Here is a 72,089-nt window from a genome sequence, read left to right on the forward strand (position 1 = left end):
TTGTTATGCCTGCTGCTCTGTCCTCCAGGCAGAGAGACAGAATCTACAGCTGCAATCACCTTTTACAAAACCTTTTAAAATCCTGCTGTGCTTCTGGTTCAAAATGATCTCTGGTTCAAAATGATCCCACCGCTCTGCCACCAATGTCAAGGTTCCTTCCCCACTCTGAACTCTAGGGTACAGACGTGGGGACTTGCATGAAAGACCCCCTAAGCTTATTCTTACCAGCTTAGGTTAAAAACTTCCCCAAGGTACAAACTTTGCTTTGTCCTTGAACAGTATGCTGCCACCACCAAGCATTTTAAACAAAGAACAGGGAAAGAGACCACTTGGAGATGTCTTCCCCCAAAATATCCCCCCAAGCCCTACACCCCCTTTCCTGGGGAAGGCTTGATAAAAATCCTCACCAATTTATACAGGTGAACACAGACCCAAACCCTTGGATCCTAAGAACAATGAAAAATCAATCAGATTCTTAAAAGAAGAATTTTAATTAAAGAAAAGGTAAAAGAATCACCTCTGTAAAATCAGGATGGTAAATACCTAACAGGGTAATCAGATTCTAAACATAGAGAATCCCTCTAGGCAAAACCTTAAGTTACAAAAAGACACAAAACCAGGAATATACATTCCCTCCAGCACAGTTTATTTTACCAGCCATTAAACAAAAGAAAATCTAACGCATTTTCTAGCTAGATTACTTACTAACTTAACAGGAGTTGGAAGGCTTGCATTGCTGATCTGTTCCCAGCAAAAGCATCACACAGACAGATAGAACCCTTTGTTTCCCCCCCACTCCAGATTTGAAAGTATCTTGTCCCCTCCTTGGTCATTTTGGGTCAGGTTCCAGCGAGGTTATCTTAGCTTCTTAACCCTTTACAGGTTGAAGGGTTTTGCCTCTGGCCAGGAGGGATTTTATAGCACTGTATACAGAAAGGTGGTTACCCTTCCCTTTATCTTTATGACAGCTCTGCACCCTGTTCAGCTAATTCAGAAAGCAGGAGTTAATGTAAAGTTCTTTAAGATGCATATCTGTAATTCATCAGTTCGAAAAAGTAATATAAGTTCTATGTGCAGTTGTGAATCATGATGCATTAATCGAGTCATTGGTTTTCAAACTCATTATCTGTGATCTCTTGAGCTTGGCGATACTGCTAACCAAACAGCCTCAACAAAACATCTGCTAAGGCCTTACAGTCATATGACTGTTAGTTCCGTATCACTTACAGCCACAGTTCCAACTACTAGAAGGCTCCCAATGCAGTGGAATCACACTTTTTATATGGAAATTACAACCCCAGAACTTACGGAGTTTTGGTGACATTCATAGGCCTCCATAGGATTTACTATACCATTAATCTATCCAATCCAGTATCCTGCTTCCAACTTTGTCCTTTGCCTGATTCTTCCAAGAGAGGCAAAAATACCCTCATCCCATAAGGCAGCTAACAAGTTATACAATACTGTACGTGGGAGGGGAAGAAGAGGGGCATTTCAGCCTGATCTCCGTACTTTGAAGGCTCTTACTAGTATCTCCCCATCTACATTAAGGAGCTCATTTTCTCCTACTCCTTTGCTCACTTCCTAAGATTCTCTCAAGCCTGCTCTTAGCTTTGTGCCTTCTATTACGTTGCTCCCTGTACTTGGAACAACCCCCCACTTCTTTTCCTCTAAGCCATCCCTTGTAAGAACCACCTTCTTGCATGAATATTTATATGTTGTTAGTCCTGGCAGTTGCAGTTTTAGACCTGAATATACTGTAGATGTTACGCACACAAGTGTGCAAAGAGACTCTCTCTCCAATTAAACTTTTCTGCTCAGGGTTCCCTCAGTGTAAAGTTGTTCCAAACTTGTCTAGCTATATTTGGTCCTGCCTCAGAGTTGAGAGTGGACTAGATGACCTCTCGAGGTCCCTTCCAGCCCTATATTTCTATGGTACCTTGGGGTGGAGAACACTACTACAACCTTTAAGGAGGCAAGAATTCACCCTGAACAGATATGTTCCAACATCTTCATCACAGAAACACATTATCATCACAAGGAACAGTTAATGAGAGTAAAATTAAATCAATCCAAGATACTTTAGATTAAATCTCAGGAAAAGCTTCCTATCTGTGAGAACAGTAGGACAATGGAACAGACCGCCAAGAGAGGTTGTGGAAGCTCCTTTGCTGGACGTTTTCAAAAAGAGGCTGGATAGCCACCTGTTTTTCCTGGATGGTTTAGACACAACAAATCCTGCATCTTGACAGGGGGTTAGACTAGATGACCCTTGTGGTCCCTTCTAACCCTATGGTTCTGTGATTCTATCATTCTGTGCTCAACAAAGGGGACTCTAACGCTTTTAGAAAACAAACAGTGCAAATGCCTGCCACAAACTCCTGCCAGGGAAAGTTCGTCCCTTCAGGCTCTGCCTGCTTCTTTCATGCAGTGCAGTGCAAGTTTAACGCCAACAGTGACCTCTGGAACTTAGTGCATGAGTCTCTATCGCATGAGCTAAAAGCCAACCAGCTCCTAGCTAAGGCTGTAGAGCAGACTCATTTAACTCTCTCTAGGTGGTCTCGGTGCCACTAAATGGGCCAGAACACCACACCCAGAAGGTGTATGGGTTACATAAACTCATAATGAACAGGTCCTTTGTGCTGCAGAATTTTATTTTTCTCAAAGAAAGGGAGAGAAGCATTGAGGAGCAGGAGTGGATTTTTGTTTACACACAGAGAGAGCACAGCAGGGCAACTCACTTAAAAGAGCCCAGAAACATCCTGAAGAAGGGTACGGTAGTTTCTAGACCTCCTCAGCAGGTTTTTCAGAAGCTATTGTTACCCCTCTGACCTGAGCAGTTAGCCAAAAGGTTGCAGGGTTGTTTCTGTTAGAATGAGAAATCAGTGATGTGAGTCAGGTATATTCTTGATATAATGTTTTTTATTTATCAAAAAAAATTTACACAAAGTGCAGTTTCCCTGGATACAGTAGAAATAAACAGCTGCAGGCAGCTTCCTTGTTCAGAAATCACCACCTCTGCTATTCCAGGAAGCTGTCCCCAAGAAGCCCTGTTTCTCTGCTTCCCCTCAAGATCACCCCCACAAATCCTTTTTCAGGCTTCTCTCTCCAACATACGCAGGCTGCAACTCATAGCCTACCCCCTGCCTTTGCAACCAGGGACACCTCGTCAATCCACACATGCAGGGCCATCCCTAGCCATTTTGGTGCCCTACGCAGCCTCCCTGCGGGGGGGCTGTGTGGGGCCCCGGCCCCAGGCCTCTGTGGGGGGGGGGGAAGGAGCAGGCTTTGGGATCAGGGGGGAACTGCCCCTCAGCATGAGCCAGCGGAGTGGAGCGGGTTGGGGCCACGTCGCTCCACTTTCTGCTGCCCGGTGAGTGCAGGGCAGGCCTGACCCCGCACTCAAGGGGCGGTGGGAAGTGGAGTGATCCGGCCCCAGCCTGCTCTGCTCCCCTGGCTCCCAGCCTTGGGGGACAGAGGGAAACCGCCCCTCAGCACTCACTAGAGATGCGGTTGGGAGCCAGCGGCGCGGAGGGGGCTGGGGCTGGGTCGCTCCTCCACTTACCGCCACCCAATGAGTGCAGGGAGCCCAACCCCTGCTGCAGTCCTCAAGGGAAGGGCTGGAGTGGGGGCAGGGCAGGGGCAGAGCAGAGGCGGGAAGAGGCGGGTAGGGGGCTTTGGGGATGGGGTGGAGTGGGGGTGGAGCTGGGGCAGAACAGGGGTGGGGGCCATGGGGAAGAGGCGGAGCAGGGGCTGGAGCATCACGCAGCTGCATAGGGCACCAGGAAATATGGTGCCCCAAATTTCCTGGTGCCCTACCCAGCTGCATACTTTGCGTATGGGTAGGGACAGCCCTGCACACATGCCATGCAGCCTTGCCCTTTGGCAGTATCCTCTATTCTTTGCAGCTGTTTTAACTACATAAAGGGGCTTGATTGCTCCTTCTGTTATTGAGTCTGAAGGAGGAGGATGATTGGCACATCCATTGGCTTTAATGAGGTGGGACTGTCTTTCCAGTCCAAGACTCTGCTGATGGCAACCATCAGCCTCTCTCAGCATGACACTCTGTAGAAAACCTGCAATACGGGCATAGGGTTAAGGTTAGGTCAGGGTTGCACCTTGTACACAGTCATAGCCTGAGAGCTACGCCACTCAAACCTCAGAGAGGGAGAAGTTATAAACATAGGAGTTAAACTTAGGCTATGTCTACACTACCGCGGTAAGTCGACCTACGCTATACAACTCCAGCTATGAGAATAACGTAGCTGGAGTCGACATACCTTAGTTCGAGTTACCGTGGGGTCTACACCACAGGGAGTCAATGGGAGAAAATGTTTCCCCTCATACATTCTTATAAAACATGGCATAACTAACAAATTAGACAAGAAATTCATTTTGCAACTAGCTTAAAAAAAAGGAAAGACAAAAAGCTTTTAAAATGATAATTGGAAAGAAAATATTACAAATATTGGCCAACATGGGTTTCCTATCAGCTCTAAGACACTTGAAGGTGTATTTCTAGTAGAGAAAATGTTATCACCTTTTTCCAGTGGTGATGTGTTTTCTTTTATTATTAAGTTACTTAATAATTAGAAATAAAGTCTTAAAAATTGTAATTAGGGCTGTCGATTAATCGCAGTTAACTCATGCGATTAACTCAAAAAATTAATCGTGATTAATCGCAGCTTTAATTGCACTGTTAAACAAGAGACTACCAATTGAAATTTATTACATATTTTGGATGTTTTTCCGAATTTTCATAAATATCTTGTATTCTGTGTTGTAATTGAAATCAAAGTATATATTTTGATTACAAATATTTGCACCGTAAAAACGATAAACAAAAGAAATAGTATTTTTAAATTCACTTCATACAAGTACCGTAGTGCAATCTCTTTGTCCTGAAAGTGCAACTTACAAATGTAGAATTTTTTTTGTTACGTAACTGCACTCAAAAACAAAACAATGTAAAACTTTAGAGGCTACAAGTCCACTCAGTCCTACTTCTTATTCAGCAAATTGCTAAGACAAATAAGTTTGTTTACATTTACGGGAGATAATGCTGCACTCTTCTTATTTACAATGTCACCAGAAAGTGAGAACAGGCATTTGCATGGCACTTTTGTAGCCAGCATTGCAAGGTATTTACGTGCCAGATATGCTAAACATTCGTATGCCCCTTCATGCTTCAGCCACCATTCCAGAGGACATGCTTCCATGCCGATGACGCTTGTTAAAAAAAATAATATGTTAATTAAATTTGTGACTGAACTCCTTGGGGAAGAATTGTATGTCCCCTGCTCTGTTTTACCCACCGTGACAGGTTAGATCACAGAAACCCCCTTGGGAGCTGTCACCTGATGTGCCAAGATTACTTCTGCCCCTGCTTTCCTGCCCAGTCAGTTTAGGATTTCAGTGCCCTGCCTGGTTTGAGCCAGACCCACTAGCCTGCTGCAAACCCAGACCCAGGTCTGAACCACCATCCCCTAACAGCTGTAGGCTTAACTGAAAGCAGCTTACAGAAGTGTGCCTGTCTTTAACACTCAGATGCCCAACTCCCAATGGGGTCCAAACCCCAAATAAATCCATTTTACCCTGTATAAAGCTTATACAGGGTAAACTCATAAATTGTTCACCCTCTATAACACTGATAGAGCAATATGCACAGCTGTTTGCCCCCCGCCCCGCCAGTACTAATACATACTCTGGGTTAATTAATAAGTAAAAAGTGATTTTATTAAATACAGAAAGTAGGATTTAAGTGGTTCCAAGTAGTAACAGACAGAACAAAGTGAATTACCAAGCAAAATAAAATAAAACACGCAAGTCTATGTCTAATCAAACTGAATACAGATAAAAACCTCACCAGGTCCAGTAAGCTCTCTTTTACAGACTAGCCTCCTTCTAGTCTGGGTCCAGCAAGCACTCACACCCCCTGTAGTTACTGTCCTTTGTTCCAGTTTCTTTCAGGTATCCTTGGGGGTAGAGAGGCTATCTCCTTAGCCAGCTGAAGACAAAATGGAGGGGTCTCTAACGGGCTTAAATAGACTTTCTCCTGTGGGTGGAGACCCCCTCCTCTCTCCTATGCAAAGTCCAGCTCCAAGATGGAGTTCTGGAGTCACCTGGGCAAGTCACATGTCCATGCATGACTCACAGTTTTTACAGGCAGAAGCCATTGCCCACATGGTATCACGAATGTCTCCAGGAAGACTTCTTATGTGGATTGGAGCCTTCCAAGATGCATTGTTCCTTAAGTGCTTCTTGATTGGGCACTTAACTTTGCGAATTCCTTTCTCCAGGAACTGACCAAATGCTCTACTAAGGTAATTTAGAAATCAAGCCAGTACACGGCCCATATTCATAACTTCGAATACAAAAATGATACATGCATACAAATAGGATTAATAGATTCAGTAGATCATAACCTTTACATAGATATGTTACATGGCATATGTAGCATAGAACATATTCCAGTTATGTCATATATATTCATAAGCATATTTCCATAAAGCCTTATGAGGAGCACCGTCACACCCACATTCTGACATATATTTCATGTTATAGCAGTCTCGGATGATGACCCAGCACATGTTGTTCATTTTAAGAACACTTTCACTGCAGATCTCACAAAACGCGAAGAAGGTACCAATGTGAGATTTCTAAAGCTAGCTACAGCACTTGACCCAAGATTTAAGAACCTGAAGTGCCTTCCAAAATCTGAGAGGGATGAGGTGTGGACCATGCTTTCAGAAGTCTTAAAAGAGCAACACTCTGATGCGGAAACTACAGAAACCAAACCACAAAAAAAGAAAATCAACCTTCTGCTTGTGGTATCTGATGCAGATAATGAAAATGAACATGCATCGGTCCATGCTGCTTTGGATGGTTTTCAAGCAGAACCCCTCATCAGCATGGCCGCATGTCTCCTGGAATGGTAGTTGAAGCATGCACATCTGGCACGGGTGTGGGGCTAGGAGCGGGGACCCCATGTGCGGGGCCAAGAGCAGAGCCCTGGCTGTGGGGCCGAGTGCAGGGCCCTGGGCACAGGACCAATGGCCAGGGATCAGGGCCGGCAGCCAGGGCCCCAGGAGCAGAGCCCCAAGTGCAGGACCAGGAGGGGGGCAGGCCCCAGAAGCGGAGGTCTGGGAGCAGGGTGGGGCCAGCGGCCAGGACCCAAGCCCCAGGTGAGATGAGGGGTTGGGAAGCAGACTGCGGGTGGAGGGCCAGGAGCAGGGCATAGGCATGGGAAACACCCACAGGTTTTATGCATGGAGCCAGTTGCTGGGGAGTGGGGCCCAGGGCCAGCAGCCCTGCATAAAATTTTGGGGTGCTGAAGCACCCCCCACACCCGTACTGCCTGCACCTCTGCTGGCTGGGATGATTTAGTTGGGGTTGGTCCTGCTTTGAGCAGGGGGTTGGACTAGATGACCTCCTGAGGTCCGTTCTGTTGGGGACACTGGGGCATGGCCACTAGGTAACTCGAGGGGATGGAAGACCACGAGTGTCGATGAAGCCCCCTCGCACTAGGCCCAGGTGTCCTTGGCCCCCCCTCCCGCCTGGAGGCACTCGCAGCAGCTCTGCGTACTAGGCCCAAGTGTCCTTGGCCCCCCCGCCTGGAGGCACACACAGCAGTTCTGCTGAGAATCTGCAACAGTATGCTGCAGAGTCAGACTGCCTGAAACTAAGCAAGGCCAAACAGGGGAGATATGGAAGAACAATGCTGAATAAAGCAGCTTTATGTATAGTTTAACAAATGATACAGAGAATCAGGGAACTAGCTGGGAACTGGATTGGCTGGCTATATGGATACTTGGGGCAGCTTGCTATTGGATAAGTATGCTGGGAAAAAGGATGTATAAAAGCCTGTGTAACTTCCTGCTCTGTGTATAGGATTTGAGATTCAAATCTCCCTGTACCTATTTGAAGCTTCAAATAAACTTTTCTGCTTCTCCACCCCGATGTGATTATTGGGTGTAGCACACCGGGTAACGAACCAACTCAAGCTGTTGTTCAGCCTCTCGGCACTGGGTGCCGGCAACAGCTTTTGGCGTCCCTGGGTGGGCCCGAGGCTGCAATTTAGCCTTGCCCGGACCCCTCCTGGAGGTCAAGGATTGCGGCGAGAACCGACGCCCAGTGCGCACCGGTGAGTTCACCGGGGCCTTGGAGGAGACGCGATTTGATCGACCCCGGAGGGCACAACGGTGCAACGCACTCATATAGTGGAGAAGCAGTTGTGGACGGCGGTGAAGAACCGGTCCCTTACACATGGGGGAGGAGCAGCTGCAGGCCACGGTGAAGAACCGGTCCCTTGGATAAGGTAGGAACCTTTTGAAATCCGGATTGTATGCTCTGTTGGAACCTGGGGATGCCCAGAGTTACCCTGTAGGTATGGGACAGGGACAGAGCTCAGGGGTTAGGGCACGGTGTACGCCCCTAGAGTGCATTCTAGCAAACTGGAAGGTATTTGGTGCGGATCCGATGACTAAGAGCCAATTAAAACAATTCTGTACAGTTGACTGGCCTCAATATCAACTAGAGGACCAGGAGTGGTGGCCACCAGGAGGGTCAATTAATTACAACACGATCCTCCAATTAGTTTTGTTTTGTCAGTGAATGGGTAAATGGAATGAACATATGTATGTGCATTTGTTTCTGACTTTATGTACTAGACCAGATATTTTACAGCACTGTAATCTGACTCCGACTGGTTCGGTAGCAGCTAATGTTAGTCCCCAGACCTCCACCCCCACTGTAATGGCACAGCCGGTGTCCCCTTCGGCCCTACACCCACACCTTGTAAGTCCCCCGAGCAGACCCCAGGTGGGATCCAAATGATGAAAGGGATATGACCCGCCTTACCTCCTATAAGGAGTTGCTTTTGCATGGACTCCGTCACTCGGCTGTCCAACATAATAATTGGGCAAAGCCATATGAAGTAATGCAGGATTTAAAAGAAAGCCCAGGGGCCTTTCTACAGCGTATTCGGGACACCATTCTACAGAACACTAATGCAGACCCCGATGATCAGGCAACTGAGTCAATTATTAAGGGAATTTTTACGAGCAGAGCAGCCCCTAATATTAAGAGAAAGTTACAAAAAAAGGAGGATTTAATGGGCATGACCATGGCACAAATCTTAGAGACTGCAAACCGAGCTTATAGTCTGAGAGAGACAGAGAAGAAGAAAAAGCAAGTGAGAGTGATGGTAACAGAGGTACAGGCCGGCACTAAGGGAAGTGGCCGGGGAGGAAGGGGCCGTGGACGCGACCGTCCGGGCCCGCAGGAGAGACGACTGGGTCGCAACCAGTGTGCCCTGTGTTGACAGGAGAGACTGGAAAAATGAGTGCCCAAAGAGGAAAGAAAAGGGGGGTTCCCCTATGATGGCGATGGCGGAGCAGGAATAAGGGTGTCAGGGGAGATGGACCACTCTACCCCCGGAACCCCGAGTAAAGATGCGGGTGGGAAGCTCAGAAATAGATTTTTTAGTGGACTCTGGAGCGGCCCGAACTGCCATAAATCAGCCTCTTCAGTTGCCAGTAGCAGATTCCCTTACTGTGGTGGAAGCCACAGGCAGGGACACCAAGTGCCCAGTGTATGCCCCAGCGGAATGCGCTTTGGGAAACAGGACTATATCCCACAAGCTGGTATACCTCCCTGAGTGTCCAACACCTCTGCTGGGACGGGATCTACTTTGTCACCTCGGTGCCACCCTGCATTTTACGGAGGATGAAATAACCCTTACCTTACCCCCTGAGAATGCATGGATCATGACCCTTGCAGTTGAGCCCTCAGCCATGCAAGCCCCAGAATGGAGCCCGTGGGAAGACCAGGTGTACCCCCTTGTGTGGGCATCAGGGATTCCAGGAAAGGCCACCCACCAGACCCCCATTACTATTCAGCTCATATCAGGGAAAGGCCCAGTGCAAGTAAAATAGTATCCAACAAGAGGGAAGCCAGAGAAGGTTTACAGGAAACTATAGATCGACTCCTAATGTATGGTATTCTCCGGGAATGTCAGTCAGCCTGGAACACTCCCATTCTATCCGTACAGAAGCCTGATGGCACGTATCAGCTGGTACAGGACCTAAGGGCAGTCAATGAATGGGTTAAAACTCTGCACCCTCTTGTCCCTAACCCGTATACCTTATTGGCTTCTATAGGGGGACAGTATACCCATTTTTCAGTCCTTGATCTGAAAAATGCTTTCTTTACCATCCCAGTTGCCACCCCGTCACAGGAGATCTTCTCCTTCGAGTGGGAGGACCAAAAAAGGGTTAAAAAGCAACTTTGCTGGACAGTGTTGGCTCAGGGATTTAAAAACTCCCCCACCCTCTTTGGCCAGGCTCTGGCCAGGGACCTAGAGGAGTGGGATAATGAGGAGGCCCTCCTTCTGCAGTATATAGATGATTTGTTAATTGCCATTGTGGGCCAAACCCCCTGCCTTAAAGCCACCATGAGCCTCCTGAATTTTATTGGACTCCGGGGATATCGGGTAGCACGGAGTAAGGCTCAAATTGCCCTCCCAGAGGTACGGTACCTCGGGTTTCACACACGACAAGGGGAGCGTCAGCTTTCAAGCGAAAGAAAGGAAGCTATCTGTCAAGTTCCTACCCCAAGTAACCGTAAGTGGCTCAGGGCATTTCTGGGTATGGCAGGCTTTTGCAGGATATGGATCCCAGAGTTTGGACTGTGGGCTAAACCCCTGTACGACTGTGTAAAAGAAGCAGATCATGACCCCTTCTATTGGACCCCAGAGGCTGACAGGGCATTTAAAATCCTGAAAAGAAAATTGATGGAAGCCCCGGCTCTGGGCCTGCCGGATCTCTCTAAGCTGTTTCAGTTGTATGTACATGAACGAAGGGGGGTGGCCCTAGGAGTGCTCACACAGCTGTTAGGAGCATGGAGACGTCCTGTGGCTTATTTTTCTAAGCAACTGGATCAGGTTGCAAAGGGTTGGCTGGCATGTTTACGGGCGGTCGCAGCTACTGCCCTAGTGCTTAAGGAAGCCGAGAAGCTAACACTGGGAGGGGTTATGCAAATCTATACTCCCCATATGGTCCGAGCCGTATTGGATGCAAAGGGAGGGCTTTGGCTCACCCAGGCTCGGATTGCTCGGTATCAGACTAAGCTGTTAGAGAACTCTGAAGTCACCTTACAGCCTTGCCCCTCCCTTAACCCAGCCACTCTCTTGCCAGAAACAGAGGAACAGAAACATGACTGTTTAGAGATCATAGATGTCCAGTACTCCAGCCGTCCGGATTTAAAGGATGTACCCTTCCCAATTGCAGATTATGAGTGGTACACTGATGGTAGCAGTACTGTAATGAATGGGCAAAGGAGGGCGGGTTATGCTATTGTGACCCTCCATGACACTGTGGAAGCTGAAGGTTTGCCTGCTGGGACCTCTGCCCAGCTTGCCAAACTAATAGCCCTGACCCGTGCACTTGAACTGTCAAAAGGAAAGCAGGTCAACCTTTTTACTGATTCAAAGTATGCTTTTGGTGTGCTGCATGCTCATGCTGGCCTATGGAAGCAAAGGGGAATGCTGACAGCCCAAGGCTCCCCAGTCAAGTATGGGCCCCAAATCATCCGGCTCCTAGAAGCCGTACAACTTCCCTCGGAAGTGGTGGTGGTACACTTTAAAGCCCATCAAAGGGAGGATCAAGATGTGGCCAGAGGTAATGCCCGGGCAGATAGAGAGGCTAAGCATGCTGCCACCCTGCCATCCCCTCAGACTGAGAACGCCCATATGCATGCCCTTATCCCATCAGTAGGGGAGCTTCCAACCCCTCAGTACTCTGGGGAGGAGAGACAGCTAACTGACAAACTCGGTCTCCGGGAAAAGGAGGGATGGCTCCATTCCCCAGAAGGGAAGGTCCTCTTACCAAAGGGCCTAATCCGGCCAGTGCTGCAGAAACTACATTAAACCACTCATGCTGGCAGGGAAGCACTTATCCAACTAATGGGAAAATACTTTATCACTTCCGGACTCCGACCCCTGGCTGCCCAGGTACAAGCGGACTGCTTAGTCTGCCAAAAGAATAACCCCCGACCGGGACATCCTGTGCCACCAGCTGCCCTAGAACTCACTCCGGGCCCTGGACAAGTGTGGCAAATAGACTTTACTGAGTTTTCCCGGACCCAAGGGTTCAAATATCTCCTTGTCATAGTGGATCGGTTCAGCGATGGCCAGAAGCCTTCCCATGCCGTAACTGCACTGCCAAAACAGTGGCCCTCAAGTTTGTTAAGGAGATCATTCCTAACTTTGGACTCCCTCTGTGGACGGAATCTGACAACGGGACACACTTCACGTCAAAAATCATTCAAAGCATCTCACATGCCTTACAGATCCCCTGGAAACTCCATACGCCCTGGAGACCGCAAGCCAGTGGGGTAGTGGAGCGTACCAATCAGACCCTTAAACGGCATCTCTCAAAAGTGTGCCAAGAAGCCTCACTGCGATGGCCTGATGCTTTGCCCCTCATCCTACTCCGTATCCGCGTTCTCCCAAAGGGTAGATTAGGGCTCAGTACCTTTAAAATTATGTTTAAAAGGGCATGGCCTATGAATGGCACCCCGGTTCTGTCAGGGAAATGGGAGTTGGGTAATGGTTTTTTTGTCACAGTATATGTGTTCCCTGTCTGCTGTTCTCTTGTCTCTTCACAGGTATACCAAGGATTCCCAGCCTCTCCCCTTGGACACTCCCATCCACTCCTTACAGCCTGGTGACTCTGTGCTTGTTCGCACCTGGAAAGACGAGCCTCTCCAGGAAAAGTGGAAAGGACCCTATACCGTCCTGCTGATCTCCCATACAGCGGCAAAGATCGAGGGACACAAGAACTGGATCCATCACTCTCGTCTGAAGGCAGTATCCGCCCCCTCGTCAGCAGAACAGTGGACCATCCAACCTGCTGACTCCTCATCTAGTGATGATCTCGGGCTAAAGCTACTGTTTAAAAGACACAAATAGCGGGCACCTTAACGCTAAAATGGACCCACCCAGGTACTGGAGACCCTGGGTTGGGAAGACTCTGGTGATAATTAATTGGGTAACATTGTTATTCTCTGTATTGGTATTTCCAAATTGTGCATATCGGGAGCATAACTCCTTTGTTTCGCTTGCGCACCATGTTGCTACTTTAACAAATCAGACTGATTGCTGGGTATGTGCTCCAACTCCACTGTCCCCCAAAACGGGAATGCCCCTTGACATGCTGCCCTTGACCCTAGCAGAATTAGTCACCAACAAAGAGCAGGAAAGAACGGACTCGCCGTTCTGGAATAAGACCTCTTTACAGCAGGCCACCTATCAGGACCAGGAGTATTCAGTTGCAGTACTCACTGAGGGAGTGTTATGTTTTACCCGAAACCAATCTGATCACTATGGGCGTCCTGTGGGAAAAAGCTCCTGTGTTATTACACAGTGGGCTGATGGGTATTGGATAAAGACCAACAGGGGAGGCCAACAGTGTGGCTGTAATGGTTCCTCCCCTTTTAGGGAAACTCTTACAAATAATCTTACCACAAAAAAAGGGGTTTGGAAATGTAACTTGCCGTCCAGTTAACATTTCCAATGTAGCAAGCCAATGGTGGGTTTGTAGTGGTCCCTGTGGCGAGTGTAATTTGAACAGCACAATTAGAAATGCCCCCACTTGTACCCAATCAGGAGGATGGGATGACCCCCTACGGGCATATGAACTGTTTGAAAAAGCAGCCTTAAATATCCCAGGAATCCCCTTAAGAAACAGTCCTTACTGGGCCCTACAGGGTCACTATTTTGTGTGTGGCCGAAAGGCTTACAAGGTGCTGCCAGCCAACTGGACAGGTAGCTGTTATATAGCTCATGGAGTTCCTCATCTTTCCATAACTGCCACACTGCCCAAAGGAAAGATTAGAAATGCCCGAGACACCTCTGTTGAGTCACGAGAAAAGACCCTGCGGCGACTGACTACGGCATTGGAGGGCAATATGAAGAATCCCCTCACAACCGAGAAGCTTGTAGGGTGCTCTGTACTGGGAATAGCGCCACTGGTTTCTGGACCAGCCATGGCATGCATAGGCTGCTATACTGTAAGGCTGCAAATGGTACTTGAGAAAGTTGCCTTAGAGTTAGAGGACTCGGTTACTGATTTAGGGTCAGCAGTAAAAACATTAAATAAAGAGGTACAGCAGCTCAGGACATTTTCCCTCCAAAACAGGCTGGGTTTGGACTATCTCTTGGCATCCCAAGGAAGGGTTTGTGCCCTCGTCGGGCCCCAATGTTGTGTATAGGTAAATGATAGCAGTTATGAGATCTATAAAAAGGTGGTACAGGCTGAGGCCCATGCCCGAGCTGGAGCACAGGTTGCCTGTACTGCCCCAGAGAACAATTGGTTGCAAACCTTGTTTTCAGGCTGGGGTTTGTCGTCTTGGCTTGGTGGTTTATTTAGCCTGCTATTGAAACTTCTCTTTCCTGTATTGCTTGTATTACTGGTATTATGCTGTGCAGTATCATGTGTTAGGGCCCTTTTGCAAAAGTTAATAAGTCATTCTTTTCAGGGCTATCACAAAGTGCTTATGCAAAGTCCTATTGTAAAGAAATAAGTAGCCCAAGTGAGAAAACTCAGAGCCAAGTTTGTTGAGTGTTCTCAAAGGGGGGAGTAGTTGGGGACACTGGGGCATGGCCACTAGGTAACTCGAGGGGATGGAAGACCACGAGTGTCGATGAAGCCCCCTCGCACTAGGCCCAGGTGTCCTTGGCCCCCCCTCCCGCCTGGAGGCACTCGCAGCAGCTCTGCGTACTAGGCCCAAGTGTCCTTGGCCCCCCCGCCTGGAGGCACACACAGCAGTTCTGCTGAGAATCTGCAACAGTATGCTGCAGAGTCAGACTGCCTGAAACTAAGCAAGGCCAAACAGGGGAGATATGGAAGAACAATGCTGAATAAAGCAGCTTTATGTATAGTTTAACAAATGATACAGAGAATCAGGGAACTAGCTGGGAACTGGATTGGCTGGCTATATGGATACTTGGGGCAGCTTGCTATTGGATAAGTATGCTGGGAAAAAGGATGTATAAAAGCCTGTGTAACTTCCTGCTCTGTGTACAGGATTTGAGATTCAAATCTCCCTGTACCTATTTGAAGCTTCAAATAAACTTTTCTGCTTCTCCACCCCGATGTGATTATTGGGTGTAGCACACCGGGTAACGAACCAACTCAAGCTGTTGTTCAGCCTCTCGGCACTGGGTGCCGGCAACAGTTCCAACCCTAATATTCTATGATTCTTCTATGATTCAATGAACTGGATGATTCTTAACCATGTCTTAATGAAAATATAATATGACACTATATGTCTTAAATGTTATTAAGAAAATTTGCCCTGTAAACAATGTAATTTTCAAGGGCATATGTAACCATGTGTCTAATAGGGAAATATCTCTTTAAGAGACCCATTGCAGGGAAGTAGGAGGAGGGTTGTCCCTATGGGGATGCGGGGCCAGGACAACCCCCACCCCTCCAGTCCAGGCCCCGCCCCCACTCCACCCCTTCCCCCAAATCCCCTCCCTGCCTCTTCCCGCCCCCACCCCCCATTCGACCCCTTCCCCCAAGCTCTGCCCCCGCTCCGCCTCTTCCCAGCTTCCGCTCCATCCCTCAAGCGACACTGGAAGCACCAGGCCCCCTGCTAATCCCCCAGGCCGCCCTGGACCCTGCGTCCCGAAAGCGCGGGGCCCCCGAAAGTGCGGGGCCCGGGGCACTTGCCCCGGTCTGTCCTATGGACAGGACGGCTCTGGGTAGAAGTGAGTTGTGTCTGGGTCATTGTTGCTAGGCAGATTAAGCACTCCACATCCAGAAGCTTCGGGATTTTGCGTGTGGTAATTTTGGGGATGCTCTAGTAGGTTCCCTGTTGCTGGGGGTCAGACTCCATGAGGGCAAGCGGTCAGGGCAGCTGCTTTGCAGGGGGCCATGTGCCCTGGGTGAGTTGGGAGAAGCTGGGCCCAGGAGCAGAAAGCAGTCTGTTGTCCCTAACTCTGAAGCATTTTGCAGCAGGTTAGTGATATTGTTAACCCTCTAACAGGGAAGCCTGGGCAATGCTAATTATAACAAGGGGAAATCAGGAGGGAAAAAGAACTTCTTCTATTTTAATTATATGTTTTGAATGTTGTTTTGATTTTAGCCAAACTGTTCTAGTTACATTGTCTCAATTAGTCTGATTCACCAACTTTTCTTTAAATGCAGTAATGGGGAAAGAGTCATTTCTATTTTGCAAAAAGAAAAGGAGGACTTGTGGCACGTTAGAGACTAACAAATTTATCTGAGCATAAGCTTTCGTGAGCTACAGCTCACTTCATCGGATGCATTCCTGTGAATTGATGAATTCCCGATGAAGTGAGCTGTAGCTCACAAAAGCTTATGCTCAAATAAATTTGTTAGTCTCTAAGGTGCCACAAGTACTCCTGTTCTTTTTGCGAATACAGACTAACACAGCTGCTACTCTGAAACATTTCTATTTTGCTATTCTCAGTTTTGCATTTTCTTGTAACAGGGTTTTCTTTAAATCTATACACTTGTGACTTAATTGAGTGATTTCAGCAGAGGAAGAGTCTGCATGGATTCCAACTGAAGATTCCTATGAAAAAGTAGGGGGAAGATGTTGTTTTAGACTCAGCAAACTGTATAGATTTGGTGATCAAAGACTCTGAGACTTAGGTGAACTCATCCTAAGCTTTTGGGAACTCTCAGTTTCTTCTCACTGTGTTTCCGTGAACTGTTCAGATTTTTAATTTGTTTTCTTTATTTATGTTTATGTATAACTGTGAAGATAATGTTTGTGGATTATAAAATAGCCATGTTATGCTGTAAAAAATTTAGATTTTATAAAGTTATTTAATTAAATTCATTTCTTTAGTTCCTTTTGGGACTTGAGTGTGGGGAGGCTGACCCTGGGCAATCCTTGCTGAAAATCCTTAGAGACTGAATCCTTGCTGAAAATCCTTAGAGACTGAATCTCCAGCTACTTTTCTATGGGAGTTGGGGTTTTTTTAGGCACTGGAGAAGGGCAATAAAGTGAACGCTAGCCCACCCACAGGTTACACATACTCAAATATTAAGGAAGTTAGTAAAGAGACCTGGCTGTAACAACCTAGTAGGATTAAGAGCACTCCAGGAATTGTTAAGAAAAAAAAGAGAGAGAAAAAGTCCCAGGCGTCCATAGACTAATTCAAGAAAGAAAACATGTTTTATTTTCTGACTGAGAAGAAGAGGTATGTGTAATAACTTCCTCTGATTTCCATCAGGAGCAACTGAAATGTATAAGGGAGGCACTGACTGTTACACTGAAAATAAAACTGATCAGCTTTGTGGCAGAGACTTGAGGAGATCAGCACTCACCAGGTCTCTTCTTTCCACCAAGGCTAGCCAGAAACTGCTCTCTCCTGGCTCTCCTCCTATCAGCTGGGTGACAAGGAGCTGTTTACCCATATGAAGTGCTTTGAGTGCCCCTCTGGTGCTGGGGCTGCTAGCGCTGCTGCTACCTGCGGGGACTGGCAGGGGGGTTTCTAATGGGCACACAGGTTGGCTCTCAGCGGCCCAGCCGGAGGCGGCATTTGGGAACCTCATTAGACTCGCTCTGCAAAGTATAGCCCAGTGGGCCAGCTTACCTGTATTGTATTCATTGCTTTGTTATTCTGCTTTGTTATATTTAGTAGTAATGCAAGAAACCTACAGGCTTTTATCCTGTAAGATTTGGCTTTGGTAGATAGTGTGAGGCTTGAGGCCTATTACCTTTGGCATAGATAAACTTAAGTAACTCATAAGTTATAGGGAACTAAAAATAGCATGCAAGAGGGGGAATTTTGTCCAAAATACTGACATCAGCCACCCACAGAACATAGCTGACACTAGCACAGAACGTAGCTGACACCAGCATCCGGAAGGTTCCGGACAGAACGTCCGACCACAAAGGTGCCATGACAGCAGAGTAACATGTATGCTAATAGGGTAACATCATACATATACTAACCTATAAAAAACAAACACCTTAAGGAAAGAAAATACAAATACAAATAAAAACCTCTATTAAATATGCATTAAACATGGCAGCGTCAGCGTAACTTACTATAAAAGTAACATCCCAGGGGCAGCAAAAGGGCTGAAAAAATGTAAACCTTGGGAGGGGCCACCGAAAAAAATAAAAACGATAACGGTAATAAAAAAATAATGGTCAAGTATGTAAAATAATGGTTAAGTAGGTTAAAAAAAAATAAGGGTGTAAGTATAAACGTCCAAATGTACGTTCTGTGTTATCTCTGTCTGCCTTGTTAAGTTAAAGTGTGTATATAACTTTGCTAAATTATTAATAAATTATATATTTGTAAATAGATATAAAAAGTTCCTATGGTGTAAGTGTTGCACCTGTGCACATCAGGGTTCCCAAATTATATAATAATTTTACAATAATCTTAGTGGGCCTAATCTTGAAACAAAAACCTGTTAATCCTCAAGTTACAATTATATATACCCAACTTTGGGTCAGGCTACAAAACGGGGGGCGGACAGAGCCGCAGAGCAGCCCACACAGCCCGAGAATTTACATTTCCCACCGCCCAGAGCCAAGGGGGGTGGAAATAGCTGATGATCCAGCTCCTCGGGGATAGCCCTGTCAGCCAACAGTAACTTTTTACTCAGACCACACCTAAGGGCTTCGGATTCCTCGGGCGAGAGTTTCCTGTTTGCACTCTGCTGTGGTATGAAACTTGGGGAGAGGGCAGGAGCCCCCCAGATATCCCTAACTGGCATTCCTTATTAATAATAATAATAATAATTAATAATTAATAGGAGGAGGGGTGGGGCAGGGACACTAAGAAAACAGTCCCTTATTTTTGAAATACAGTGTTGGCAATCCTAAGAGGCCCTTAGCTCCGAGCCACCGCGGGGAGCTGCAGGCTCAGAGCTGGGGAGCGGATGCCTGCTGTGCCACAAGGAACACCAGAGACGAATGTGTTGAGCAGCTGGGGAGAGCAAGGGGGGGACCCTGGGCAGCGAGGGCCCAGTGCGGGGAGATGGCATCAGATAAGAGGTCTGGCAGGCCAGACTTGGTGGTGGGGACATGACCCCAATGGGGTGGAGGGTGGGGGCGACTCTGGGAAGAAAGTCTCTGCACCTAGAGGGCATGTGGCCACTGACCCCTGGTGTCACTGTAGAACAGCCAGGGCCTGAGAAGGAGGCCTGGGATGTGTGAGGAACAGACTGAACTTTCCTTACGTCCTAGAGACAGCTGTGTGTGGTTTCCCCCTGCCCACGGGGCGGGGTTCCTTGTGTCCTTTAATCTTTCCCATTTTTTTCCTTATAGTTGTTGTTTAATAAATTGTATTTGGTTTGAACTTAAAGTAATGATCAGTGGGTCAGGGAAGCGTCCTGCGCAGAGAGAGTACTCCAGAGTGGGGACATCCTAACTCCCGTTCTAAATGACCATGGCAAGACTGGGGGTTAAGACTCCCAGGAATCCTGGGCCCAGCTTTACAAGGACTCTGGTGTAAGGGACAGTAAAAGGGGAGTCCTCAAGGTCAGGCAGGCCTCTGGGTAAAGGGAGTTGGAGCAAGGACTCAGATCCTTTCACTAGCAATTCCTCGGGGTAGTGCATAAGCCAGGAAAGTTCTCATAGCGGGACCATCCCGCTGCTTACATACAGTAGCTGGGGGAGGGAAGAAAACCATTTCTGTATTTTGAGTTGGGATACTTCACTTTTGTGGGCTCCTAATACGTTGTTCTTGTTGTATTTTCTTGGGGTATTGTAATAAATATCTTGGTTTTAAAAAAAAATCTCCCAAATCTTGGCTAGCCAGTACATTGGTGGCTTAGTCCCCCGCTGAGAATAGACAATAAGCTAGATCTAGGTTAGGTTTTTCTCCCTTGCTTCATGGCTCTGTTTATTGTCTTCACAAACAAGAAGGAAAAGTGTGCAAAAAGTAACACAAGCAACAGTCTGGGTAGGGGATCAGGATGCAATCCTCTGGTCTCTGCTAGCTACCAGGTAGGGCCCGCTCTGACTGCACAAGGAGGCTCCACAGGGGCAGAGTTGGCTGCTCCCTGTTCCCCCCACCCCTGCAGGCTATTAAAGGGGCAGATTGCCTTGTTACAGAGCCTTCATCTCATCATTTCTTTGGTGGGCAGGGACATCCGGACACCTGTTTTGCAGTGCCACAATCTCCCTCAATCTCAACATTTATCCAAACCCTTTACCTAATGTCCTTTGTAAGCAGCAAAAAGGCTTTATTGCAAGGGTGGTAGCTTCCTCACTGATCATTGTAACAGCCAGCTAAGAGTTACAAGGCTAACTCACACAAACTGCACTTGAAATTTTCAGCCACCTAAGGTCTCTGTTACTTCCAATATCAGGGTTAGTGAGGTAGGGTTGTATATTTTCATATAGATGTAAAATCCCAGGGAGAACTGGAAGTTCTGGCACAGTCAAAGAATTATGATGTGACTGGAATAACAGAGACTTGGTGGGATAACTCACATGACTGGAGTATTGTCATGGATGGATATAAACTGTTCAGGAAGGACAGGCAGGGCAGAAAAGGTGGGGGTGTTGCATTGTATGTAAGAGAGCAGTAGGACTGCTCAGAGCTCCGTATGAAACTGCTGAAAAACCTGAGAGTCTCTGGATTAAGTTTAGAAGTGTGAGCAACAAGGGTGATGTGGTGGTGGGAGTCTGCTATAGACCACCGGACCAGGGGGATGAGGTGGATGTGGCTTTCTTCCGGCAACTAATGGAAGTTGCTAGATCGCAGGCCCTGGTTCTCATGGGAGACTTCAGTCGCCCGGATATCTGCTGGGAGAACAATACAGCAGTGCACAGACGATCCAGGAAGTTTTTGGAAAGTGTAGGGGACAATTTCCTGGTGCAAGTGCTGGAGGAACCAACTAGGGGCAGAGCTCTTCTCGACCTGCTGCTCACAAACAGGGAAGAATTAGTAGGGGAAGCAAAAGTGGATGGGAACCTGGGAGGCAGTGATCATGAGATGGTCGAGTTCAGGATCCTGACACAAGGTAGAAAGGAGAGCAGCAGAATACAGACCCTGGACTTCAGAAAAACAGACTTTGACTCCCTCAGGGAACTGATGGGCAGGATCCCCTGGGAGAATAACATCAGGGGGAAAGAAGTCCAGGAGAGCTGGCTGTATTTTAAAGAATCCTTATTGAGGTTGCAGGAACAAACCATCCCGATGTGTAGAAAGAATAGTAAATATGGCAGGCCACCAGCTTGGTTTAACAGTGAAATCCTTGCTGATCTTAAACACAAAAAAGAAGCTTACAAGAAGTGGAAGATTGGACAAATGACCAGAGAAGAGTATAAAGATATTGCTCAGGCATGCAGGAGTGAAATCAGGAAGGCCAAATCACATTTGGAGTTGCAGCTAGCAAGGGAGTTAAGAGTAACAAGAAGGATTTCTTCAGGTATGTTAGCAACAAGAAGAAGGTCAGGGAAAGTGTGGGCCCCTTACTGAATGAGGGAGGCAACCTAGTGACAGAGAATGTGGAAAAAGCTAATGTACTCAGTGCTTTTTTTGCCTCTCTCTTCATGAACAAGGTCAGCTCCCAGACTACTGCACTGGGCAGCACAGTATGGGAAGGAGGTGACCAGCCCTCTGTGGAGAAAGAAGTGGTGCAGGACTATTTAGAAAAGCTGGACGAGCACAAGTCCATGCGGCTGGATGCACTGCATCTGAGGATGCTAAAGGAGTTGGCGGATGTGATTGCAGAGCCATTAGCCATTATCTTTGAAAACTCACGGCAATCGGGCGAGGTCCCAGATGACTGGAAAAAGGCTAATGTAGTGCCCATCTTTTAAAAAAGGGAAGAAGGAGGATCCGGGGAACTACAGGTCAGGCAGCCTCACCTCAATCCCAGGAAAAATCCTGGAGCAGGTCCTCAAGGAATCAATTTTGAAGCACTTAGAGGAGAGGAAAGTGGTCAGGAACAGCCAGCATGGATTCACCAAGAGCAAGTCCTGACTAACCTAATTGCCTTCTATGATGAGATGACTGGCTCTGTGGATGAGGGGAAAGCAGTGGACATTTTATTCCTTGACTTTAGCAAAGCTTTTGATATGGTCTCCCACTGTATTCTTGCCAGCAAGTTAAAGAAGTATGTGCTGGATGAATGGACCATAAGGTGGATAGAAAGCTGGCTAGATCGTCAGGCTCAACAGGTAGAGATCAATGGCTCCATGTCTAGTTGGCAGCCGGTATCAAGCGGACTGCCCCAAGGGTCAGTCCTGGGGCTGGTTTTGTTCAATATCTTCATTAATGATCTGGAGGATGGCGTGGATTGCACCCTCAGCAAGTTTGCAAATGACACTAAACTGGGAGAAGTGGTAGATATGCTGGAGGGTAGGGATAGGATACAGAGGGACCTAGACAAATTAGAGGATTGGGTCAAAAGATATCTGATGAGGTTCAGCAAGGACAAGTGCAGAGTCCTGCACTTAGGAAGGAAGAATCCCATGCACTGCTACAGATTAGGGACCGAGTGGGCAGCAATTCTGCAGAAAAGGACCTGGGGGTTACAGTGGATGAGAAGCTGGATATGAGTCAACAGTGTGCCCTTGTTGCCAAGAAGGATAATGGCATTTTGGGCTGTATATGTAGGAGCATTGCCAGCAGATCGAGGGATGTGATCATTCGCCTCTATTCGGCATTGGTGAGGCCTCATCTGGAGTACTGTGTCCAGTTTTTGGCCCCACACTACAAGAAGGATGTGGAAAAATTGGAAAACATCCAGCGGAGGGCAACAAAAATGATTAGGGGGGTGGAGCACATGACTTACGAGGAGAGGCTGAGGGTACTGGGATTATTTAGTCTGCAGAAGAGAAGAATGAGGGGGGATTTGATAGCTGCTTTCAACTACCTGAAAGGGGGTTTCAAAGAGGATGGCTCTAGACTGTTCTCAGTGGTACCAGATGATAGAACAAGGAGTAATGGTCTCAAGTTGCAGTGGGGGAAGTTTAGGTTGGATATTAGGAAAAACTTTTTCACTAGGAGGGTGGTAAAGCACTGGAATGGGTTACCTAGGGAGGTGGTGGAATTTTTTTTCCTTAGAGGTTTTTAAGGTCAGGCTTGACAAAGCCCTGGATGGGATGATTTAGTTGGGGATTAGGTCCTGCTTTGAGCAGGGGGTTGGACTAGATGACCTCCTGAGGTCCCTTCCAACCCTGATAGTCTATGATTCTATGATCCTCACACTTGTATTATGTGGGGACTCTCATGAGGCTGCACTGAGGGCTCCTGGAAGGGTTTAAAAGCAGATGGCTGCCTGAAAGGGTGAGCTCCCTACCCACCTGCCAGAATCCACCTCCATCCATGTTTAGCGGTAAAGAGAGATTTTCAAAAATAATGGGAAAGCTGCACGAGGGGCTGTCCCTTTTGACAGGGCCGGATAAGTAAAGAATTTGTACAAAATAAAAGAAGAAATACAGCTAAAATCAGAAAAAAAAGATGGCCCCTGACCAGAGCTTCCTGAGAGAGCTGATGGTAAAGAAAAGAATCTCCAGTGCTGCTATTAACCAGGAAATGCAGAATGAACTGAAGGACTTCAGAAAAGACTCATCTCCCTGCTTGGAGAGGTAAATGACTTAGTTACTGTAACTAAAGAGTTTGGTCAGAAAAGAAATGAGAGTAAAAGTTTTGGAGTTCAAAACTACTTATTTAATTGAGGAAACAATCTCTGTGAGAGGCAAAGCTATGATTTTCCTCTGTACAACGAAGTAAAATAAATCTGTCCACTAACACCAAACACTACGGGTGCCTTGGCTCAGATTACACACACTTCGGCACTGGGGTAAACTTTCAAACTCACAGAAAATATTTTCATAGGAAGACATATGTTCGTATTGTGTGATCACCTTCCAGTAGTGTGACCAACATCTGTCACATGGTGATTGTTCTCTCATCCTCTCCCGCAGGGTGTATGTGTATGTGTATGTGCAGTGATGTATGTTGTTTTGGTAGGATTTTAGGGTTTGTTTTGTTGTGTTTTTTTAAGCAAAAAAATCCCCCCACCCCTTCTCTCTCTCTCTCAGTGTTGAAGAGAGACCCACACAGACTTCATCTGGAAAAAGGGGCCCTGAAGGAAGATTTAAAGCAAGCACAAAATGAGGGATTCTTATGGCTCCACAAGCAGCACATGGGGTCAGCTCTGAGGATAAAAAAGAATATCTAGGAAAGTTATAAAGTGCATGAAATCACAGAAGCATAGTCCCCTGGTGATTGTGCAAGGAGCTGAAACTATTATTCCATGATCCTGCCAAAAAGAAGCATGCGTAGCACCACTAACTAGGGAATTTCCGAAGTGCTCTGGCTTGCACTTATTCATCAAGGATTGCATCAATGGTAGATGGTTGGTGGAAGTCCCCACAGTGCTAGTTCAGTGTCAAGATGAATATGGAGCATGATGCGGTCCCTGAATAGTCCCTTTCTACCAGCAGCACTTTAAAGATGCTAATTGTTCTCTTTGTCACGTCATATACAGTTTTATCTATGACAGGCATTTGACCTTGGACTGTAACTTCCTGGCCAAGTGTAAGCACATTCCCATGCTCCATTAAAGCAAGACACACCATGAGGCTTTGCACTGTGCATTAGAGAAGGAGCTGGCATGAAAAGGGGCATCACCTACCACATGAGGGAGCTCTGGGGGAGCTCAGCTGCAGTTCACCAGAAGCAGCAGTCATTGCAAAAGCACTGTACTTTGGAATGGATATGGGAGGTCTCTGGCAATTAGGTTTCATAGCAGAAGATATTAATGTGGAATCTTTTGTTTCAATAGCCACCACAGCTGACTACTAAAATAAAATTTTTTAAAAAATCACAGACATTTCTTGGTCATCCTTTAGAGTAAGATTCCATTTGTAAACAGCGCATAAAGGGTTAATGATTAATAGCTTTTACAGACATGAGTAATATTTGATTATAAGCATATCAGTAGAAGGTGTTATAGATGTCTCTAAGCAATCTACAGACCTGTTGGACTCTATAACAATCAATTAATTAGTTATTAAAAGATACATTAATCCTTTAGAAACCATATAGAAGTGGAACTTTAATATAAAGTGTGTCCTATTTATTAACTCCAACTTCTCTCAAGAGAGTATGTTAGAGAATGACTCCCACATGGCACCTTGATTTGGAAGGAGTTATATTCCATCCATGGTTTACCATGAAAACACAAGGCATTCTAAGAATGGGAACAGGATATCTTCCTTCCCAACCTGCCAGCCCTATCAACAGATGTTTATTCAAATGGACCCTCCAGTACTTTAGAAGTTCACCCATCACATGTTGAAATAACATTAAAAAAGAGCCATAAAAATTGGCACTGCAGTTTTCCAAGTGTTCTTCTTGCTAGCAGAAAAACACCACTACAAATCCAACCTGACATGTCCTGCGGGTGCTTTTCCTCCTTATAATTGTAACTGACAGTATGAATTCAGTTATCACACACCAGAAAACCAGGTACCATCCTTTTCCTGTCCTAGTGAACAGAGTTTCCTTTTCCTCTCCGTAATTAAATCCAAAGTTAGCTAGGGTGACCAGATGTCCTGATTTTATAAGGGACAGTCCCGATTTTTGGGTCTTTTTCTGCTATAGGTTCCTATTACCCCCTACCCCATCCCAATTTTTCACATTTGCTGTCTGGTCACCCTAAAAGGGACATCATTTTTCCATTTAGGGGGTAAGTGTCCAAACCTGGCAGCTAAAGCTTTTCCCCACCCTTTCTGACCGACAATTGAAATGAAGCTGAGGGTGCAAATAAGAGCCACCTACCTATCAACCACTTCCTACACACCACAGCTAAACTATATCACACATCATCAGTTTCATTCTCTCACACAGATCTAGACAGCAAAAGGATGATATGCTGACCAGAGAGAAATATCCTAGCTGTGCCCTCAAAATGGCTATCCCTTTTTCTGTCATAATGCAATCGACAGATCATTGATTCACCGAGTGAAAGCTCCTTAACCTTTGAAAATCCTCCTCCTCGTCAGTGTTGTGTCGAAAATACGTGAGCAGGTTACATGGAGCTCATTTTTCTTTTGTTGTGGGCCATGCTCAGATCCGGAGAGGCAACTGGACATGGAAATGGTAAGAGATCATTGCTGCTTTCTGGAAAGTAAAACCAGGTTTACTATTGCTTGGTTGCTCTGGCGTAGGTTATTGACACGCTGACTGCTTTAAGGTAAGGCAAGAGGTTAGTAGATTAAAGGAGCTTAGTATTCTAAGGAAGCAAGAGAAATGTGCCCACAAACCATCAACTGGAGACAATCCAGAGTGGGAACATTCATGTTTTGTCTGAGTAACATATGACTCTTCTAACCCATCACTGGAACAGTGGGCAGATCAAAGGAATCCTAAGCACTCTTCTAGCGCAAATAGCTCTTTGAATTTTTTTTTCCATTTTGCATGAAACTTTAGGAAATATAAAAATAGAAATTGAAATGTCAATAGCCTCCTCAGATAACTTGCAAGTGACTTTGGTGTACTTGCCAGTAGCAGATACATAATCAAGGTTTGCTACAGATGTGATTAATACCAATTATGCTTTTTCACCCCTTTAATAAATGCTTCCTATTCATTCTAGAAGAAATTAGATTAACCATTCACCTCACACTACAGGTTTATATTAGTATTACCTGTTGGGGTATTCATGTACACTAAGAAATTATGTAATACGTAAGTAATTGGTGCCAGTGTTTGAGTCTGAATTAGTATCTTTGAATGCAAAGATGTCTATAATGTCAGTACCTGTGATATTTCTATTCTAAACATCTCAAGGATTTCCAGCTTCAGAGGTAAGAGATGGGTAAGAAATTCAGAAAGAAATTCTTTCATGGAAACTCAGACGAACTGAAGATTGTATTGCTAATTGCTCACTTCCAGCACTGGATACTGAAATTGTACCAGAAAAGCAATTGTAATTTTGAGAGGAGATTGTATTGTATATAATGGAACAACTTGAACTGGCTGTTGCCCCAGTCTACTCATAAACAAAATGTTTAATCTCCAGGCAATTTTATCTTCAGAGAATAATGCATTGAAACATCTGCATCTTTTTATTAAATGGAGACATTTTAATGGCCAAATGAAATGTCAGCTTCCCTTACATGATTTTAAATGATGCATGTGACAGTCTCACTGTGAAATGTTCAGCAGGAGATACGTAAATGGAATCAGTTCTGGGATGAGTCAAGTCCTGTGTATCATGTTCTTTGTATTACTGTGCCTTGGGAGAGTACCCACTGGGAGAGTACACTCTGAGATCTGAATTTATCAGATGCCTTTCTTAGAATCACGGAAAAACTGAGGGGTGTGTAACACTTGCATTTCATACTGAAGTCTTGCAATTGAATTCTGTGATGAATTTATAAATATAGAAAATTAACTTAAGATATTTCCATATAGTTATCTCTCCTGCATTACACCCCCTCTTTCCTTCGCTTCCTGTACTTACTTTGAATGCCTGTCCCGATACTTTCATAATTTTTAACTTCATTTTGTTATTCTCTTGATAATAATGCCCTTTGAAACTGAAACCTAACTCTTTACCAAAATCTTTTCCCCTCCAGTTTATTTATTGTAGGGTTGTCTCAGAGTACTGCAGGTGTTAGTGTGTTGTTTTCTTTCTTATGGGGAACATATAAAGGACAGTAAGGACTCTTGCAAATACATAGAACTAAAAAGAGGATAGGCCAAATTATGGGCCAGACTTGACAATGTCTCTTTGTAATCACTGCGCCTACCGTGCCTGTGGCACCGCATTTATCCTTCGATTTTCCAGCTCTCTCAGTATTGCAGATCAATGTAATGAAATAAATTCTGTTGCACAGTTCATATAGCACAGGGTTTCTGGGCAAATACACTGTCAAAAATGAAAATTTCTGGAAGGGGAATGAAAATAAAAATACTTAGTTCTCAGATAGCACTTTTCATCTGTGGCTCTCAAAGAGCTTTCCAAAATGTGGGCAAGCATCATTTCCCTCATTTTATAGATGAAGAGTCTGAGGCAGAGAGAGATCGTTGACTTATTTAAGTTACACCCATGTCTCCTGTCTTCTGGTTCATTGGGCATACTGTCTCTTACCTTCTTATTATTTATTGTTTGTGTTGTGATAGCACTTAAGATGCCCCAGACACACACCAGGACTCCATTGTGCTAGGTTCTGTACAAACACAGGACAAATAAGATAGTTCCTGCCCCAAAGAGCTTGCAATACAACTAATCATCTTAAATTAATAAAGAATCATAGAATCATACAACCATAGGGTTAGAAGGGACCGCAACAGTCATCTAGTCTGACCCCCTGCCAAATGCAGGATTTGTTATGTCTAAGCCATCCAAGACAGATGGATGTACAGCTTCTTTTTGAAAACCTCCAATGAAGGAGATTCCATGACTTCCCTAGGCAGTTTGTTCCATTGTCCTACTGTTCTTACCATTAGGAAGTTTCTCCTGAGATTTAATCTACATCTGCTTTGCTGGAGTTTGGACCTGTTGCCTCCTGTCCTGACCGCTATGGCAAGAGAGAACAAGTTTTCTCCATCTTTTTTATGGCAGCCTTTCAAGTATTTGAAGACTGCGATCATGTCCCTCCTTAATCTCCCTCTTTCCAAACTAAACATACCCAGTTCCTCCAGCCTTTGCTTGTATGGCTTGCATTCCATCCCTTTGATCACCTTTGTTGCTCGCCTCTGGACCTTTTCATAGAATCATAGAATATCAGGGTTGGAAGGGACCTCAGGAGGTCATCTAGTCCAACCCCTGCTCAAAGCAGGACCGATCCCCAATTAAATCATCCCAGCCAAGGCTTTGTCAAGCCTGACCTTAAAAACTTCTAAGGAAGGAGATTCCACCACCTCCCTAGGTAACGCATTCCAGTGTTTCACCACCCTCCTAGTGAAAAAGTTTTTCCTAATATCCAACCTAAATCTCCCCCACTGCAACTTGAGACCATTACTCCTTGTTCTGTCATCTGGTACCACTGAGAACAGTCTAGAGCCATCCTCTTTGGAACCCCCTTTCAGGTAGTTGAAAGCAGCTATCAAATCCTCCCTCATTCTTCTCTTCCGTAGACTAAACATCCCCAGTTCCCTCACCCTCTCCTCATAACTCATGTGTTCCAGTCCCCTAATCATTTTTGTTGCCCTCCGCTGGACTCCTTCCAGTTTCTCTACATCCTTTCTATATAGCGGGGACCAAAACTGGACACAGTACTCCAGCTGAGGCCTCACCAGCGCTGAGTAAAGCGATACTATCACCTCCTGTGACTTGCATACTATGCCTCTGTTAATGCAATCCAAAATTGCATTTACTTTTTTTTGCCACAGCATCACATTGTTGACTCATGTTGAGGCTGTGATCCACCACAACTCCCAGAGCCTTCTCAGCAGTACTGCTGCTGAGTCAGTTATCCCTCATTCTATATTTGTATATTCGGTTTCTCTTCCCTAAATGTCGCACCTTACATTTGTCTCTGTTGAATTTCATTTTGTTGTCTATAGCCCAGTGGTCCAATTTGTCAAGATTCCTTTGAATTTTAATATACTGTATCAATGTGTGGCTCATACCCAGTAAGGACTAAAATAAAAAAGTGAGAATTTAATTTAAAATGTAGAGTACCAGTTCTCAGAAATGTATACACAAAGTATCAGAGTAACAGCCGTGTTAGTCTGTATTCGCAAAAAGAAAAGGAGTACTTGTGGCACCTTAGAGACTAACCAATTTATTTGAGCATAAGCTTTCGTGAGCTACAGCTCACTTCATCGGATGCATACTGTGGAAAGTGTAGAAGATCTTTTTATATACACACAAAGCATGAAAAAATACCTCCTCCCACCCCACTCTCCTGCTGGTAATAGCTTATCTAAAGTGATCACTCTCCTTACAATGTGTACGATAATCAAGTTGGGCCATTTCCAGCACAAATCCAGGTTTTCTCACACCCCCCCGCCCCCATCACACACACAAACCCACTCTCCTGCTGGTAATAGCTTATCTAAAGTGACCACTCTCCTTACAATGTGTATGATAATCAAGGTGGGCCATTTCCAGCACAAATCCAGGGTTTAACAAGAACGTCTGGGGGGGGGGTAGGAAAAAACAAGGGGAAATAGGTTACCTTGCATAATGACTTAGCCACTCCCAGTCTCTCTTCAAGCCTAAGTTAATTTTATCAAATTTGCAAATGAATTTCAATTCAACAGTTTCTCGCTGGAGTCTGGATTTGAAGTTTTTTTGTTGTAATATCACAACTTTCATGTCTGTAATCGCGTGACCAGAGAGATTGAAGTGTTCTCCGACTGGTTTATGAATGTTATAATTCTTGACATCTGATTTGTGTCCATTTATTCTTTTACGTAGAGACTGTCCAGTTTGACCAATGTACATGGCAGAGGGGCATTGCTGGCACATGATGGCATATATCACATTGGTGGATGTGCAGGTGAACGAGCCTCTGATAGTGTGGCTGATGTTGTTAGGCCCTGTGATGGTGTCCCCTGAATAGCTATGTGGGCACAGTTGGCAACGGGCTTTGTTGCAAGGATAGGTTCCTGGGTTAGTAGTTCTGTTGTGTGGTATGTGGTTGCTGGTGAGTATTTGCTTCAGGTTGGGGGGGCTGTCTACAGGCAAGGACTGGCCTGTCTCCCAAGATCTGTGAGAGTGTTGGGTCATCCTTCAAGATAGGTTGTAGATCCTTAATAATGCGTTGGAGGGGTTTTAGTTGGGGGCTGAAGGTGACGGCTAGTGGCGTTCTGTTATTTTCTTTGTTAGGTCTGTCCTGTAGTAGGTGACTTCTGGGAACTCTTCTGGCTCTATCAATCTGTTTCTTCACTTCCGCAGGTGGGTATTGTAGTTGTAAGAATGCTTGATAGAGATCTTGTAGGTGTTTGTCTCTGTCTGAGGGGTTGGAGCAAATGCGGTTGTATCGCAGAGCTTGGCTGTAGACAATGAATCTTATGGTGTGGTCAGGCTGAAAGCTGGAGGCATGTAGGTAGGAATAGCGGTCAGTAGGTTTCCAGTATAGGGTGGTGTTTATGTGACTATTGTTTATTAGCACTGTAGTGTCCAGGAAGTGGATCTCTTGTGTGGACTGGACCAGGCTGAGGTTGATGGTGGGATGGAAATTGTTGAAATCATGGTGGAATTCCTCAAGGGCTTCTTTTCCATGGGTCCAGATGATGAAGATGTCATCAATATAGCGCAAGTAGAGTAGGGGCATTAGGGGACGAGAGCTGAGGAAGCGTTGTTCTAAGTCAGCCATAAAAATTTTGGCATACTGTGGGGCCATGCTGGTACCTATAGCAGTGCCGCTGATCTGAAGGTGTACATTGTCCCCAAATGTAAAATAGTTATGGGTAAGGACAAAGTCACAAAGTTCAGCCACCAGGTTAGCCGTGACATTATCGGGGATAGTGTTCTTGACGGCTTGTAGTCCATCTTTGTGTGGAATGTTGGTGTAGAGGGCTTCCTCATCCATAGTGGCCAGGACGATACAACCGCATTTGCTCCAACCCCTCAGACAGAGACAAACACCTACAAGATCTCTATCAAGCATTCTTACAACTACAATACCCACCTGCGGAAGTGAAGAAACAGATTGATAGAGCCAGAAGAGTTCCCAGAAGTCACCTACTACAGGACAGGCCTAACAAAGAAAATAACAGAACGCCACTAGCCGTCACCTTCAGCCCCCAACTAAAACCCCTCCAACGCATTATTAAGGATCTACAACCTATCCTGAAGGATGACCCAACACTCTCACAAATCTTGGGAGACAGGCCAGTCCTTGTCTTCAGACAGCCCCCCAACCTGAAGCAAATACTCACCAGCAACCACATACCACACAACAGAACTACTAACCCAGGAACCTATCCTTGCAACAAAGCCCATTGCCAACTGTGCCCACATAGCTATTCAGGGGACACCATCACAGGGCCTAACAACATCAGCCACACTATCAGAGGCTCGTTCACCTGCACATCCACCAATGTGATATATGCCATCATGTGCCAGCAATGCCCCTCTGCCATGTACATTGGTCAAACTGGACAGTCTCTATGTAAAAGAATAAATGGACACAAATCAGATGTCAAGAATTATAACATTCATAAACCAGTTGGAGAACACTTCAATCTCTCTGGTCACGCGATTACAGACATGAAAGTTGTGATATTACAACAAAAAAACTTCAAATCTAGACTCCAGCGAGAAACTGTTGAATTGAAATTCATTTGCAAATTTGATACAATTAACTTAGGCTTGAAGAGAGACTGGGAGTGGCTAAGTCATTATGCAAGGTAACCTATTTCCCCTTGTTTTTTCCTACCCCCCCCCCCAGACGTTCTTGTTAAACCCTGGATTTGTGCTGGAAATGGCCCACCTTGATTATCATACACATTGTAAGGAGAGTGGTCACTTTAGATAAGCTATTACCAGCAGGAGAGTGGGTTTGTGTGTGTGATGGGGGGGTGGTGGTGAGAAAACCTGGATTTGTGCTGGAAATGGCCCAACTTGATTATCGTACACATTGTAAGGAGAGTGGTCACTTTAGATAAGCTATTACCAGCAGGAGAGTGGGGTGGGAGGAGGTATTTTTTCATGCTTTGTGTGTATATAAAAAGATCTTCTACACTTTCCACAGTATGCATCCGATGAAGTGAGCTGTAGCTCACGAAAGCTCATGCTCAAATAAATTGGTTAGTCTCTAAGGTGCCACAAGTACTCCTTTTCTTTATACACAAAGTATGTATCTGTAATTGTATTTGTACACAATTCGCATCACCATGGTATCTGGATGTTACATAAAATGTTAAATGATCAAGCACATACACAAAGTTCTCAGTAGGCTGACCTGAGAGAAAGCTACTTTATAGCAACCCCTTGGACTCCCAGTTGCAGCAGCCCTTATCCAGTAAATGCCCAATATAAAAATATACCTTGCTCTGTACTAAAAGACTGCCAACCCCATGATCTGATGGTCTAGGAAAGGTAGAAGTTGCTACAGACAGGGACTCTCTACGGTATCTCCACTTTGATGAAGAAATTTCCTCTTGCCCCATTAGGGCCTGAGTGTACTCCAGTTTCTTATTATCCAGTGTCATCCTCTTCTACCACTTCCCTTATCATGACACCACTGATAACTTCGTCAGCTTTCCCATCTCCCAAGCTCACCATTATGGTATCATCTCTGACTCATCTCTTTCCTTCTAACTCCATATCCAGTCTGTCACTAAAGTTCCATTGTTAAAAACACATGCCCATGACTTTGGTCACACTCGCCTTGATAACTGTAACCTCCTCTCTAGTGTCCTTGTTTCTCCCCTCCAGTCAGTCCAAAACTCTGCTAAAACCTATTCCACTGCACTGATAGCCCCCGCCCCTTGAATTCCTATACTGGCTTTCTGTCTCTTGCTGCCCTTTGCCTCCATCTCCCAGGCCTGGCTGTGATCTTTAGGACAATTTCCCATTCCTGTTTGCCAGATTTCCTCTCACCTGGTTCAAATCCTTCCTCACAACCCACTCCGTCCCACCTTATTCTCTTCACCAGTGATCTCCTCATCTCCTTATCTGCACTGATGGCTTTCCTTTATCTTCTCATTTTTAAAGCTTCAGCCCTCTAGGTCAGGGAAGATGCTTTACTCTCTATTTTGTAAAATGGCAGGGGCATTACAAGGTATAAATACATAATGAATAATGCCTATTCAATCCTTGATCTCCCTGCTGAGACTGCCAGTGAAAAACCGAATGGCTCTGATTATTGTTGTGAGGTGGACATCACTCAGTAAGGCACTGTTCTTAGACTTTTTTCCCTACCATTTCAAACCAAACTAGTGTGACTCATAGGTTTTTTCAGTATTATCCAAGGTTGGAGCATGTATTCCCCAACCACCCATATATTCTGGCCATACGTTTGTCACCCAGAGCAATTCGTCTCAAAGGTGATGTTCTATTACCACCCCACCCCCGCCAAAACCCAACCAAACGCCCAAATTGGGGAGGTTAATGCCAAAGAATAGAGTTTGAATCTATGTGCATGCACATGCTTTTCATAGCCAGATCTCCTACTTAGCAGAGTGACCTTTACCTGTGGGCATGAACACAGATGAGGCCAATGTTACAAAGGCCACATCTGAGTAAAATTGTGGTCAAGTCTATTCAAAACTGAAAATGCTAATGCACCAATAAATGTGCTGCTCACACGATCTATTCAATACCAAATGAGTATGCTGCTGCTGCAATGTACTCAACAGTTACCCTGGAGAAGGACAAGCTCTTTGGTTTTACCACAATGATCAGAGGGGTATAAGAAACAAAAAAGGACAGAATAGAAAATAAATTCTCCTGTCTTTTGCTTTGTGCCTTTTCCACACAGCTCTCGGTGCTTGGAACAATTTCCCTCTTGACCGTATATTGAGTACTCTCCTTCTCTTCCTTAACACGCCTTTTAAAAAATGTGCCCTTTGGTCAGCGGTCCCTGGTATGGCTGCTTAGCACAGGACAGGAGTTAGGGACACTATATGTAGTGATACTAAGCAGCACAAACGGAGCCAGATTTTCTGGAGTCACGTACAGCTCTATAAAGTGCATGTAAAATACTACCAAGCCACATGCCTTCACTCATGTAAGCTGGTGGTGGCATTTCGCGCCCAAAGGGCCCTCACTTTGTACCATTTAAATGATGACACAAGGTATAAGGCAATGGTGAATCAGGCTTGTCATGTTTAGTTAGTCCATGAGCTAGAGAGCCAGAGTGAACTGCCGGATCTATCTAGGGCCAGGAAACTGAATAAAGAAGCACCTGTATAGTCATTACAATTGAGACCTGTCTCTTCTATCCTGCAAGGAGCTGTAGGTTTCTCCTAGCCTTTCAGTGCTGATCTCCTTTCTGGTGCTGTTCGCCATGCCTATGCCTGATTTTCTCATTTTTATTTTATTTGTGTTAGTTAGATTGTAAACTCCTTGAGGAAAGGAGCTTGTCTTCTCATGAGATTTGGTTAAGTACTACATATATTACAACACACATGGTCCAACACCTCAGATACAAACACTCCCAAACTTCAGAGAACTTTAGTACTGGACCCAAACTTCACAGCTCAGATCCATCTCTGTTTACCGGTATAAATAACAAGTGACATTAATAAAACAAAACAACTTCAGGGGGGAAAAGTTACAAAGACAGAACAGACAGCCATTTTTTACTTTTAGATCAAAAATAGTTGGGAAAAGTTTTCAAAGCACGATAGTTACCATTTCAGTCCAGCAGATGGGTATCAGTTCTCCCTCTTCACAGGTCAGTTTCAATTGTTGGATACCATCTAGAGATGATATAGTTTCAGAAACAGCATCAAATGAGCACCTCAGATAGCTTCTTATGGGACTCTCTGGATTTTGATACAGGGTTGAGTTTTTGCTATCTCTTTGGAAAGGTTTTCTTTACTTCTGAACTATCTGAGTGTCTCTGTCTGCTGTATTGTTTTCTCCAACAATTTCTGCGTAAGTCTTCAGAGCTGCCAGCCTGCTACTGTTCCCTTCCATGTCACCCGTGTACTCAGGGAAAAAATGTCCTATTCTGTATATTACAGTTTTATATTCTGCATCAAACCATGTCCAAAGCTACTGTCACAAATCCACGGAATTAAAAAAAATACAAATTCTGAGTTAAGATTACCATAGCATCTGACTCGCTATGTTGTGTCTACCTAGTACTATAAATACCTGTCAGATTTCCCCTCTCACCTATTTTGGTCAAAAATAGTTGACTTTCTGTCTGGATTCCTGTATCAAACCAGTCCTCTAACTCAAATATTGGTATGAAGTAGCCATGCAATTGGCAAACACTCTAAAGCCATGACCTTATCAGATTTCAACAACTAAAACGTTTTGGGACAACTCAATAGTATACCTAGATGGGAAACTTCTGGGAAGGAACCAAGTGCTAAAGGAAGTGATGTTGGTACTGAGACGTCATTCTTTCCTCTTAGACAGCGTCATGGTGTTAGCAGACAATGAGCTCCTGGCATTAACATCTCTTCAATAAGCTATAAAATGGTGGTTATGACCATTAAAAATCCCATAGCACTTATGCCAGAGCAGAGGAGTTAGCTTCAATGTCCTAACCAAATCTGAATATAGCTAAATACATTCGGGATACCTAAATTTCCCTTCTAAATCCAACTCGAGTTAATCTTCACTTCTTGTCCCAGTTTGTTGTTAGTGTCGCTTTACACTGCTCAACTATTGGTACAGTTCACCCAAGGAAATGAGAAAAGAAATAGATTAGGTAGATGACTATGTAATAGGAGAAATGTATGTGTAATTTGTACAAATCATAACATTAGTAAACCACTTTGGGATTCATTTGGATTAAAGGCCCTAAGAAAAGGAGAGATTATTATCATTAAGAGGTAATCACCTCTACTATTCCTTATATGTAAGCATTAGCCAAAAGATAGTGTAGGAGACAAGTAGTTTTTCAAAGAGCTCCTTACTAATTTGAGAGTATGTCAGGTCCAGCGGACCAACTTGCTCAACCCAAAAAGTTGAAAGATCCTTCTAAACAACAGCAAAAGTCCTTCCTTCAGCATTCGTTGTGTATTGGTATGTTCTGAAACATATGAACAATGCTGTCAAAAGCAAAGAAGGAAACCCCAGCCATAACATAACAGCTTTACAGGGCAGTAGTGGTATGTCGGGAAACAATGACTTTTTTCAAAGGGCTGTAACATAACTTTTGTATATTGTGAAACCATAATTTCCAGTATAAATGCCCCAAAATGTACATAGACGCTTGATAACCTTCCAAGTAACATGCTGTGTGACTCCATGTGATGCCTTAGACTTGATGCCTGAGCATTATTAGTGAGTCGATTAATTATTAACTAGAAAAGCTTTAGTCAAATACAAATCAATGGGCTCAATACAGGAGTAATGAGATTAAATTCTATGGCTTGTGGTATACAGAAAGTCTTACTAGATGATCTAATGGTTCTTTCTGTCCTTAAAATTGTGAACCAGAAATTACCTGAACAGTCTCACAAACCTAGAATTAAAATACTTGAGGTTTGACAAAGTATAGATAACTTTTCTTCTTTTAACATTTTGGGTATAGTTCCATTTCCCTAGTTCTGACCAAAGAGTAAGAGCCTTTCCTGAGGCATTTCTTCTCAAGAAAAATTCCAGCCATTTTAGATGCTGTCCTAATAGAACTGCTGATGGACTGAATAGAATGTTATATGTAGTATAGTTGTAGTCGTGTTGGATATTAGAGAGACAAGGTAGGTGAGGTAATATTTTTTATTGGCCAACTTCTGTTGGTAAGAAAAACACGCTTTTGAGCCACAGAGAGCTAAAAAGATCTCTGTATGGCTGAAAAGCTTCTCTCTGTCACCAACAGAAGTTGGTTCAATAAAAGATATTACCTCACCCGTCTTGCGTTTTGAATAGCAGGTTAGAAAGACTGTAGAAGAACAATGAAAAATGCATTAATAACCATATTGTACTCAGTATGTTTAGTAAATGTTGTCATGTTATTAAATATGTATACTTCCACAAAATACCAAATCAGAACTATTCACATTAAGTCCTAACCAGCTGAGAAATGTCAACATTAAAAACTAAGGCATATGTAGCATACATGGCATAGGAATAAAAGAGAAAACATAGAAACCCTGAGAATTTTACTTCCTTTACTCAAAATAGGCTCTGGAGGATTACCAAGGGGGACACACAATGGAATTCTGATCCTCACTTGTCTGATTAGAATTATAAATTACAGTTAGTTTTAATCGGTAATGCACCCACATGCCAAACCAGTGGGCGCCCTGTAGGCCCAATATTCAAATCACAGTTCCATTGGAAGATGAGCAATATTGAGTGGACAATCATTATTATTATTATTATTTATTTGTACTACCCTAGCCCCTAGGAGCCCCGATTATGGACCGCATTGCACTAGAGGCTGTGCAAACACAGAACAAAAAAAGACAGTCCTTGCCCCAAGAGTGTGTAATCTAACTATAAGAAAACAAGACAACAGGTGGCTATAAACAGACAGACAGGCAGATGGATACAAAGGAGAGTTTCAAAGGAGTGATTTGAAAGAAGACAATGAAATGGCTTTGCAGATGTTTATGCAGCGCTCCCCCTAAATGTGATGGACAGCATGGGAAAAAGCACAAAGGTGCTCGTTTAAAATGTAACAAATGAGTGACAAAGACTAGCATCATTGGTAGAGCAGAAGCAGGAATCAACACCTCTATTGCATATTGGTAGCATTCAACTTAAAAAAGGGGAACTACACAAAAGTAAGGAAGCTAGTTAAATGGAAATTAAAAAGAATAGTCACAAGGGGCAAATGCGTGCAGACTGCATGGAGACTTTTTAAAACCACCTTAACAGAGGCTCAAACTAAATGTATATCCCAAATAAAAAAAATTAAAATAAGAGGACCAAAAATAAATGCCAATCTGGCTAAGCAGAAAAGTTAAAGAGGTGGTTAGAAGTAAAAAGGCATCCTGTGAAAATTGGAAGTCAAATTCTCATGAGGAAACTAAGAAGAAGCATAAATTCTGGCAAGTCAAGTATAAAAGTATAAGGCAGGCCAAGAAGGAGTCTGAAGAGCACCTAGCTACAGACACAAAAACTAAGAGCAAGAATATTTTTAAGTACCTCAGAAACAGGAAACTGTCAAACAGTCAGTAGAGCCACTGGATGATCAAGATGTTAAAGGAGCAGTCTAGGAAGACCAGGACATTGTGGAGAAACTAAATGAATTCTTTGCATTGGTCTTCATGGCTGAGGATGTAAGGGAGTTCCCCACACCTGAGCCATTCTTTTTAGGTCACAAATCTGAGGAACTGTCCCAGACTAAGGTGTCAATAGAGGAGATTTTTGGAACAAATTGATAAATTAAAATGTAATAAATTACAGGGACCAGATGATATTCACCCAAGAATTCTGAAGGAACTCAAATATGAAATTGCAGAATTGCTAACTGTGGTATGTAACCTATCGTTTAACTCAGCCTCTGTACTAGATGACTGAAGGGTAGCTAATGTTACACCAATATTTAGAATAGGCTTCATAGGTAATCCTGACATTACAGGCAGGTAAGCCTAACTTTAGTACAGGGTACCAGACAAATTGATTGAAACTACAGTAAAGAACAGCATTATCAGACACATGGATAAACAGAACAGGTTGGGGAAGAGTTAACACATCTTTTGTCAAAGAAAATCAAGCCTCACCAATATATTAGTATTCTCTGAGGGTGTCAACAAGCATATGGACAAGGGTGATACAGTCGATATAGTGTACTTAGACTTTCAGAAAACCTTTGACAAGGTTCTTCACCAAAGGCTCTTAAGCAATCTAAGCAGTCAGCAGATAAGAGGGAAAGTCTTCTAATGTTAAAAGATAGGAAACAAAGGGTAGGAATAAATAATTAGTTTTCACAGTGGAGAGAGGTAAATAGTAGGGTCCAGTAAAGATGTTTACTGAGAGCAGTGTTGTTCAATGTATTCATAAATGATCTGACATAGAAGCTGAACAGTGAAGTGGCAAAATTTGCAGACAATGAAAAAAGAAAAAAGAAAAGGAGTACTTGTGGCACCTTAGAGACTAACCAGTTTATTTGAGCATGAGCTTTCGTGAGCTACAGCTCACTTCATCGGATGCATAGCATATGCTATGCATATGCATCCGATGAAGTGAGCTGTAGCTCACGAAAGCTCATGCTCAAATAAACTGGTTAGTCTCTAAGGTGCCACAAGTACTCCTTTTCTTTTTTCTTTTTACGAATACAGACTAACACGGCTGTTACTCTGAAACCAGACAATGAAAAATTACTCAAGCTAATTAAGTCCAAAGCTGACTGTGGCAATTTACAAAGGGATCTCACAAAACTGGGTGATTGGGGAACAAAATGTTAGATGAAGTTCAGTATTGATAAATGCAAAGTAATGCACATTGGAAAACATAATCCCAATTGTACATACAAAATGATGGGGTCAAAACTGGCTTTTTCCACTCAAGAAAGAGGTTTTGGACTCATCATGGATAGTTCTCTGAAACCATCCACTCAATGTGCAGTGGCAGTCAAAAAAAGCTAATGGCAAGTTAGGAACCATCAGGAAAGGGATAGATAATAAAACAGAAAATATCATAATGCCAGTATAGAAATGCATGGTACGCCCACATCTTGAATACTGTGTGCAGTTCTGGCAGCCCCATCGCAAAGAATATATATTAGAACTGGAAAAGGTACAGAGAGAACAGCAACAAAGATGACAAAGGGGAGGGCATGATAGAGGTCTATAAAATCATGAGTGATACGGAGAAAGTGAATGAGGAAGTTTATATTCGCCCCTTCATATAACACAAGAACTAGGGGTCACCTGATGAAATTAATAGGCAGCAGGTGTCAAACCAACCAACGGAAGTACTTCTTCACACAACGCACAAGTCAGTTTGTGGAACTCTTTGCCTTCGGATGTTGGGAAGCCAAAGGTATAACTGGGTTTTTTAAAGAATTAGATAAATTCATGGAGGCTAGGTCAATCAGTGGACAACAGGAGATGGATCACTCAAAACTGCTCTGTTCCGTTTATTCTTTCTGAAGCATGTGGCACCGGTCACTGTCAGAAGACAAGATACTGGGCTAAATGGACCATTGGTCTGACCTAGTATGGCTTGTCATATGTTCTTACAGAGATGATAGGTAGCATGGGGATAAATCATGAAAGGCCATGAACATGGGCAGCGAGTGAACCGCTGGCTCAGGGAAGCTAGCCCCCCAGCCCCATCCCTTCCGGCCTCCCGCCAGAGCCCAGACCCCCCCCCACTTTGCCATCTGGCTCCCGCCCCAGGCTAGCGCCCCCAGCCCCAGAGTGCCCCCAGCCTCGGAGCGCCAGGAGGGTGAGCAGCACGGCCCCAAGCCCAGAGGGCCAGGAGGCCGGGCAGCGCGGACCCAGTCCCCCAAAGCCCTGGAGTGCCGGGCAGCATGGTCCCAGCCTTCCCGACCCTGGAGCGCCAGGAGGGTGAGCAGCATGGCCCCAATCCCAGAGGGCCAGGAGTCCAGGCAGCACCGACCCAGTCCCCAAAGCCCCGGAGTGCTGGGCAGCATGGCCCCAGCCTCCCCACCCCTGGAGCACCAGGAGGGTGAGCAGCACGGCCCCAATCCCAGAGGGCCAGGAGTCCAGGCAGCACCGACCCAGTCCCCAAAGCCCCGGAGTGCTGGGCAGCATGGCCCCAGCCTCCCCACCCCTGGAGCACCAGGAGGGTGAGCAGCACGGCCCCAATCCCAGAGGGCCAGGAGTCCAGGCAGCACCGACCCAGTCCCCAAAGCCCCGGAGTGCTGGGCAGCATGGCCCCAGCCTCCCCACCCCTGGTGCACCAGGAGGGCAGGCAGCACAGCTCCAGCGCCAGCCCCAGCTAGGGCCATGACACAGAGGAAGAGCCGTCCGCAGAGCAGGAAGCAAGAGGGGGATTGGGGGCGGAGTGTGGGCGGAGCCACACCTGGCTGTTTGGGGAGGCTCAGCCTCCCCCAGCCTATGATACCTGCTGCCCATGGCCATGAAAGTGAAGATAAGTAGTTTATGTCTGATGCAATGGAGAAGGGCGACATGGTGGATGGAAGCAAAGAAAGGGGTGACACGGTCAAAGGGATGAAGTAGGAAAATGATCTATGCAGCAGCATTCTGAATGGATATTGGTGGGGCAAGATGGCATGGCAAGGCCACAGAAAAGGATGCTGTGAGATGCTGAGAGTCTGGATGAGAGTTTTAGCTGCATGGATGGAGAAGAAAGGTTGGATTTTAGAGATGTTGTACAGGAAGACTTGGAAAGATCTGGACACAGCCTCGCTGTGAGGAGCCAGAGAGAGGACCAAGGTGAAGATGACACCCACGCTATGGGTCTGAGCGGCAGAGTGGGTGGAGGTGTTGTCCACAATCAGTTACAAGTGTCATTTTTTGTGCAGTATTGTGCACAGCAGCTCAGCAGAACCCCAGGCATCTCACCGGCTTGCCAGATAAGCAAGCAATTGCCCTTTACAATGAGTAGGTAAAATGTTGTGGGTTTTTATTAAGAACTTAAAGAGATGTAGATTGGAATGCTGTTTGGTGAGATTCAGATCTACCAGCTGCTTCAAAGAGGCGTTTGAAGTCTCGAGGGAACCGTGCTTTTAGCTTTAAGGGAAAGTGAGAGTACATGTTCACGAAATGTCTCTCATCTGATAACTCTTTAATTTTAATCACCCTGACAGTCTGTGGTAAAGCATGTGGTTAACTATTTCGGGTACAGCAGCTTCTCTAGAAGCCACAATCTGCTGCTAGCTTATACAAGGCAAATCCTTGAACAATGTAGACATATAGGTGGACTGAAGACATTAAAACAGTTCAGATCATTTGTGCACAATGGATCTCTTTGCCTTCTTCCTCCCTTTCCTCCTGTGTGCTCACTCGCCCCCAGCTTTCACTAAAGCAGGAGAGTACAGAGCGGGGAGAAAAAAGAACAAAGCGAGACAACAGTAGGTGACAGTGAAAGTAAAGAAGAGGAACCTGGAAAATTACATCATAGCACTGGGTTTAGAAATCACTGATTTCCATGGCTGGAAGTAATGTCAGCAAGGCCATGATTATCTACACAGAGAGGACATCTTAGGAGTCAGGGGTAGAAGGCAAGAAGAATTAAAGACGGAGGGCTGTCTGGAGTTTGAGGCCCTTTCTTAGCCCTAGTCCTCTGAGGGGGTTACATTATTGTTTCTTGTCACAGGAAATGGGAGGAGGTGGTGAGTAGGGAAGTCTCATCATAGCAACTTGCAATGAGTATTACAGATAAATAGCCACTGACCACATTTGTCTTTTCTTTCTCTTCCTACATCTACTGAAGACCCTCCGTCTACAGATCACCCCCTCTTCTTGGCAGGCTCTCTCTAATGGATTAATCAGTTAATCACTAGCCCTTCCTAACACAGCACCCCTTACTAAGATAGCTCTCCAGGTCCAGAATCCCATCTTTGAGTTTCTCAAGATTCAGGGACCCGGAGCAAATGATTCCAGCACCTCATTTGGGAATTGCATTCATCTAACACTGGGTCTACAGCGAAGCCTGATCCTGTCTCCCTACTTGCATTAATAAGACCCATTCTTAATTAATCCTAGGTGACTGAGAATTATATTTGGATGTCATTTGCTGCTGTCATAACAGTCCTTGTTTTCTGGATGAATTATTTTTAGGTTTGCACCTTTCTCACTATAAGCGGTTGTTGGTTGGCTGCTGTTCAGTGCATGGGGACAGAACTGTGAATCTCTTAGTTTTTTATTGTTTTGCTTAGTGATGGTTGTAACTATTACCCAGTACAATGACTTTGTGCTGGAATATCCTTGGTTTTTTAACATTACACCATACAATTAGGGATGCAAGTACTGATGCAGAGATCAAGTTAAACTTTAAAATATATGTTTATTTAATTTCATTAAGAAAATAAAATACTTAACCGCAATATTAGAAATTGTTCCTGATAAATAATTGCCTTTTAACTACCAATATTTACAGGTGTCAGAATATGAACTTTGAAAAATAATGTCTGAATCTAAGGAAATGGAAAAATGGGCCAGAATATTTCTAAATAATTTTAACAGTCTTTTTGACCCTTATATTTGGGGGCCACCACAAAAGAAACTGGTCATGAATATTCCTCTGTATTGAGATAATGTTACTGGTATTTCACACTGGGCTGCTGCTAGGCAGGATCGGGAGGTGTAATCTGAGCCCAGCCAGCAGGGGGCAGGGCATGAGATCACACAGCTGTTGCTCCCCTTAGCCATTCCCAGCCACCATGGAGCCTTCTGTCTCCTGCCTCGCTTCTTTCTCAGAGCAAACGAGAGAGAGTCGAACCAACCCCACCCAACTGGGCTCTGAAATTCATTCAGCAGCATCATCCTTACTACTGGGGAGTGGGAGTAAACAGTGCTGAGACTCAGTGATTGCCAGGCAGATTCCTTCTCTGATGGATTAAAGACGAGGGGTGAAATCCTGACTCCACTGAAGCCAATGACAAAACTCCCAGGATCAGGATTCTCCCAATAGCCCTTCCTCCTCTTGTAGGAAGCTAATAATCCTACTGATGGAGTGAATGGTAGCAGCCATCGGAGCCTGGGAGGTAAAACGTTGTATGGAGAACTTTTTAAAGTAAAAATAATAAAAGGCCAAAATGTTCAAAAGCTTTGATAGGCACTAAGAGCCATTTATGGACCTATTTGGGGGCTCAGGTGTGATTTGAGTTACATGACGGTTCTCTACACCTACCCCACACCTCCCTCCTGCTCCACTGGCCGTTGAAATGATATTTGAATAGTAAACTCTTCTTACTGTGCATCATGGATTACAATCTATGTCGTCACAAGAAACTGTTGTTTCTCATCCCCCCAAACGCTAGAACACCCTTGAAGAAGAAATTAAAAATCCAGAATAGAAAAGTTCTGTCCTATAGTTTAAAGATGTTTTACATTAATTTAGTGCTGGTTTGACAGCCACAGACTCTGAAGGAAAAAAAAAATCAGCAAGCAAATCATCCCACACTGACTCAAGGGTGTGTTGGAAGGGACTACCCCTGTGTCCTGGGAGCCCCTTCTTAGAATTCTGCCCCTGAATCGAAGGGAAGATTAGGGTGATTTTCCTGCCTCAACTGGACCTGATCCTCTGTCTGGATCTTGGTAAACCATCTCTGTCAGAGACAATTGGTGAATTAATTATGGTGTATAAGTACCTTCACAGGGAGAATATACTGGGTATGAAAGGGCTGTTGAATCTAGTGGAGAAAGGCATAGCAAAAGACAATGGCTTGAAGATAAAGGCAGACCAATTCAAATGAGAAATAAGGCACCAGTTTTTAACAGTGAGGGTGATCAGCCACCAAGGAGCAGAACTCTGCAGCACACAAGAGGTCCACACTCTCTCCATGGTACCCCAAATTCTCCCACACCCTCTACTCAGCCAAACAGTCCCGATTCCACTGCCATGGGCCCCTCTGCATTTATGGAAGAGGGAGCACGACTGGCTTCTCAGAGCACAGTAAGCAAAGACCCACTCAGGTACTTGAGAACTCTTCTCAAAAGCAGAGTTTTCAATATGTCTTCCTTATAACACTTGGCAAAAACATCCCAGAGCTTAATTATCTGCTATTAGCAGGAATCCAGGGACTATTTTAGTTGCTGTTTTGGAGCTTTGGTACTACACTAAGATAGATTAGACAAGTGGTTCTCAACCTTTGGGGGCTCAGGGCCCATTTGTAAACCTTCATGGCCTGTCGTGACCCGGATCATGCCCAAGATACCCTCCAGACTTGATTGCCCCCAGCAGGGGTTCATCGGGGAGATATCTGGGGTACCGCCACCAGCAACTAGGGAGAGGGACAGTGAGCTGAGAGACGTCCCCAAAACACACAGCTCCTCCCACTGTTGATGGGGAGCAGAGGGTAAGAGGCAGGTGGGGATTTGTGGGCCTGGAGGTGAAGTGGGGATAGTGGGGAGCCTGGGGGATGTAGTGAGGAAGCAGTTGGGGATTCTGGAGGGCTGGGGAAGGAATTGGAGGGCAGAGGGTTGTGGGGTGCAGTGGGGGGATGATATGGGGTCAGAGGGAGGACTGGTGAACCAAGAGTTCCCCCCAAAACACATAACTCCCCTGCATGGCCAATGTCGGAAAGAAGGTAAAGGAGTGGGGAAGATTTGGGGTCCTGGGGCAAAGTGGAGGGTCTGGAGGAAGGAGTAGGGGACTGAGAATGCAGTGGAGATTATCTGGGGGCCAGGATAGCTAGTATGACAGCAGGGTATTTGCCTGGTTATAGGGCAGAAGGTACATCGGGAGTCTGGTACTTGCTGGAGAACATGACACCAACTGCTCCTGTCCCCCCGTGGTTGGCTGGAGTTGGCTCCCGGCTCTGGGGTTGCACTGCTCAAGTTTGTCCCAAACCCTAATGTGGAGCTAGCTGAGCCAAATTTTTGTGAGTGGCATTGCAACCTGGCACATGGGATCACAATGCAATTTATTCAATTTGGCATCATGATGGGTGGGGGACTGAGCCAAACCGGAGCAGTGGTGCAACCCCATACCCCAGATCACAATGCCCTGAGCGGGGAACTGAGGCCAGAGAGCCCTGCAACCCTTTGGCAAATTTGACAGTTTTGGGTTGCGACCCACAGTTGGTAGAACCTGATCAAATGAAGCTATCTAGTGGGTTAGGGCCCCATCCTAAGAGGCAGCTGCACCAGCCACTCAGTGGAAAGTGGAGAGACCCTTAAAGGGAGCCCCCGCTGATCTAGAACAGGTATTCTGGGTGTCATTTTCCATCCAGCCTGGGTTTTATCATCATTTCCTGTACTCTGAAGATATAGTTCTCTAAAGGAGAGCACCGTGTTACTGGCACCTTGGACTGGATTTTCCCATGGCCGCTTTCTATCTGGGCTGGGATTTCATCTCCCTTAGTCATAGAATCATAGAATCATAGAATATCAGGGTTGGAAGGGACCCCAGAAGGTCATCTAGTCCAACCCCCTGCTCGAAGCAGGACCAATTCCCAGTTAAATCATCCCAGCCAGGGCTTTGTCAAGCCTGACCTTAAAAACCTCTAAGGAAGGAGATTCTACCACCTCCCTAGGTAACGCATTCCAGTGTTTCACCACCCTCTTAGTGAAAAAGTTTTTCCTAATATCCAATCTAAACCTCCCCCATTGCAACTTGAGACCATTACTCCTCGTTCTGTCATCTGCTACCATTGAGAACAGTCTAGAGCCATCCTCTTTGGAATCCCCTTTCAGGTAGTTGAAAGCAGCTATCAAATCCCCCCTCATTCTTCTCTTCTGCAGACTAAACAATCCCAGCTCCCTCAGCCTCTCTTCATAAGTCATGTGCTCTAGACCCCTAATCATTTTTGTTGCCCTTCGCTGGACTCTCTCCAATTTATCCACATCCTTCTTGTAGTGTGGGGCCCAAAACTGGACACAGTACTCCAGATGAGGCCTCACCAGTGTCGAATAGAGGGGAACGATCACGTCCCTCGATCTGCTCGCTATGCCCCTACTTATACATCCCAAAATGCCATTGGCCTTCTTGGCAACAAGGGCACACTGTTGACTCATATCCAGCTTCTCGTCCACTGTCACCCCTAGGTCCTTTTCTGCAGAACTGCTGCCTAGCCATTCGGTCCCTAGTCTGTAGCGGTGCATTGGATTCTTCCATCCTAAGTGCAGGACCCTGCACTTATCCTTATTGAACCTCATCAGATTTCTTTTGGCCCAATCCTCCAATTTGTCTAGGTCCTTCTGTATCCTATCCCTCCCCTCCAGCGTATCTACCACTCCTCCCAGTTTAGTATCATCCGCAAATTTGCTGAGAGTGCAATCCACACCATCCTCCAGATCATTTATGAAGATATTGAACAAAACCGGCCCCAGGACCGACCCCTGGGGCACTCCACTTGACACCGGCTGCCAACTAGACATGGAGCCATTGATCACTACCCGTTGAGCCCGACAATCTAGCCAGCTTTCTACCCACCTTATAGTGCATTCATCCAGCCCATACTTCCTTAACTTGCTGACAAGAATACTGTGGGAGACTGTGTCAAAAGCTTTGCTAAAGTCAAGAAACAATACATCCACTGCTTTCCCTTCATCCACAGAACCAGTAATCTCATCATAAAAGGCGATTAGATTAGTCAGGCATGACCTTCCCTTGGTGAATCCATGCTGACTGTTCCTGATCACTTTCCTCTCATGTAAGTGCTTCAGGATTGATTCTTTGAGGACCTGCTCCATGATTTTTCCAGGGACTGAGGTGAGGCTGACTGGCCTGTAGTTCCCAGGATCCTCCTTCTTCCCTTTTTTAAAGATTGGCACTACATTAGCCTTTTTCCAGTCATCCGGGACTTCCCCCGTTCGCCACGAGTTTTCAAAGATAATGGCCAAGGGCTCTGCAATCACAGCCGCCAATTCCTTCAGCACTCTCGGATGCAACTCGTCCGGCCCCATGGACTTGTGCACGTCCAGCTTTTCTAAATAGTCCCTAACCACCTCTATCTCCACAGAGGGCTGGCCATCTCTTCCCCATTCTGTGATGCCCAGCGCAGCAGTCTGGGAGCTGACCTTGTTAGTGAAAACAGAGGCAAAAAAAGCATTGAGTACATTAGCTTTTTCCACATCCTCTGTCACTAGGTTGCCTCCCTCATTCAGTAAGGGGCCCACACTTTCCTTGGCTTTCACAGGGGGTAAGCCCTTTAACACTCCTCCTCCACCCTCATTTTTAATTATTTTCCTTGTTTATAATTCCATTACCTTATGCGAAGCTTGTGATTTATATCAGGGTGACTGAGAGCAGGATCAGGCCCCACATCATTAATTTACTTCTGCAGTGATTCTTTCAGCTTCCAAACCAACTATGAGATGGCAGAACCTAGGAACAATGCACAGAATGGGGGGAGGTAATCAAACATGCGATCCCCCATTTGTAGTAATGGAAATAATCTAGTGCCCTAACCATATGGCCATCGTTCCTCCCTGGCTGTCTAAGATCAAAGTTATTCAAAGCCCTCGAGCCATGTACTATTACCCTAATGGACCTTTTTTCTCTTTGCAGGGAAGTGCCCCGCCCCACACTACATTGAGTTTGCTGAAATTACCATTGACAGGGTCATGCTGGGCAGCAAGGGGCGATACAAGTGTGAAGATGGCTATAAAAGGACAATTGGGGAGAGTAATTTAATTGTCTGTATTAATGATACTGGGCTCATTCACTGGACCACAAAAACTTCTGTATGTACACGTAAGTAACTATCATCCTTCCTGCTAGGTCTAACCACATCTCCTATATGCATAGGCAATTTTCAATTGATTTAGCTTTTATAGTGGCCACACAACACTGTGCTAATGAATTATGTTTTGTATTGTTACTTCTCCCAGGCAAACCCACCACCCAGATATTGACTCTCACTGACAATACAAAACTTAATATACATAGAAGTGTGTACAATGAAATTTAAAAAAGGGTTCTGTTTATTATTTCTATTTAATAAACATTTCCTGCAGAGCTGGAAACACCACAGGGTTGAGCTAGTGCATAAGAAAAGGAAAGTAAAACAGACTCTAACCAGAAAGTGAAACTGACCAATTTAGAGTCACACTGCAAGCTGAAAGAACAGGAGGACTTGTGGCACCTTAGAGACTAACAAATTTATTTGAGCATAAGCTTTCGTGAGCTACAGCTCTCTTCATCGGATGCATTCAGTGGAAAATACAGTGGGGAGATTTGTTACTCTCTAAGGTGCCACAAGTCCTCCTTTTCTTTTTGCGGATACAGACTAACACGGCTGCTACTCTGAAACCTACAAGTTGAGTGAATAGAAGGAGTGGAACCACACAGCTTACACAGTGAAAGACATATGGTACCTGTCAGAGGACAAAGTTTCTGTCAGGAACAAAACAGAGATGGGCCCAGACCAAAACCGCAGCTCTGAACTTTGGAAAAATTTGGATCTGAATATGAATCCAAACTGCTCTTTATTTATCTGGGTGTTTATACAGTGTTAACCATCCTAATTCCAGAGTGGCTCTGGTTCTCAGTCCCAGTTCTAGAATCAACATTCAGCATATCAGGGAAAATTTCCTTAAGGTGGGAATCTATTAATTTATTATTTGCTGATGGCTGACAGCAAACTCAGTTCTGAAAGGATCGCAGAGAAAGATGTGGTTCCTGCCCCAAGAAGCTACTACGCCTAAAACCATACAAATCAAACACAAACCTCACTAGCTGCCCAATACAGCTGGACCAGTGGGAGGAGGACTTGCTATTTCCTTATACCCTTCTCACACTGCTGCTGCTCTGGTTTAGTCTTTTCTGACCACAGTAGAGCCTTCACGCCTCCTGACCTACTTAGCAGAGGTTTGGATGTTAATTTTGCTGGTTCCATGGGACCAGGGTCACTGAGGCCACAATGGGTTTTCCTTGTCATGACTCCCTCCAACACCCTGCCCCCATCACCGACTCATTCTTCTTCAACAAAGAGCAAACTCCCTCTTACCTGATGCAGCGATTAAACCTTTTTTGAACTATTTCAATCTGCTCTGGTGGAGGAAACGTGTATCTGTCTCTGTGTCCCCTGGGGCACACCCATGGTTCCAGTCTTCTTTGCTAGGAGCCCTGTGCTTCAGAAACGTGTTGGATGCTCCGTTATGGTCTGTGGTTGTTGTTATGTACACTCATAGACATCAGTAAGAAAAGACAGTGGAGCCCATCACATGTGCTGACCCACATGCTGCTCTCCTGGAGTATGGGGGCACCTCCACTGATTTAAACTGAGATACACCAGGGCTGAATTTGTCCTGTTTTGTTGTACTTTAGAAGGGAAATGGATTTAGGGATGTCATCTCTGGTAAGGTAAATCACAGGCTTGTATAGCAAAGCCACCTGGGTGCCACATGCTTTTTCTTTATATCTAATCCTGTTATGCACAATTAACCAATACAGGAACACACCAAGTAAGGAAACAATTATGTTTACCTTCAAACTAAGAATGGGGAATATTTAGGTTAAATATAAGGAAAGTTTCCTGGGATTGAAATACGGTGTACTGGGCTGTGGAACAGTCTCTCTATGGAGATAGTGGAAACCCTGCCACTTGCGACTTTTTAAACTAGACCCCACCAGAACATAGGAATTGCCAGATTGGATCAGACCAATGGTCTATCTAGTCCAGTCTGTCTGAGAGGGGCCAGACCCAGATGCTTCAAAGGAAGGTCTAAGAAGGCATATATGGAATACTCTGAATTATGTGGAGGCAGATTATGCGCTGTAAGGAACAACTCTGTACTGGCAGGGGTTGGCCTACGCAATCAAATGGGGCTTTTCCATTTATGATTCTATAGAATATCAGCTTCTCTTACAGAAAACACTAAGCTTAATCTTCTCCATAGGGGGCTCCATGGCTACTTCACAGCAGTCAGAAAGAAAACAGAGCAGTGCACCTGAGAATCCAGTCACCATAGTGCCATCTGACACAGCAGGTACCACTCATTAATTCCTGTAACATATTTCTCCTATTGACTTCCAGGGGAGAAGAAAAAGTCCAATGTTGAGTATTTTCAAAATCCCACCCTTTAATGTTTTCTATTAGATTTTGTCATCTTTGATTCAGACAGAGCGGTTATAAATCCCACTTGCTAGGAGCAGTTGTTACTGTGTGATCAAATGGCAGTATTTTTCATATTGCCCCAAAGAATTGGGAGAGGCTGGTTTTCTCCAGGTAGGCCCATGTTGTGCCTTTGCAAATCTCGCTGATGTGATAATAGCCACAGTGGGATAAAAATAGCACCTAGCTAACTGTCTGCCTCCTTTGGATTTCATAGGTTATTGTGGGATACCCAGCCCTGTGGAACATGCCACACCTACGATGACACATTATGCCGTAGGTCAGGAACTGCATTACAAGTGTCTGAGAGGTTATGATGCTCGACCCCCAACCTCTGATATCAGCACATGTAAGGAAGAGAGTGGGAAAATCTTCTGGACAAGGCTAAGTCTGCTGTGCACTAATGACAGCAAGAGTGGAGAAGAGATGACACAACCAATTCCAATAACAGGTAGGATGGGGTGCTCTGGCACTGACTAGTCCTTGATGAATGAGGTGTTAGCTCCAGCTCAGATTCATTTCCCTTTGTGCAGGTACCAGCCATCTCCAGCTGGCTGTGCCTCAGTGCCTCAGGTGTAGGGAAATATGGGGACTCTTCAGAGCTTCGGACTGGAATGTGGAAACCACTCCTGGGAAAGGGAAGAGGAAATGCCATGCTGCAGTGTAGTGTTGGGTTTCTTTCACCTTATCGTCATGTCATTAGGCACATGGCTACCAGCAAAAGCAAAGATCAGTTTGGGGCTAGGTTGTGCCTGACCCTTGTGCAGACCCAGTTTCTCCAGACACACAACTGCCAGACAAGGGAAAAAGTCTCATATCATAGATGAGGTCTCCAAACCCGCAATCCAGCAGCATTAACTGCTACTTCTCAGAGCAATTCCACCATCCCACAACACACTGGCACTAGGTCACGCACGTGAAAGCTTCAGAAAATGATGTCTCATCTGAGCCCCTCTTGTAGCACTGGGGGTTTAGGGACTTCAGTGGGCTGTAGGCAGATCTATATATGGTCTTTATACAGTCCCCCTTACCATAGTATCCGAGCACCTCACAGTCTGTCATGTATTTATCCCCACAACACCCCTATGAGGCAGGGCAGTACTATGGCCTCTGTTTTACAAATGGGGAACTGAGGCACACAGAGGTTAAGGCCCAGATCTATAATTGATTTCTGTGGAAGTTAGGAGTCTAAGTACCGTTATGAATCTAGGCCTAAGTCATTTGCCTCATGTCACATAAGAAGCCTGTAGCAGAACAGGGAATTGAATCTTGGTTTCCTAATGTCTAAGTCGGAGGCCTAATGGCTGGACCATCCTTCCTCTCCAAGCTGACATGGAATAATACTGAGCCTCTTGGTGAGATCGATCCCAGTTCACTGGATGCTGCAGTTTACGTCGCATCCATGTATAACAGGCAGTAGACTGGGCACACTCTCAGGCTGGAAGTGTTGATTGTTTGTTTAAAAAGCAAACATGGCAATTATAACATCTCTGTGTGATGAAAGTGAGCTCTCAGATGCAAGTGCCCACCTCAGCACGACTCTGATTGCATGAATGACCAACCCTCATTGGAAGCAATACATCAATAATTAAACAACAGGAATTTCTCTCTTTTTAGATACATCAGAACCATCCCATGTCCCACCAGTGATGCTTCATGTCTGCACAGGTACGCCAGGTTCAGCTCATCCATGGATGATATTTCTCCCTGCTTTAGGACAGTCACTTTTCCCCTTTAAATTTGTGACTCCCCTTAAGGGACCCGGCACACTAAACAACAGGAATTTCTCTCTTTTTAGCTACATCAGAGCTGTCCCATGTCCCATCGGTGATGTTGCCTGTCACAGGTACACCAGGCTCAGCTCATTCATGGGTGGTATTTCTCCCTCCTTTAGGACAGTCACTTTCCCCCTTTAAATTTGTGACTTCCCTTAAGGGACCCAGCACAATCAGAACTAAGGAACATTTTGCACCACACAATAATCACCTACTATTCTGTGACAGATGTAAACCCCAAAGAAGGACAGACATTGTTCAGGGTGGTAAAAGGGGGCATAAGCATTTAAGTCACTTCGGGTGGAAACTTTAGCACCTAAGGGAGTTAGGTGCCCAAGTCCCATTGAAAATCAATTTGCTGAGAACTGACAGTGAACTTGGCTCTGTAAGGATCACAGAGAAAGGTGCAGCTCCCACCCATGAAGCCAGTACCCCTAAAACTATACAAATCAAACCGAAGCTGTGCCAGCCAAGCAACTAGATTGCAAGGTGTTTGGGACAGGAACTGTCTCTTACTATGTGTATGTATAGGAACTAACACCATGGGTTCTGGTCTCAGCTGGGGCCTCTAGGTGCTACTGTGGGTACTACCCGTAATAAGTAATAAGTGGGAGTGATGGAATGAAATTAAATGAACAGAGTAAATAGCATCACAAATATTTCCCATGATAGAGGCATTTGTATCCCAAGGCTATTTTACAATGGCTTCGCCATAACTGCAGTGGTGAATGCTCTTAATATGGATCTCTCTGGCCCTTCTGTCGGAGCTCTGCAGGAGGGCTGAGTAAACAGCGCTGTCGTGGTGCTGGGATACAGCTAGCTCTCTCTTTCTCTATAGTGCAGGGAGGCGAGTTCCTATCCCTTTCCTGACATCTATTTCTCTAAATTAACTTTGGGGAAACTGCTATTTTCTTTCGAACCATGCTAATCACTCTGCAGTGTTTCAGACAGTATCATCTGGTAACAGATTTGATTTTTTGTGTCTCCTCAAAAGTTGCTGTCTCTACTGTCTTCCCAATCATTTTCATCCTTTTGGGGTGGATCATCATACCGAAACTATGGTAAGTAGCCTGGCATAGAAGGAATGAGATAATTGAATCTAAACAATCCCTGGCATGCATGGAGTTATTAGCCACATCACTCCATACGCAGCATAGGCAGGATTCATTGATGTATTCTTTTTATTACATAAATGATTAAGTATATTAAATAAAGGCACAATGAAAAAAATCAGGATTAACATTTTTAAGCTTGAAATAGGCACATAAAACTGCTTACTCTGTGACTCTTGGAAATGAGTCTGTGAGGCAGAGGTGTCAATAGGGGAATAAGTTGTCTAATAATGAGTGGACAACATTGCTAAGAGGTAAATGAGGTCTGATTGGTGCAAATACACTGGATTTAAGGTGGATTTCACAACATTGATATAACAGGCATCACAGAAACTTGGTGGAATGATGACAATCAATAGGACACTATAATACCAGGACACAAAATATATAGGAGTGACAGGATAGGTCATGCTGGTGTGGGAGTGGCACTATCATAGGTGCTGAAACTAGGGGTGCTGGGGGTGTGGCAGCACCCCCTGGCTTGATGTGGTTTCCATCATATACAGGGTTTACAGTTCGGTTCAATGGCTCTCAGCACCCCCACTGTACACATTGTTCCAGCATTCCTGGGCTCTATGTATGAAAGAACGTATAGAGTCAAATAAAGTAAAAATCTTAAATGAATCAAACTGTACCATAGAATCTCTATGGATAGAAATTCCATGCTTGAATAATAATAGTATAGCAATAGGAGTATATTACCGACCTGCTGACCAAGATGTTGATGGTGACTGTGAAATGCCCAGGGAGATTAGAGAAACTATAAAAATATAAACTCAATACTGGGAGGTTTCAGCTATCACCATATTGACTGGGTACATGTCACCTCAGGACAGGATAAGCAATAAAGTTTTAGACACCATTAATGACTGCTTCTTAGAGCAGCTATTCTTGGAACCCACTGGGGAGAGGCAATTCTTGATTTAGTCCTAAGTGGATCACAGCTCCAAGTGGTAAATATAGCTGAACCGCTTGGTAGTAGCAACCAGAATATAATTAAATTGGGGCAAATACTAAAGAAGCCCACCACAGCAGGCCTGGCCTTCAGAAATGGGAACTACACAAAAATGATGTAGCTAGTTAAATGGAAATTAAAAGGACAAGTCACAAGAGTGAAATGACTTGCAAGCTGCATGAAAACTTTTTAAAAACACCATAATAGAGGCTGAAATTAAATGCACACCCCAAATTAAATGCATACCCCAAATTAAAAAGAATAGTAAGAATACCAAAAAAATGCCACCGTGGCTAAACAACAGAGTAAAAGAAGCGGTTAGAGGCAAAAAGGCCTCCTTTAACGTTTGAAAGTCAAATACTACTGAGGAAAATAGAAAGGAGCATAAACTCTGGCAAGTCAAGTATAAAAGTATAATTAGACAGGCAAAAAAAGAATTTGAAGAGGAACTAGCAAAAGATACAGAAACTAACAGCAAAAAAAATTTTTTAAGTGCATCAGAAACAGGAAGCCTGCCAAACAACTGGTGGGGCCACTGGACAATCAAGGTGCTAAAGGGGCACTCAAAGAAGGCAATGCCATTGTGGAGAAGCTAAATGAATGTTACATATGTTTTCACTGCAGAGGCTGTGAGGGAGATTCCCACACCTGAGCCATTCTTTTTAGGTGACAAATCTGAGGAACTGTCCCAGATTCAGGTGTCAGTAGAGGAGGTTTCGGAACAAATTGATAAATTAAACAGTAATAAGTCATCAGTAAGGCTGCGAGTTTGTCACAGAGGTCACGGAAGTCATGGATTCCATGACTTCCTGTGACCTCCGTGACTTCTGCAGTGGCCGGTGCACCTGGCTCGGGGGCCACCTGAGCAGCTCAGGGAACCCCTGGGTCAATCGTACTGGCCACTGCTGGGGCAGTCTTGGATGACGATGCTTATAAGATGATAGAATCAGTTGTTGTCAGTCGTGTTTCTTATCATCTGTATTTGGCGAGCAGGCTGTGCTCTTTCCTTTCCGAGGCAGGATCTCAGCAGTTCTCGGTGTCTTTTTCATCATTATTGCCTTGTGCCTAACATAGGGCGAGCACCATCAAACCATTCAGAAACAGCAGCCGGGCCTGTTTACTAAGCAGGCTCTTACACGGAAGGCACTTTGCCCCACGGCTGCATGGCCACTTCTGATCAATTTCCAGTTTAAAGCTTAAAATATTTGTTTTGATTTTTAAAATCATAATTGCGTATTTTAAATGAATGTTGCACCTGAGCTCCAAGGTTTTGTTTGCAAACAGATGGCTTCAATACCCACCCCCTTCTATCCTCTACCAAGGAGCTTTCAGGGACGTGCTGGATTCTAACCAAGGGCTGTTATTTTACTGTATTGCTACAGGAGACGGAGGAGTTTTACAGAAGAAGTAAAGACTGAAAAGACAAAGTCCATTCTAATAACAGCAGCAAGAGTGGAAATGGAAAGTGAGGTGGAAGCTCACAGACTAAAATCCAATATGTGAAGGAAGTAGCAGATGTTTCACCTTAACGCTCAAGCTGGATTGCCGTGGGACAGACTGGTTCCTGCCTAGAGCCAAGCTATCTGAGCTCTCAGTGCTCGGAAAAGATCTATAGCATACGGAATATGGGCCGTATTGTTATTAACAGACAAAGAACTTCTTTCACATTCATTTCAAGTTGCTGCTATGTATGTATCTTGAAGAACATTAGCGGTAAAAACCTAAACAATTAAAAGTATGGAAATCACCAGTTAAGGGCAAGTAAATACATATTCAAATATATTAATAGTTTATATAATCTCTTTTTAAAAAGGAACATGTGTAAAATGTCACATTGGATATTCCAGAAATAGCCTTCAATCTGCCCCTCTATCCCTGCCCAACCTGACACTGCTTACCAGAAATTCTCTTCACCCTCCTCTCTTATATCATATGTATTTCCAATATGGGCTATAAACTCTCACAAACTACGAGCCAGCACATGTGGTCCACAGGCCTAACCAGGCAATATGGCCATTATTAGACAGAGACACCAATAGAGTCATAGAAGATCAGGGTTGGAAGGGACCTCAGGAGGTCATCTAGTCCAACCCCCTGCTCAAAGCAGGACCAATCCCCAATTTTTGCCCCAGATCCCTAAATGGCCCTCTCAAGGATTGAACGCACAACCCTGGGTTTAGCAGGCCAATGCTCAAACAACTGAGCTATCCCTCCCTCACCGTGTCACTTACTCCTCCTGTACAAGCCACATATCTGACTCTCCCCATCCCACCTCTAACTGCTACAGTCAAGAGATTGCATCTTATCTTATTTTCCACGCATTGCCCAGAAATGACACCTTTCTCACACACTCCCTGTTCTACTTTGTGGGAGGAAAACCCAGTACACCCCCAATCACTCTTTTCATGTGAGCTGAAAAGCTCATCATACGCTCTTCCTCCTCTCACTGTAAACCAGAGGCTTCACTTTGCGCATACATCCATCTTCATCCATCCCCTCTACCCTTATATTTCAGACTATCCCATTCATCCGAGCAGGCTAGTACATTGTTTAGCATAAAGGAAGGAAGGGTGTTGACTTTGTCTGTAGAGCAGTGCTCCCCAAACTGTGGGGCTCACCGCCCTACCTGGGTGCAGAGGAACATTTTGGGGTGGCATGCAGCAAGTCCTGGGCCAGCCCTCACAGTGGGTGGGGAGGGAGTGCCACCTAGCCCCACTCTGACCCAAGCCCAGTTCCAGCTCCGGCCCCAGCTCTACTCCACCCCCTGCTCTGCCCCCAACCCAGCTCCAACACCACTCCGCCTCCTGCTCCGCACCCAGTTCTAGCCCCAGCTCCACTCCGCCCCCAGCCCAGCTGCGCCCTCATTCCCTCTCTGCCCCCAGGCCAGCTCTGCCTGTAGCCCCAGCTCCTCCCCCATCCCCAGTTCAGCCCCCAGCTCCACCTTCAGACCAAGCAGCTCTTCTTAGCCAACTGTGCAGTAATGAATGGGGGAAGCGGACAGATTCCATTACTGGTAAGGGGGATGCAACAGGAAAAGTTTGGGCACCACTGCTGTACAGTGTATCAAGAAGTACTTGACAGCTCATTCTGCCAAAGTACTTGGGACCCTGGTATACAGGGGCAGAATTAAGTTTGACTTTGGAATACACAAACTGATATTTGACATGTACATTTATTTATGGGATCGTATGAACTGCAAGTACATTTGAATATTTATCTACCTTCCCATAATTGTTCATTTCATACTATAAACTACTAGAATCGTGGGGTGACTCCAAGAATAGAAACTACAGCATCCTGGCTCAGCTTTATATTCTGCATCACTGGTTTGTTAATTCTTTCCATTTTTTTTCTTGCTCAGTATTCTTGATAGTTATACTTCACATGGTTGACACTGAATTCTATTGGGATAGACCTAGCTCATTATATGAATACCTTTGTTGAGGTGGACAGCTAATTATCTAATCTCAGTGCATTATAGAATACTTGTACATACATTTTACCTTTAGATGCTATTATTTTGGGTGGGAAAAGGAGAAGTCCTATATTTATGTCATAGGGTGGATTGTTCACACCCTTCAGCTGCTGCAAGGGCTCCGAGTCCTGGCAGATTGGGATACAATACACTGCCTTGTTCCTAAATTATCTGACCCTTTTGCTACTTATTGCTTGCAGCTCCCTAATATTTCCATTATACATTGCAGATGGTTCTGGCATCTATATGCCTGCTGGCAGTTGGTCCTGCTCTGCACGGCTGGTCCAGTGGGCTGTCCTGCTCCGAAAAACTCATTGGAGAAAATTAATCCTTCATCTGTCCTGAGGTGCACACTGCTATGGAGAGTTCTCCAAGAAATAACTGCACTGTTATATGTCCCCAACTGCCTTGAAGCTTGTCCACTCTCCCGCTTTCTGGCTGGCTCATGAGTTCCATTTCAAGTCCTGTTACTTCTTTGTTTCTTGAAAGTGTACCTCTCAAGGTTGAAAGAGACAAGCTTTCGAGCTACACAGTGAGTTCTGCCTCAGAGCTGGGAACGGTAGATAATCAGTGTCACAGCTAAATACAAGGTGGAGCAGACAGTTAAGCATAAGGAGTTAACACATGTTGCAAGAGACCATTCAGAATGAAGTGGGCAATTAACACCTCTGCAGTCATAGGACAAAAGAGGGTTAGCAGGGTACAGGTTGTTGTAATGAGAAATAAAACCAGAGTCCATGATTTTTGGTGTCTAGCTGAGGCTAGGTCTACACTGGCAATTGAACGACGAAACTTTTGTCTTTCAGAGGTGTTAACCTCGACCTCCCCGGCTCCCCCCCGAAAGACAAAAGTTTTGCAGGCAACAAGCACCAGTGTGAACAGCGCTTTGTTGGCAGGCGCACTCTCCCGCTGACCACGCAAATGCCGCTCGTTGGGGGTGGAAGTGTTTTGTCGGCACGAGAGCTGACAAACAGCAGCTACACGATGCGACTTTTAGTGGCACAGCTGTAGTGACACAGCCGTGACGCTAAAAGCTGTGTAGTGTAGACATAGCCTGAATGTGAAGGCCAGAAAAGGGGGTTCCCAGGTAAGCTCCCAGGTTTGACTTTTGAAGGTGTTATGCAGGTTTCCTGTGAGGATGTGGACTGATCGAGTGCCACTGCCCAGGGGGTGGCAAGGTAGGAATCATGGGTAGACTGGTTGGCTTATAGAATTTACCACTAAGTAAACATCGTTCACAATTTCTGACCAACTCTTCAATCTGACTATCAATTCCTGGCCACTATGCAACACCTCTGCTTCACACATACCACCCCCCGGGGCCCTTCGTGGGCAGTGGGCCAGCACTTCTCCCTGCATGGCCTTTGGTACTATCACCTGGGAGCCCCGAAGTAGACCATGATCAGCCCATGGTGGCAATTCTTGTCTCACATGAAAATAAGCCCCCAGATAACCTGGAACAGTTTTTGGCCAACCCTGACAAACATGTTTCAGAGTAGCAGCTGTGTTAGTCTGTATTCGCAAAAAGAACAGGAGGACTAGTGGCACCTTAGAGACTAACCAATTTATTTGAGCATAAGCTTTCGTGAGCTACAGCTCACTTCATCGGATTTATGTCTGAGAACTTCTTGTAACACCACATCCGTGGTCAGCGCCTCTAACAATGATGTGGAAGTGACAAGAAAGAGACCAGTCAAGGCATTATTAGCCTTTTCCTGGCTCATAACCCCCTTTTCTGTGGGTTTGCCAAGTAAAGCTGAGAACAGGTGATCAGCCACTTGATTGAGTATACCCAGATAGTATTGTACTGAGAAATTGTACTGATGTAGGTGATCAGCCCATCTATTTCTGTATTCTGCGAGTCTACCTGGATGGCATTAACAGTGTGGTTAACACCCAGTGGTCGATGTGTAAAGTGAAAGTGAAGCCATACAAATAATGATGCTACCTTTCACATGTCCATATGCATGCTAGGGCCTCCTGCTCCACTGCCGACTATTTCTGCTCAGCTGGGAAGAGCATTGGGAGGTGACTGCCACTGGGTGTTCCACCCCCTCCCTGCTGGATCTGGGAGCGCACAGCACCAAGAGCCACAGGTGAGGCATCACACGTGACAAAAGTAGGGGCTCATAAGGCAAAGTATGCCCGTGTGGGAGCTGATGTAATACGTTCTTTGAGGTTTGTGGCATGGTTGTATAATTGGGGTGCCCATTGAAGCCACCCATGGATGATGCTTATTGCTACGGCAACAGCCAAGACCAGAGGAGACCTTGGGGAGTATGTCTCACCAACTGTTCTCCACAAGGTGGATTTCTGTATTCTGCCAGTCTAATACTTCAAAGCTCAGTGTCCGGAATAGATCCAGTCTGAGAAGGTTGACCCCAGGATCACGTAAAATGGGACCACTCCCACGTCTTATTGATGATATGTCACATAGAGATCTATCTTGTCCAGCAAAGTGATTTTCACATTGCCATATCCAGATAGCGTGGACTGCACTGGCCGCAAGGCAAAATACGCAAAATATCTATGGTATGTGGTGTATTTTATGAGTCAGATCGTGCTCCAATGTCCACCAGCAGCAGTGTCTCTACACCCTGTGATGAAGCGGGACTGTTCTTAATGTTTCCTCTGAATATTGTGGGGGTGCCTCAGTTTCCCCTATGCAGTTCTTAAGTATCTAGGTGGTGGGATAAGGGTGTATGATCATTGCAGAGCCCTAAAGGGCAGGTGTGTGCAGGGGTCTTGACACAGAGAATGGCTGACACCCTGTTTCCTGGCAACTGATGGCCTGGGCCTTCCCCCCTGCAAGTTGAGAGCTAAAGGGTTGGAGAACAAAGGAATCAGGTGACCTCCTGGCCTGGGAAAGGGACAAAGCCCAGAGGAGGAGGGGCTGGAGAGAGTTTCAGTTTGGGGCTGGCTGGGGACATGGAGTGAAGTGCAGACATGGTTGTCTGGCTCACTGTCCCCCCCCCCCCCAAATGGACCCAGCTGAGGTGTCCTGTTCTCTGCACCTACAAGCTCTGTTTTAGACCATGTTCCTGTCATCTAATAAACCTTCTGTTTTACTGGCTGGCTGAGGGTCACATCTGACTGCGAAGTTGGGGGGGGCAGGACCCTCTGGCTTCCCAGGACCCCGCCTGGACGGACTCGCTGTGGGAAGCGCATGGAGGGGCAGAGGATGCTGAATGCTCTGAGGTCAGACCCAGGAAGGGGGAAGTTGTATGAGCTGTGTGTCCTGAAGACAGTCTGCTCACAGAAAGGAGACTTCCCCAGAGTCCTGCCTGACTTCGTAGGGAGCAGTTCCAGAGCATCGCCCGGGGACTCCGTGACACACCCGCTAAATGGCAGGGGCAGATTTTAAAACTCTGCCTGGCCCGTGTCACCAAATTGATCTCCTGAGCCATGGAATCATCGGTGGGGATGAGGTAATTGTGATTGTGTCATCATTTTTATGAAAGAATTCTTTTAGGTGGAGTCAGCAGAGTCTACTTCTCCACAGAAGAAATAAAACCCCCTCTGACCAGATACCCCTAATTGTCATATATCACCCCACACTAGAACTCATCAAGGAACCTCATCCTGAAATAAATCTTTCCTGAACCCCCCTCTTCTGGCCTTCTAACATCCTCCCACACCAACTTCTCTAAGCTCATCATGAGAAGCAAGTTCCCCACATATTAGGACACCCCAACTCAAAGCAGCACCAGATCCTGCCAGAACAACAGATGCAAAACCTACAAACATATCTCCATTGTTACAATGACCAACCCTCCCCCCTACACGACACACCTTTTGAGATCCCTGGGTCCTACATGTATCTATCCCAACATATGGTGTACCTCATCCTGTGCACTAAATGCCCCAATAACAACTATGTGGGTGAAACCAGACAATCACTACGCTCTTGAATGAACTCACACAGGAAAATGGTAATAGACAAAAACAACTGTTCACCTGGAGGTGAACACTTTTCACAAAGTGATCACTCTATATCTGACCTCTCAGTCTTCATCCTCAAAAGAAACCTGCACAACTCTTTCGAAAGACAAGCCTGGGAGCTTAAATTCATAACTTTGCTGGACTCTAAAAATCAGGGTCTTAATAAAAACACTGGTTTTATGGCTTATTACAACAATCCCCCCATTTTTGTTTGATGACTATAGAGGTGTTAATGGGCCACTGCACCTTGAATGGTTTTTTAGAATATGTGCTGACTACTTATGCTAAACTATCTGTTCAACTTTGTATTTAGCTGTGACTCCCTGAGTATCTTTCCCAGACCTCAACAAAAGCTTTGTGTATCTGGAAAGCTAGTCTCACCAACAGAAGTTGGTCCAATAACAAATATTACCTTACCCACCTTGTCTCCCTTATTGTAGAGTGGAAGTATTAAGTGCTTTCAGGCAATAGTTGAATTTTTTATTTATCCTTTTCTCTTTGCTAAGGTTCAATTCCTCGCTGATTTAACTAATAGTTAGAAGATGTGCTTTAATGATTGCAAATAAAACTCACAATGGATGAACGGTCATAGTGGGTCAGACCAATGGTCCATCTAGCCCAGTATCCTGTCTTCTGACAGTGGCCAGTGCCATGTAGTTCAGAGGGAATGAATAGAACAGGGCTATTTTGAGTGATCCATCCCCTCTTGTCCTGTCCCCAGGATTGCAACCCTGACCATCTTGGCTAATAGCCATTGATTAACCTATCTTCCATGAAATTACCTAATTCTATTTTGAACCCAGTTATACTTTCTCTGAGCAGTCCAGTGAGTCTAGTCTCTTCTGTGTCTGTCTTTGAGAATGTAAGCTCTTCAGGGATGGGACCACTTAGGGCCCTGATCCTGCAATGAGCTCTGCATAGCCAGACCTCTGTGTCCATACGGAGCCCAACAGAAGTCAACAGGGCTGTACACAATGCAGAATTCCACCCACAAGGACCTCATGGCAGGATCAGGACCCAATTTGCTATGTTTGGCTACAAAGGCCACAAGCATTTCCATGCTTAATATTGGTATTTCATACAATATTGCTAATTTTACAGTGACCATTGTCATTTATGGTAATGTAGTGTGAGGTTGTTGGGGTTTTTCCTTCTACTTAAACAAAATGATTTTTCTCAACACTGAATGAATAACAAAATAAAATAATAATTGTCCCATGTGATTTGAGGACATCTTCTGTGTCACTTCCGTAGATCTTGCTTTTGATGCAAGATTCTGAAGACTTAAGATCTTGTTTTCTCTCACTGGAATGAGCACCCAAATCAAGCGTGTGTGGTGTGGGAGGGGATATATAGGCTGTGCTCATAACAATATCAGGCACATTTAAAACCACATTTAAAACTTTTAAATATAAACAGAGATCACATATTTGACAGATTTGTAGCAACAACAGGCCCAACAAATATCTTATAGTGCAGTCGCTCTCAACCTTTTTACTGGTGACCCCTTTCACACAGCAAGTCTCTGAGTGCAACCCCCCTTATAAATTTAAAACACTTTTTTATATATTTAACACCATTATAAATGCTGGAGGCAAAGCGGGGTTTGGGGTGGAGGTTGACAACTCTCAACCCCCCATGTAATAACCTCACGACCCCTTGAGGAGTTCCGACCCCCAGTTTGAGAACCCCTGTTATAGTGAGAAGACAGCCATTCATAGATTCATATTGCGTAAGGCCAGAAGGGACCATTACATAATCTAATCTGACCTCTTTTATAACTCAAGCCATAGAATTTCGCCCAGTAACTCTGTATTGAGGTCAACAACTTATATTTGAGTAAAATACATCTTCCAGAAAGGCAGCCAGTCTTGATTTGAAGACATCGAGAAATGAAGCATCCACCACTTCCCTTGGTGGTTTGTTCCCATAGTTAATTCACAAATCAATGATAATAATACTTATTTATTATCCATACTGCGGTAGTAAATAGGAGCCACAGCCATGGATCAGGGCCCCATTTTGCTTAGCACAGTACAAACACATGCCCTTCCCCGGCAAAACAAAAAAAAGTCCGTACTTCAAAGAATTTATATTGTGCTAAGTATAAGACAAAAGACAGACAGACTGTGCCCAAGGAATCAGTGAGAGAAAACAAGTCTGCCTGAGTTAATACATGTTGCAAGAGACCATTCAGAATGAAGTGGGCAATTAACACCTCTGCAGTCATAGGACAAAAGAGGGTTAGTAGGGTATAGGTTGTTGTAATGAGACATAAAACCAGAGTCCATGATTTTTGGTGTCTCGCTGAGTGTGAAGGCCAGAAGAGGGGTTTCCCAGGTAAGCTCCCAAGTTTGACTTTTGAAGGTGTTGTGCAGGTTTCCTGTGAGGATGAGGACTGATTGACTGCCACGACCCAGGGAGTGGCAGGGTAGGAATCATGGGTAGACTGGTTGGCCTATAGAATTTACCACTAAGTAAATATGGTTCACAATTTCTGACCAACTCTTTAATGTGACTATCAATTCCTGGCTACCATACCACTGTGCAACACCTCTGCTTCATACATACTACCCCAAGAGGCCCTTTGTGAGCAGTGGGCCAGCACTTCTCCCTGCATGGCCTTTGGTACTATCACCTGGGAGCCCCAAAGTAGACCATGATCAACCCATGGTGACAATTCATGTCTCACATGAAAATAAGCCCCCAGATAATCTGGAACAGTTTTTGGCCAACCCTGATGAACATATCTGAGCACGTCTTGTAACACCACATCCTTGGGCAGTGCCTCTAACAATGATTTGGGATTGACAAGAGAAAGAGACCAGTCAAGGCATTATTAGCCTTTTCCTGACTAACCCCCCTTTCTGTGGGTTTGTCAAGTACTGTAAAGCCGAGGACAGGTAATCAGCCACTTGATTGAGTTTACCCAGATAGTATTGTACATTTTAAAGTTGTACAGCACCCATTCCTATCTTTTCCTGAAAAACTTTTTGCTATAGTTCTCTCTCCCTGAGTATTTTCCCCACTAGTCTGTTCTGCAGAGAAGAAACCCAAAGGGGTATTGCCTAGCTTGACTAAGAAGAAAGAGCTGAGACATTCATACCTGCGCAGAAGGTATTTAAGTCCCTTATACTGCCTTCATACAGGAAGTGGGAAGCCAAACCACTTTTCCCCACCCAACTTGCAGAGTTCCCCTTTAAAGCAATCTAACATACACTTGTCCTAAGCCAAAGTCATATCAGTTGCCTGATCTTCAAGAGCTTTCCCATAAGGATGCTACCACCAAGTCCTCTTTCCATCTCTGACACAGAATCCCAACGTAGCTCCACATCGCATCATTCCTTCAACACGAGTAGTAGTCATTCCCCTCAGCATGAAGGGACATTATTTACATCCCACTCTTGTGCTGTGTAACAATATGACGTTCTACATCACTAGTCATGTGTCAAAACCAAGGGTTTGATGCTCCTCCCATTTAAATCACTCTTACCCTAGTGCAGGGGTTCTCAAACTGTGGGTCACGACCCCTTTTTAATGGGGTCGCCAGGGCTGGTGTTAGACTTGCTGTGGCCTGGGGCTGAAGGTGACGCCCCAGCCCCACCACCTGAGGCCAAAGACCGAGCCCCACTGCCTGAGGCCAAAGTCAGAGAGCTTCAGCCGTGGGTGGCAAGGCTCAGTTTACAGGCCCCCCCTACCTGGGGCTGAAGCCCTTGGACTTTGGCTTTGGCCCCCGCACCCCGGGGCTTGGGCGTTGCCCCTCCTCCCCCCTGCCAGAGGTGGCAGGGCTCGGGTGGACTCAAGCTTTGGTCCCTGCTCCTGGGGTCGTGTAGTACTTTTTGTTGTCAGAAGGGAGTCGCAGTGCAATGACGTTTGAGAACCCCTGCCCTAGTGTAATTCTATTACCTTCAGTAAAGTGACTTCTGATTTATATTGGTATAAGAGCTGAATAATAACTCCTACAGCACTTTTTATCCATTAATCTCAAAGCACTTTCCAAGGGAGAGCAGTATCATTAGCTCCATTTTACAGATGAGGAAACTGAGGCACAGAGAAGGGAAGTGACTTGCCCAACGTGACCCTGCAGGCTAGTGGCAGAGTCAGGAATAGAACCCAGACCTCCGGAGTCCCAGTCCAAGGCTCTATCCACTAAGCTACAGTGCATCAGAATTAGGCCTCAGAACTCCAAGATTAATCCAAACAGGTGTTATTTATACACACAATACTTTGCTAATTGAGAGTAACCATTTATTGAACTAAGACAATCTTAGCATATCTCTTTGGAAGGGCTTGGACTCCAGTCCAATGTGGATATAGAAAGAGTTGCTTTTCTGCAATTTCTCAAAAATGTGACAAGGCGAATTCACTGTAACACTATCGGTATTTCTTTTCAAATGCCAAAACAGTTCTTACAAGACAAAAAATCGTTTGTTCGTTACTTTGCCAGTTCTCAGGTCACCATGGATCTGAGAAAACAAGTTCACTGAACTGTTTTTCCTTTAGGGATCACTGTGGCACTTGAAGGGGAAATTCTCAATAAATACCCAAATCCAAGTTCTGTGGAAACACTCAGGCACCATCATGCCCTATCTCTCAACACAGAGTCAGAATAATCTGGGCATAATTTTTTATTCTTCCCTCTCTTTGGACACTCACATCCAGGACCTAGCTCCAAGATCTGGCCTTTTCTCTCTGTCCAAACTGCTGAAGCCAGGGCCGGCTCCGGGCACAGCTTTCCAGGCAGGTGCCTGGGGCAGCATTCAGAATGGGGCGGCAGTCCGTGTCCCACACCGGCAATTCAGCGGCCGCTCTGCCACTCTTCCCGCCGCGGTGGCTTTTGGGCGGCAGCTCCGCCACTGTTGCAGCAGTGGCAATTCAGCGGCGACTGCTTGGGGGCAGCAAAATTGGTAGAGCCGCCCCTGGCTGAAGCTCTTGTCCAATCCCATAGAAACGTGCGTCTAGTCTACTGTAATTTCCTCCTGCCTGGTCTCGGCTTCAGTTACCTTACTACCTTCAGGTCCATTCAAGAGGCTGCTGCCGAAATCATCTTCCTAGCTCATCATTTTGATCATGTCACTCCCTTTGTACAGTCCCTCCATTGACTTCCCTTCTCCACCACATCAAACATCTACTCCTTACCTTCAAGGCCCTTTAATTTATCCCACCTCTTCTCTCAGGGTACATCTACAAGGCACACTTCTTTTTTGGCAGTGTGTAGAGGCCATACGTGGGTATAAATAGCAGCGTAGATGGTGAGGCCCAGCTTAGGTGAGCAGAGTAGAGACCCGGTTAATGGGTATCCATGTACATTCCCTACACAGCTCTCTACTCACCCAAGCCAGGCCTCCCCATCTACACTGATATTTTTACCAGTGTCAAGCCCTGCTGCCTCCCAACTGCCGGAGCCTTTCCCCATGGTAGGAAAAGATTCCAGCAGTGGGGAAAGGCTCTGGTAGGGGGAAGCAGCAGGTAAAGGGTCCTTTCTTCGCCACAGTGAAAGGCTCCAGCAGTGGAGAGCTGCTGAAGCTTTTCTTTGCTGCCTTCCCTCTCCACGAGCCTTTCACTGACATATGTAGCTACAACGCGCACTATGGCCACGGCCTGCAGCGTGTAGCTACACATACCCTACATGCTGCTAGCAGTGGTGTGTAGTGTAGACATCGTCTTAATGTGTTGAGTCTTGACCATGCTACTCCATTTAACTCTTTAAGCTCTGTCAAGTGCTGCCAGAACCTCAGATGGAAGGTCCTGCAGAAATTCAAAGAACTATCATCAATGACTTATTTTTTAATTTGTTAAGCAAGAGATTTCATTGTGTGTCAGATGCTTGGCTGAATAGGTAAGAGAGAAAACATATATTTCAGGCTTGCCTGTTTTGCTAGCATCTTTCCAATACCTCAAGATTACAGTGTGTTCAAAATGGGGGAGGTGGGTTGTGAGTTCCTTTAGGGTCAGATTTTCAAAAGCAACCATGTGACTTGGAAGTATAAATCCTATTGAAAACCACTGGGACTTGCACTCCTACAGCATGTCAAATCCTACCATTAGATCCCAACAGGCTGGTGCCCTGGGTCATATGTTCCATTTCTCCCCTATATGTAATGTAACTAAACATTTATGTTGCTCCAACTTTCAAGCTTGTGGGTCTGAAATCCTGTGCAATGAAATGCAAATAGAACAGGGATTCTTAAATAACGTGCATGTCCAGAGAAAGTCACTTAATGAAAGCCAGACTGTCCTGCAAGAATCTCGGTAATTATGACACAGAACACTTGAACCTCAGTCACTGCCAAGTCGACCTGGGTAGTAAGATTGCTGCTTTCACCCTGACCAACATTGTGCCACAGAATCAGCCACCCAACAATGGAGAATGGAAAATAATACAAGGAAGAAATAATGAAGAATAATGCTGCAGACTGTTACAACATATTCCTTGCGGGGGACCTGGCAACAATATCTGACGACAGAGTGAATAGGCCCAGTCATATCTGGTCTGCAGCTTGTTGTAGTAACAATACACCTGTGAACTTTGGGGCAGTTTTTGCTGAACAGCACAGCACGTCACTCTGGGTCAGCAATCAGAGAAGCTCATTGTGCTGGACAATCAGAATGACACCTCTCTGTTTAAATGTCTTTTCTTACCTCACCCACCTTGTCTCTCTAATATGCTGGGCCCAACACGGCTACCTCAACACTGCAAACAACAATGGAAGATCTCTCTGTTTGACAGTGATGGCTCCTGAATTTAGACTCCTGACCACGTACACCTACCTTCCCATATTCCCAGGAAGAGCGGGGGTTGGGAACCTTTCCTGTTAGCTGCACTTTTACTACACATGCTTTGTTCAGTCTATCCTGCTGCATTTATTAAATGCTTTTACAAAACTGCTTATAGAACTGTGTCTTTCTAAAGCACTCTGAGCATTTGTCTCAGCTCTTCTGATGTAACTGGAGAAAGGGTTCAGTAATATCTGCAGAGAACACAATGCAATGTACGCTCAGTACCTGCTACGTGCAATTTCAGTCCAGGTGTGGGTGCAGCAAAGCATCAAATAAAATGAAAAATCAGACTCAGAACATGTCTACCTGTAACTGAAGTTGGGGGAAATCCAAAGAGGCAAATGGCAGGCAGAGGAACAGAGACCCTTGTAGCGAAGAAAGCACCTAAATTATGAATAATTATGAATTATTACTAATTAAGTATTGCCCAGGTATCAAGACTTTCAGAAGAGAAAAGACAAAGGCCTGAGAGGTAGAAAGTGGCAGAGTTTCTTTAGGCTTTCACAACGTATGTAATGCAACTCAGCACAGGTAAGCCAGGTTAACCTTCGGGGTAGTTGAGAAGAAAGCTCCCTTTTCCCCTTCTCTAATCTACTTTGAATGAATGAATTAGAACATAGAGACTAAATATAAGATACTCTGTGATGTTGCTTGATATAGTACCCATAAGCACTGGTACAGCTAATCATTTCAAGGGTATGATTAAATATTAACACAGTAAAATCACGATAATAAGGCATCCATACGTGATCTTCGCACCACACAGACACAGGATAGGACAGTTCCCTGCACCCAAGAGCTTACAATCACAATGGGTAAACCAGAAAAGCACTGGCTGAAAGGGTTACAATGTACAAGCAAAATGATTCACTCCCTCATTGCTTCTCCGGCCCCTCCTTGGAGTCCCTTGACTGCCCCAACCACTTGCACTGCAGACTGGGAAGGGCTATCTGGTCAGTTGCAGGGTGTGCTGGGCAATGGACAGAACCTTTGTCAGCTTTCCTACAACCTCCCTGGAAAGTTTTGCTGGCTCCCTCTGCATCCTTGCAAAGTCGGGAGGGTTTCTAGTATGGGGTGTGCTGGGTCTTGCCCCACTCCTGAGGTCTCTTTTTCTTCCCCAAGGGGAAGGAGGCCCTTGTCCAGTTTGCAGAAGGTTGGGTAATGCCCTCCTGGAGTCTCCGGTGGCTCAGGTTGCTTCTCCTGAGAGGAAGGACTTTCTGGTTTGGACGGGGTCTGCTGGAGTTGGAGACAGGCTTCTCCTGGCCTCCCAACTAACCCATGTGTCACCATCAGTGAAGGCAATGGAGAAGTACACACTGCAATGAGTAACATTTTCCTGTTCCAGTTATAGGCTTTTCTGCGGTGCTCGTGACAGCAGTATCTGAGCACCTCAGAGACATTCACAGATTTATCCTCATGGCAGCCCCTTGAGGTAAGGAAGAATTGCTATCCCTATTTTATAGATGGGAAACTGAGGCACAGAGAGGTGAAATGGCTTGCTCTAGCTCACATTGGAAGTCTATGGCAGAACCAGGAATAGAACAGAAACATATAGTTTTAAATACTTTGGAGACATTTTAGATAGGGACCAAATAAATAGGAGATCTGACTTCTATCTGACTCCAACTCCCGTACCCCCCCTCCCCAAGACCATCCCTCTCAATGACAACCTCTTACTTGTCCACACACACAAACAGAGGAGGCAGGCATCTGTGAAGGAGTAAGTGGATTAGGTAAAGATCTATTTGTGGGCTGTATCTGGAAGGTGTTGCCTCTGTTTCACAGCAAGAGAGTGAGCACAAAAGACATTGTAGTGAGGCTTCCAGTGTGAACAGAGATGGAGCAGGTTGGCTGACATTATTATTACCTATGGTTTGTATTATGTTAGCACTCAAGGGCCCCAAACAAAATCAGGGTCCCATGGTGATAGCGCTTTACAGACATAACAGTCCCTGTCCCAGAGAGCTGATGACCTCCGTAAAGACAAGACACAATGAGTGAGGGAAACCAACAATGGGGTGGGGGGGAGGACGGGGGAGGGTATCAGGACAGAGGGTATGTCTAAGCTGCAATCCGCAGTGTGATTGCAGCTTGTGTAGGCATACCTTTAATCTAGCTAGTGCAGCTAAAAATAGCAGTGAAGGGGTGGCAGAGTGGGCTAGCAACATCTGTCCGTCCCAGGGCTCTGGGCAAACTTGTCTAGCCTGTACTGCAGTCGGTGCCACCGCCTCTACATTGCTATTTTTAGCTGAGCCAGATATATTCAAGCTAGTGTGAGTACCGTATGCCCACCCTCACTGCAACCACACCTCCCACTGCAATGTAGACCCACACTGAGACCACGTGGTTAGTTACAGGCATAACTTCATGGCGCCCAGTCTTTTAAAACATTTTTTCCTTCAGTATAAATAAATAGCAACAGCCCTCTGCCTACCATTGCCCAGCCCAGCCTGTCACCCACTGGAGGCTTAGAAACACCCCTAGGAATTACCTTCCTTCTCCGACGCAGTTCCCAGTGTACGCTTGGCAGGAGCAGCTCTTTCCCTGCAGGAGTTTTCAGACTCCACGCTGAGCAACGCAGGGTACTTCGTACATGGCTCCCCGAAGAGGCATTTGGGTCACCACCGCACTGGACGTTATGGGCTTCATCACTTTATCGACTGGGATTAGCCCAGTCACAGGGCACTCTGTGACTGGGGCATCCCGCCGCTGGGCTGCCTGCATCAGTGGAATGTGACATCTCCTGGCAACCGCTGGGGTTCATGCCCTGAGCTGGGCACAACTGGTTCATTCACTCCTTTGGAGTCGCAGGCATTTCATGCCGTTACCAAAGG

At 45.3% G+C, this 72,089-nt stretch overlaps 1 protein-coding gene across 1 annotated transcript; it reads left to right on the plus strand.

Annotated features, from left to right (window-relative positions):
* Nucleotides 1-26,026: 26,026 nt before the first annotated feature.
* LOC141987496 (interleukin-2 receptor subunit alpha-like) lies at nt 26,027-56,561 on the plus strand. Its single transcript, XM_074952876.1, has 8 exons — nt 26,027-26,125; nt 48,669-48,854; nt 51,002-51,091; nt 51,434-51,667; nt 52,834-52,884; nt 53,015-53,062; nt 53,986-54,052; nt 56,441-56,561. Exons 1-8 carry the CDS (start codon nt 26,059-26,061, stop codon nt 56,559-56,561), a joined length of 864 nt encoding a protein of 287 aa, XP_074808977.1. The 5' UTR covers nt 26,027-26,058.
* The last annotated feature ends 15,528 nt before the right edge of the window (nt 56,562-72,089 follow it).

The sequence above is a fragment of the Natator depressus genome, chromosome 1 (genome assembly GCF_965152275.1).
Source record: "Natator depressus isolate rNatDep1 chromosome 1, rNatDep2.hap1, whole genome shotgun sequence".
In the NCBI taxonomy this organism is placed as follows: Eukaryota; Metazoa; Chordata; order Testudines; family Cheloniidae; genus Natator; species Natator depressus.

Coding starts and splice junctions, on each gene's coding strand:
- LOC141987496 (XM_074952876.1), top strand. CDS start 26,059: ATGGAGCTCATTTTTCTTTTGTTGTGGGCCATGCTCAGATCCGGAGAG. Junction 51,668..52,833: donor ACAACCAATTCCAATAACAG/GTAGGATGGGGT, acceptor CTCTCTTTTTAG/ATACATCAGAACCATCCCAT. Junction 54,053..56,440: donor ATCATCATACCGAAACTATG/GTAAGTAGCCTG, acceptor GTATTGCTACAG/GAGACGGAGGAGTTTTACAG.